Below are 70277 nucleotides of genomic sequence, written 5' to 3'. Positions count from 1 at the left end.
CCCACCCACCCACACACACGCACACACATGTACACACACACACTCACTCACAGTAAATAAACCTGAGGCTATGTTATAAGAGCTTTCTGCAATAGAAAATACATTCTGAAAAGTCAAGTGCTGACATTAGACATCCCAGCCAGTTTACTTACACTAGATAAGAGAAGACAACAATCAAATTGTATCATTCTCACACGGAGACTTTTTGACCTTTGCTAACTGGCGTTAATGCGGTTCAGTTGTTGTTCTATCTGCATGCATGCATACAAACACATATAAACACACACACACACACACACACACAGTTTGTCCTTTGCAGTTTGTGTTAATAGGATGGAGAGAAAGTCACTGTGTGGGTGGTTATGTGTATGAGCAAGTTTGTGTGTGTTTGTGTTTGTGTGTGTTTGTGTGTGTGTGGGGGGGGGGGGGGGGGGGGGGTAAAAAGGAGTTAAAAGGAAACGTATATTCGACGCAGCAGTAATCCATCACAAACTGCTCGCTACTGTATCAGTTACTGTGCTGTTCATCAAAGCAAAATAAATAAATACATGTCATACAAACATATCTACATGAAAGTAAGCAGCGAACAGAACAAAACATTCACTTTGTTCCATTCCACATCCCATTAGCCTTGTGCATGTTCTCTTTTACTGCGTTATTGTGTGATTCCACTCTCTGGAAGTAGTCTTCACAATGCTGCAGGATAAATGCCTTCTCTCTCTCTCTCTCTCTCTCTCTCTCTCTCTCCATGTCCCTCCCCAGCTTACAGATCAACCTGTCACAACAGCCAGTGGCGACACACCAAAACACTTAAGACACGAAGATCTCGGCAGGTCCCTGCCTCTCTCTCACACACACACACGAGTGCGCTTTTATAGCATGGAGAGAGTACGGCAAGTGTTCTTACACTATGACAGCGGGCCCATTGTATTGCACTGTGGGGAAATAACTATATCCACCTTAATGCAGTGTCTGTAACTCATCAGTGCATTTCTCTTCTATGGCATATGTAAGTTTAATGTTCTACTCTATGTCATACACTGTTTCTGTGAAGTACATTTTTCAAATGGTATTCAAACTTGCTCTTAATTAATGCGGTGTGACAACTGTGCTGTTGTCATTACCAGTACTGCTCCAAAAGGTCTCGCAGGAATTAATGTAAAAATGCCCAGTTATTAAGGACACTTGTTATGAAGTGTGACTAAATTCATTTATAAATGTTGTGTGAAACATTAGAATGTGTCTGGTGATACATTAGCACTATCAGCAAACCCGTTATGTATGAGAACTGAGTACATTCTTTCAATGGCATCTCTTATCTATAGTCCTAGATAAGGACAATCCACGGCATGTTCGGGGACCAAGCCCGACAGTTTCGTGGTTTCTGAGGACACAGAACACAATGAGGCTTTTCAATACTTGTGTCTGACGAGTGAACGAGTGTTTGTGTCCACGTGTGTGTGCCGTAGGCTTAGCAGTGTAACTCACCCTGTGTTTTCTGAGTAAATACACCCCAGACTCTTAATCTCCATGCTGTGTCCTGGTGCCTGTGTATGTCCCCGCCCCGCTCAGAGGGAAAGACAATCTGACCCCTGCATTAATGAATCGCTAATCCCTTCTGCTCATTAAACGCCCTTAAAAGAAAACTTACTCCCACTTCAAAAAAAAAATCTTCGGCCCAGATGCCAGCTGAAATTCAGCTTATTGATATTTCCCCCTTAAAAACATCAAACCACACAGACATACAGACGCGCACACACACACACACACACACACAACTAGAGATACTAGTTCGCCTGGCTTCATAACTACCCATTTATCCCCTCTGGACTGCTGTTATTGAAGAAAAAAAATCATTCTAATCCTCCAAAAGGTTAGTGTGCTTTAAAATAAAACTCTCAATCACAGCACAACTAATCAAGCCGCGTGTCTGCGGATGAGTCACGGCCGACCGTAGCCAGATACACATCTAGAGAATCCCTGGCTTGGTGTCTCCAAAGTAATCAGCGTTCTGATAACCCGACACTTACTAAACACCTTTACAGCAAGACACAGACTGTTGGCAAACAGATAGAGAGAGGGAAAAAGAAATCAATGACAGGGGAGGAGATGTGATGGCTAGCTTATCTGTTTGAACAGCAGTGCTCAGGACAACACCAATTACAGTGAAGACTTTCTCTGTTCCAAGCAAAGTTCATTCCAGGTTCTGAGAAAGACAGAGAGAGAGGAGAGTTAGAAATAAGGCCACGGACACATCTCCCGTGTCTCGGTGACAGCTTATCTGCAATCAACTGAATGCTGTCCATCAGGAAACATAGAGGAATCAATCTTGACTTAGGGACACCGTGTGATAAAGTCTGAGAGAATCCAGAGGGAGACAGTTTCCACACCTGAAAGCCTTCAACGTGCATTTCTCTAAGTCTCTGACACCCCTTGAGTTTGAAATACATATTCACGGTATTTGAAAGCACGTCTGGTGCTGAGCCGAGTCCCAAGGTCAGCCTCATCCCGCTTTAGAAATGGAAATTGGGAGGGATAATTAGGTAAAAGGCAGTAAGAGGTGAAAGAGAAAGAAAAAGTGGAATGGGTAAGAAATTCCCTCGTGTTGAGAAGTCATGACTTAGGCGTGAAGTAAACCTTCATAAACTATTCCTAGTAAGTCAACGTGAGAAAACAGAGGCAAACTTATTATGGTACTTATTATAAACTTACCATTGATTTAATAATGTCAGTCCAGAAAAACAAACAAACAAACAAATAAACAAAAAATAAATCAGCTGCCAAATACCTTTTCTCAAAAGCCGTTTCCTGAAGTGAATGGGATAGTAACAACCGTCTTAGAGGGGCTCATTTTTTATATCGAAGCCCTCATAAACATTCAGGTCATAAATGGTGTCGTGGAGCACGCGTGGTTTAACTCTTTGTGTTGAAGGAGAGCCCCAAACGGGATGTTAGGATAACACACAGGACCTTCAATGCCTAATAAATCATGTTTTTCGTGTTGTTATGCAAATCATTTGTTGATTGGTTCTGAATCAATTAACAGCGTTCATTAATTAAGAACCAGGCAATTTAGAGAGACGTCAGATCATTGTGGGGGGTGCTGGAAGGTGGTGGTATTGGCGGGGGGGGGGGGGGGGGGGGGGGGTTCCAGTCGCAGACCGACTCATGTGTTTGATTAATGACTGAATAAATATCAGCTCTCCTGAGGAAGAACGTATATAACCAGACGAATAGATGCAGGGTTTATGTTTTGATGTGTTTATGCATGTCGTTTGAAAGCTGCGTGTATACAGCGTGTGTGCGCATGTTTAAGCGAGTGGAAGAGACAGGGTCATGTTTGCACTGTATTTACAGGTTCAGGATGTGTGCGCGTGTTTAGTGTATACGTCAGGTATGGTATGAATGTGTTTGCATACCGTCCATTAATAAGAAGTTACTGACGCCTGGGAGCTTCAGTCTGAGACATAAACACAATGAAAACACTCAACCAAGTCGGTCAAAAAACCACTTCCTGCGTCCTTCATCGAGCATGTTTACCAGAAATGCATCGTCTCCAAGTACAACAAACAGAAGGAAAGAGAGAGAGAAAAAAAAAAAAACAACAACACTTGAGCTAAAAAATCTTTGAGACTTCTGTAACCAGACAGTGACAGCTTCGACGCAACAGCAAGTGAATAACACTCAGTTCTCTCCGTGGCATTCACACCTCGCTCGCAAAAAACTCTGCCTCTCCAGATAACCAACTGCTCGCTTCTTGCACAAAACCAGGGGCAGAATATTCACTGCCAGACAGGCTGACGGAGTCACGTTGTCGGTTTTGCGCCGTTTCAAGAAGTTAACGGAGACTTTTAGACAACGCTGTCAACAAAGTCGGAGAGAGGAACTGTTTGGCTGTTTAATTCACCACGAGAAAAAAAAAAAAAAAAACAGGGCCTGAAGAACCTAACTAATCTGACTGACCTTACACCGGCCCGGAGCCTCTAAATCCATACACAGACAGCATCACAATTTGTCATGCATTCCAGCCAAATGGTCTTAGTGGCGTTGTTTAATATACAACTTTACCGAGCAAGATCCAAAATGAAAGTCCCCATCTGCAGTGAAATAATTACCCCTTTATTGAAGTAAAATTAACCCTCCACCCGTCTACTATACCAGAATGCACCTCTGGTGCCTCAGAGGCCTCTTATCTCCACAAGTAATAAACATTCCATTCCCTCAAGCTTCCTGCCTGAGTGAAATGGCAGAAAAAAAAAAAAAAAGAAAAAGGAAATCCCAGACACGCTTAAGCCCTTTTGTGGATGAGTTTAAAATGCGGTTCACGACTAACCAGAGCGGCAGTAGCCCTTACAAATGTGTGTTTTGATTCTGCGTTTAAAAGAAAAAAAAAACGGTAGCTGGAAAATGCAATACTCGTGTAGAAGTCACTACCATAAGGTTTGGTTTCGGAGTCCTTCACCGTCAGAGCCATGACGCGATGAGTCTAGCTAGCTTGACATTTATTTCCAAGAGTAGTAATTGTAAACAAAGAGCTATGAGGACATGAGGATAAACAGTGGTATAAACGTGAAATATGCACACAAAGAGAGAGAGAGAGAGAGAGAGAGAGAGAGAGAGAGAGAGAGAGCGCACTTTTACATGTGAAGAGTGGAGTGTCTGTCATTTGCGTCTGGCCTTGTGGATGAATAAGGTTCTGATTGTATTTGCAGGGGATGATGTTTTTTTTTTTTCCATGCCGTCTGTCTTTTCAGACAGAAGCCTTCTCTAAATATTGAATCATATAAATCTGAAAAGACCACATTATCCAGAGGATTCTGTGCAATTTGCATATTCATTAGAATTAATTAAAATGCACTGCTGCCTTGGTGTTTTTTTTTTTTTATCAGCATTTTCAATACTCGAGAGGTGCCAAAGACAAAGAGAGAAATGATCAGAATCTGTGATTAGAGGAAGAAAAAAAAGAAAGGAAGAACTCCACTCCATCACATCAGTCTATCCCTTTGCGGGGAAAGTGTTTTCATTCAAAACCAAGGCTGCCACTTCCTGATGAGCCTTATTCAAAATATGACAAACACTGGGCTTTCTGAGACTGGGATAAGGGTCTTTTTTTTTCTTCCCTGAGATTTGGTGGAGTTTGGTTGTCTCTTTTCATTGGCTAATTTGAATTTTGAATGGCTTGTGCCATTTGCTTCATACACAAAGACTCAAAACTGGCTTTTTTGTTGGTGAGATGTGGCGAATGAAGCATGTAATCAGTTGTTGCATACTGAAGTGTATACACACACACACACACACACACGGGCAGAGAGAGAGACACACACACACAAACACACACACATACAGACACAGACAGAAAGAGTGACAGACAGACACACACAGACAAACACACACACACATACATACGTGCACACCTAAGTATCCATTTAAGAAACAGCTCAATAACAAGACCACATCTTTATGAAGTTAGCTAATTAGCTCATTAAAACTGTACTAATTAGGAACAAATTTGCACCATCTCACACATCAACCTACAGCTTATTTCCATCTCATCATAAACATGTTACAAACTGATGCTAAAACCTTCATAATATATAATATGAGATGGACAACAGCAGTGTACCTGCCACTGTAACAAGCCTCTCAAATATAGACATATTTGAAAGTCATTAAACATTTTTAATGACATTTTCTAACCTGCAACCCACCATTAACTTCAAATCACTGGTATGTGTGATTGTGTGTGAGTGAGTGAGATAGAGAGAGAGAGAGAGAGAGAGAGAGAGAGAGAGAGAGAGAGAGAGAGAGAGAGAGAGAGAGAGCGAGCATGAGTGCGGTGGTTGAGCAAGGCTGTGTTGGGTGGCATTTCCAAGGCCTTTTCAAGGTGTGACATTTAAATGAGGTGACAGAGTGTGGACAGGGCTACAGTAACACGGCAGTTTGACTGCTCTTACACACACTCTACAGCAACAAGGCACGTCATACAACTGACATATCCTTAACACAGAAGGAAATCAGGAGCCATGATCAACTCGACAAGGGTGGTTTCTCCAGAACGGAGAGTAAGGCTCTCCTGGGTGAACTGGGCCTTTGTGTGCGTGAGAAAGACTCATCGTCGGTTTAGATGTTTAAGTGATCTTCAACCCTTTGAGTGTCTAGTCCTTTGAGTCCTCTCTTATTTATGCCTCAGCTGTTTTGTTCAGCAGTCTACCACCATGCTTGAGAGAGAGAGAGAGAGAGAGAGAGAGAGAGAGAGAGAGAGGGCAAGGTGAGAGGGAGTGTGTGTGTGTATACATGATATGTGCATTAGGCCAGCCCAGATGTCACACTGTGAGGACATGTTCTGTGTGTTGCGGACATGAATACTGCATTGCCATGTCTTCGTGTCTCCACCCTCTCATCCCCTCCCCCCTTGACAGGGCCTACTGAGTCAGTCTTGGCCCTGCCAATCAGTTTGTGCTGTCCAGTTAGTTTTGGTAGGCCTTTACCAAGACTAACTGGACACCATGGAGAACACACACACTATCTGAATAGGAAAACTGCGTCTCAGCGAGCCTCTATCCTATTCAACACACTCGTTCTTCCTACGGACATCCGGTCAGTGGGTAAACAAGATAGAGGTACCATTGCTGCGTCAGGAACAAGCTCAGTGACCTTCCAGATCTAGTGACAATTTGAAGGATTCTCTGTTTTTCTCACCAACAGGCATCGCTCTACATCTGAGGGACAACATGGTGTCCCAGAAGCACAGCCAAAAAAGAAAAAAAAACAAAAAACAAAACAACGACCCTAAACCTAACCTAAAGATTCAAAACGCATTACCAGCTTTCAGAGGGACACAGCATTTAGAAAAGAAACCTAAGTGTCTGCCGAGGAAAACGGGTAATGTAAGAAAGTTCCGGGATAAACACTGTGCGCGGCGGTGCAGCGATGCGCGAGAGGATCTTCAGTCGCTCACGAGGCCGCGGCACCCGACGGCACGATCAATTTTAATCAGCTCTCGTTAGTAAGGCCGGAGGATGGAGCTATATGGAGACGTGACACGTCTGCTTGACAACGCGCTGGCGCGGATTGCTGGCGAGAAGTTTTGCGTGGAATTAACAAAGCACAAAGAGCATACATTAAGAACGGAGATGTCCTCGTTTGACTCGAATTTTACTTTCCCCGAGTCTACCGCACTTTTTCTCTCTTAGTCAAACAGTCCCCAGAGTGGGAGTGTTTGCTGAGGAAACACAGCTACTGTATATATATATATATATATATATATATATATATATAAACCTCCGACAGGAAAATACATTTATGCAAAAGTGGTACTGGTGGGGGAAGTGCAAGACTAAAGAAGAACAACACAGTGCAAATTTCACAGCCTATGTTTCTGTAATAATACAGTAACATTTATTACTGTAGAGTCATGAGGGAAACGGGAAGTAGTGTTGAAGATTTAGAGGATGGTTATTTCCTGCATAATTCAGACTACCTGGGAATATGAAATTCCTTTCAGTCAGTACATATACAATTGTCTGCAAAAGTTTCAGAACTTCCAGAGACCAAAGTGCAATTTTGAATTTATCTCCAAGGCAACCGCTGCAGACAAAAAAACAAATCAATTCATGATGCAAAGTTAAACATGAAACCTTCCTCCAAATGTTGCTGTGCAAAATCGCTGTGAAAATTGTTCATCATTTTTAAAGATTTTACTTTTAAAATGTTGATTACAAAGACCCAGTAAACTGATTCATTAGTTAAACAGCTGATGATAATTCCAATGTTGACCACCTACTCTGAAGTCACATCAACAATGTGAACTGTCAGAGGAATTGGCAAGACACTTGCTGTAAATGGGACAGTTGGGGTCAGGTTAAGTTTGGAAAGACCAAGAGAAAACCCCCAATGGACTTGCCCAAAACTAGTCAGAGCCTACACATCACTGCATCGGGCCGCACTGTGGAAAAGTTTCGATGACTCCGGAATGACTGTTCACAAATCCCTGATACAGCGCTCACTGCACAACAACAGTAGTCTGCATCATACAGCTGTCATAAAAAAAAAAGAGAATTTTTCTATTACCTCATCACAAAAGTTACTGTCCAAAGTCTACCAACAAAAACCACGAACTGCCTAAAGTTTTGGGGAATATGGTTTTAAGGCTTGGCGAGATGAAAATTAAACTGTTTGGTCCATGGAAGGGGGGGGGGGGGTTAAAGCATTTTCATAAAATAACGTCTTGTCAACTGTCAAGTCCAGGTGCAGTTATGTTTTTGGGGTTGTGTTGCAGACAGTGGTAAAGGAAATGCTGTGTGGCTAGAACAAAGAACAGATTGAAACAGATAACTAATAACAAACGCTCTTATCTAATGAGACAGAGACAGTCAGGAAATGAAGGCTCAGACATGTTAGAAAGACAATAATGTGAAACAAACTTCAAGAGCAAACATGAAGCACAGTACAGTAAAGAAAGGACAGACTTTCAAAGACCCAAGACTTGTGGCAAAAAGAAATGATAATTATGGATTAATAATTGAAGAAAGACATAGTTCGCTTTGCACGACATAAAGAACACTTACAAAAGATTCATTCAAAGATATACTTTTGACCATGGAACAAATTTCTATCTTTGGAGGCTGTCATGATCAGCTCTGTGAAATTGCTAAAACTGTGCTTGAGAACAGTGTGTAAAGCACCATTTTACAAAATCGTGATTCTGAAAAACACAACACTCCCATGAGTCACATTACTGGAGGGAGAGCTAATTTAATTAAACGATCATGATTAGATTTTCTCTGTTCTCCTCTCATTTCCACTTATGAGCGCAGTATTTTTGGTCTCCTAAAGTCACTTTACCAAACACTGAAGTTCTGAGAAAAAAAAAAAAAAATGAACCTCTCTCGCCGAGCGTTCGCACAGATAGACCGAACTTTATAAAAAGAAAAAGAAAAAGAAAAAAAAAAGAAGATTAGCGCGGCTCGGAACAAATTATCCTTCTGCCAGTCACCGAGGGTTTTTTTTTTTTTTTCTTCTTCAGCCAACTTTAAGCTTCTCTTTTTCTTTCGTTCTTTCTTTCATTCTTCCCTCTCTTCTGTGTAACCGATGATCCTGGTAATAATAAGGGTGCCTGTATTCAGGGAGTTGGGAATAGCTGACGGGCTCTGTTCACAGACTGTTTTTGTTTTTCTTTAACGGTGTGACACAGCACATGAAAAGGTCACTCTCGAGTGTTTTGCATGGGCAGAAAAAAAAAAAAAAAAGAATTCCATGCCCCTCCTTATCCTCCCTTGTAATGTTGTGTTTTGCGGAACTTTGATGAGCTCAGCATAAACAGGGGAATGATGATTCATATCTCCCTGCTGCAAACAGCAACTAAAGAGACGGTACATCAGATTCACATGAATAACTTAGTAGTCTCTCACTAATACCATTGGGACAGTATGCTTTCATACATATTCTATACTCAGAGCTTTAGAATATTCTAGAGTCAGTTTTCTGATATCGTTGTATTGGATATGTGCTTGAGTCAAGCTTTTATAAATGACCTACATAAAACAAAAGGCGTTCTTAAAGAGCCAACTGTTTTGTAAATATGATAATACTTTGACCCAGCAAAAATTCCAAGAAATCCTGCACTTGCTGTGTTAAGGTAAAGCTTTGTGATCAAAAGGTTCAGTGCTCTGCTTCATTACACAGCACCAGTTTTATTTGATGTGCTGGTTTTTTTTTTCCCCGGTAAAATCTTCACTGACTCCTGGCTACTGTCTGCCAGTTCAGCATGTACTGGGAAAGCTCCAAAACCAGTCAGCATCTCACTTTTGGGATACCCACCCACACCCACACCCTCCCACACACACACAAACACACACAAGCACGCACACGCACCAGCACACACAAAGCATGACGGTCAGTTCCCGCTTCTTTCTGCCAAAAGAGGCCACCCAAATGGCTGACATTACTGTCCTCTGACTGGCACATCATCTGTACACACACACACACACACAAACACAGACACACACACTCTTTCATTTAAATGACAGTGCATTACACAAAGAGCCAAGCCAAAGTGCCATACTCTCAGCTGACACTAATGGATTTGTTTCTCTCTCCGTCTCTCTATCCCTCTGTGTGTGTGTGTGTGTGTGTGTGCCTATGCACGTGCATCTGCATAAATCCTGGCAAGCCAATAGCGGTCAATGGGCAAGACCTGAAAATTAGAGCGTTCTGGTAAAACAAACACCCAGAAATACCACAGTTACCACAAGGCACAGGGCCTGGTAAACAGCAGCCTGGGGAAAGTCCCACCATGGCAGCAACAATGCCAGCATTCTGAACCCAGTGCCCCGACCGCAGCCAGGGAGGCTCTTCTGTTTACACACACACAAACTCAGTAACCTCTCGCAGAATTCTGACTCCTGCTTTTCAACGCAGGATTCTAGAAGCTTCTTTTCTCCGTCTCTTTCTCACTTTCGTTCTCACCACACACAGACAAAAGGAGTCAAACTGTCTGAGCTCATTAACCTTATGATTGGTTTGCTGATCATGCTGTTCTGACTCAGAGGACTGGAGTGGAGATGAGGGGAGAGGTACAAAAAGACCGTAAGCCCAAGTCATTTTACTGGGGTCACAGCATCAGTCACATTGAATCATTTGTTAAATGTAACCAAAAAAAAAAAAAACCTGACCCTGGTCATAGCAACACATGCTAAATAAACACTGTCCTGCTTGAAAATAGCGTAATGAGGAGAACAGGCGTGCTCATTTTCCAGCCATGAAGAGGAGGAGGACAGAAAAAAACAAAAAACAAAAAGTAGAAGTAGAAGACAGCGAGAAGCAAAACTAGAAACAGTAAAAACTGCCTGTTGTTCTAGACATGGCAGCAGCAGATTGCCCTGTGTTGACGCTGGGAGACACACACACACACACACACACACACAAACACACAGGGGGAAAAAAAAGTTGTATAACACCACCCACTGAGGAACCGAGAGAGAGGGAAAAAAAAAAAAAAAACCTTCCTGACATTCAAGCTCGACTGAACACAAGCTGCAGAGATGTGGAGCGGAGCCATCTCCAATGTTTCACAACAAACAGGACGGCCTGCATAAGCGCTTCGCTCCTCTTATATAAGACACGAGAGCTCACGGCAGACCATCTCAGAGAAAAAGAGACGGAACGAGACAGAGAAAGAGAGACGGCGGGCATACGCGTGTGTGTACATTAAACTAAAAGAGGTCAAGTCCAAATGCATATGTGCAGTGTGTGTGTGTGTGTGTGTGTGTGTGTGTGTGTGTGTGCAGGGGTCAGCCAGCCGGTGGAATGTGGTCGAAGGGAAAAACCCACTCAGTATCAACAACATTCCCATAATGCTGGTAAAGAACCTGCATACACGGCCTGTCCTTTAGGCTACTGAGGGCCTGTGTAATGTTCCAGATATACAGCCGAGTAATCTGCTTCTGGGAAGCTAAAGTAAGTCTGTATATTCAGTAACTGCCTCCAGGAAAACGTTAAAAGGAGCATCCGCACACTAAAACAAGAACATATAAGCAAGGTCACAGAGGCAGTGAATGTTCACTAACCAGATGCTAAAAGTGATCATACCATATATGTATATATATATATATATATATATATATATATATGTACTGTAATTGACCACTGCACACGGTGACCATAAAGCTAACTGTATAGAACCCAGGCCCTGCAGCCATTCAGGGGTCGCTAACCAGAACTTCAAGTTATTGTATTAGAGGCCATAGCTTTGCTACCACCGAATCCTTTCCATGCCTCTCGATGCCTCTAAAAGCAAAAAAAAGGGCCAGAAAACAATGATATAGAGCTGCAGCGCAATAATGAGCTTAATTTTTGTAAAAGCTCAGTAAATTCACTGTATTGACGTGCAGTAGGAGCAGCTATTCTAGCTAAACACATTAAAAGCACTCGGGGACATTTCTCTCATTAAGCCTCCGCAGGTTGAGATCCAAATGGGTTTCAGCCATTGCCAAATACTGATTCATGCTGATTGAAATGAATGTGTTTGTTGTTTATCACACTAAAGGCTGATGAGACAATTACACAGTGTCATATGTCATTATTACTACAGAGTCATTGTCGAAACAGCCACGGTTTGTAGATATTTGAGCTTTTGCCGCACTAATTTCTTTTTTAGCTTTAGTCGTCACGCTGAGCGCCGCAAATCACTTTCACACACGCACAAAAGGAAAAAAAAAAAATGGAGGGAGAAAAAGAAGAAAATGTTTAGTTCTCTCTCTCTCTCTCTTCTCAGAAAAGAGGTCAGAAGGACAAAACCACTATATTAATCTATCCGGTCGAAACGAAGTCAACACTCCATTACAGAGTCAGAACGGAGAGAGAAAGAGAGAAGAGTTGAGACAGAGAAAAGAGAGGGTAGTGTCAGAACCAGGGGTGGGGGGGATGGTGGGCAGCTGAGGGACCCGACACAAAGAGAGAGTGACGACTTAAGGAACTAACGACATCAACTCGTCCACCGGGGAGCCGAAATGCTCTCGGCATTTAAAATCGCACACCCAAAAGAGAGCGAGCGGGAAACCGAGAAGGGTCGCTACCCATCCATCCATCCATCCATCCGTCCATCCGTCCGTCGTTCATCACCAGAAGCCCTTCAGGTACAACACCTCATACTTTTCCTCACTCCTCATCTCCCTCTCTAGATTCGACACGTTCCGCATGCAGGAGCTATTGCCCTGCAGGAATGGAACCCTCTCTCCGGAACGGTCGTGGGAGATTCTCATTCCGAACGGCGATCACGAGGACCCTATCTAAACCTCATTAGGGTCGGGAGGGCAATCATAGCACCTTTGATTGGCGGCAGGTGGATGACTGACTGATTTCCGGACCTTGTGGGTTAAGAGGCTCAGGAGGCCCGTTTTAGAGGCGACTGGGGCATTAGGGAGTGTGTGTGTGTGTGTGTTGTTATTGGCATATGGATTCAGAGGTGAATTTCACACTTCACCAGGAGCAGCATCATTATGATTCCTCTCTCTCTGTCTGTCTCTCTCTCTCTCTCTCTCTCTCGCTCGCTCTCCCTCTCGCTCTCTGAAGCTTCAAGAGACCCAGTCGAGCAGAAAAGCCTTAGCCCAAAAGCTTAATTACAAATCTACCCTGAGGAGAGCAGGGAAATATAGGGGTGAAAATACATACAATCCCTCCAAACACACAGACAGACACACACACACACCCATCCACCCACACACTGACTGACACACACACACACACACACACACACAGACACACACAAACACACACAGACACTCTAAGCTAAATAGTTGTCATTTGGGGGGAAAAAAGATCTTTAAGAAAATATGCATGTAACCAAACAAGCCTAAGTATTTCAACGCCTTGTTTCATGTACATGAATTGATGAGGGTAGATTATGATATAACAAGCTGACGCTGGTTTTAGAGCCAAGCCCAGCGCTCAGAGTAACATGCATGTGTGAAACACTCAACCCATGTGAAACAGTTCCTTTACCACAGTGCTCCACTTACAGTCAACACTCTTATTGCCAAAATTTTCCCATAAGCTAAAAAGCTTTTGGACAAAACACATCAGTAAAAGTCCCAAGATAACATAATGAATGTATCTCTTCCATTAGACTGAGTGAGATTAATCATAGCGATAAGCCAAACACACATCATAGACGCGTCTAATTTTTCATCTTTAGGAAAAGTGTGACAGACCATCTAAACATTCACATCCACAAAAGTGTCTTGATTGGAAACAGCTTGTATAGCCCTCATCCTGATAGCATGCAAATGAATGCTCCTGGTCATATTGATATTTCCTTAATGAAATTAATTGCAATCAAAGTCCCGCTCCCCCCCACCCACACACACGCAAGGACGAAAGGCAATTAAGGTCAGCTAGCCGAGTAACCTCAGTTAAATACCCCCCCCCCGCCCCATTCCTGTTCCAATGCAAATGAGACACAAACTGAAAACTAGTTAATTTGGCCTCTTGACATTCCAAACTGACTCTTAGGGGGAAACGCAATGCAAATCAAATGCAAATGCCCAGTATTGGTTTTGTTTCCACCTCCCAAAAAAAAAAAACCCAACAGATTTCTGTTCTTCTTTGAATATTTGATGACTGCAGGTGGAACGAGAGAGGGAACGCGCGGCACAAGCAGGTGAGGCGGACGCCTCGGCGAGTGATATCGCCGGAGCGCCACGCGCACGACAGCCGGACGGACTGGGGCGGTCGCTGTAATTTAACGTGGGAGATGCCTGCACCCAGCAGCAAAAAAAACCCAAACAACAACAACAAAAAAAAGATACCAGAATCTGAGTCAAGCAGAATATTCAAACTGAGAGACAGAGGGAGAAAAAAAAAAAAAAAACACACAGGAAAAAAAAAAAAAAGTGTGATGCGTCTCGCAAAAAAAAAAAAAAAAAAAAGGCAGCTCTGAGCCTCTGAAGGAGCAGCTCCTCGTCTTGTTCATGTGCTTGACGCGATTTCGGTAATTCAGCATGATGTGTCCCAACACGAGGGGCGAAAAAAGCCGCGAGAGCGCAAACGGACCGCTCGACAGGACAACGTGGTCATGTCAGTGGTTTGCCAATTTACACTGGCCCCAACCAGCTGCTCTGTGGGCAGGAGGTCAGCCATTACATCATCACCACAGAGACAGGGTCAGAGAGAGAGAGAGAGAGAGAGAGAGAGAGAGAGAGAGAGAGAGAGCGCTCTGTTTAAATGATTATTGGTCAGACACTGGGGGTCAGTCCACTTCCACACAGTAGTATGAAAAAGGTCAGCAAATCTCAGACACAGTAGAGTGGGCCTGGGTCTGTGTCTGATAAAGCCCTGTTTATAATCAGTCTCACTTCAAGGACACTCGCAATACCTTCCACTTCAAAAGGAAAAAAAAAATCAAAGCGTAGGAAATCCAGATAATGCTCGTTCGATACATTGATTTACAGTATGGATTGGCCTAGATTAGAATTCAATAATAACTCTGTTTGGTGAAAAGTGCTTTCCCTCTCATGTCACTTAAGTCACTGGCCTTTCTCTTCAATGGCATCTTCATTAGTTTACCATTAGCCTGAGCTAGGAGTGCTCTAGTAATTCATTACAGTACTAAAACTACTCAGGTAACAGTCCCATAGGCACTGCACACAGTCAGATCCATTCAAACTTATTGACAGCTCCTCACATGAGCTTTTTCCTTTCTTTTTTTTTACCATTTTGCCTTTTATTACATGTCTGTTCACTTATTCTCCTGAAGAACACAGGGGGAAACTGGTATAGCTTCTTATATAGGAAGCACAGTAGAGAGCCGCTAACTCTGCTACAGGCCTTATGACTACACCACAAACACACAACACAAACATCAGAGGGGACAAATGTGTGTGTTTGTGTGTGCGAGAGAGAGAGAGAGAGATGTAGTTTTATAGATGTAGTTACTGAGACAGAGTTAAGTAAAAATGGGATTTTGCTGTTTTGTTTGAAAAAGACTGGGTGATCAGCTGACATCCATCTCTCTCAGCATTACGTGTGAATCTCATCTGATGTGGCAGCAGTGCTTTGACCTTTAAGGAGACACTTTGGTAACGTGTTAATCAGTGTTCATGATAGGGTGAGAATATATGTGAGTGTATATGGTTATGGACTGACTGTGTATGTACTTTATGAATGGTACAGAGAAATGTATGTTATGGTAACGATTACTGATAATACTACAGTTAGATCAGTCATGCTCCACTCTGTCCTTGGTGTTTTCACACATACTAGGTGCTAACACTGCATATACTGTACATGGGCAGTCCCAAGGTGGAAATGGGCAGGTAATGTAATGTAATGTCCCTTTCCCAGTTTTTCAGACACCCATTTGTTTGGCAGAAATGATGTTAGTCCGTTAGATAAGAGAAAGATCAGCAGTCAGTGTGCATAACTCAGACTGTTCACGGTGACCAGACAGGCTGGTCAGGTGCGTTAGACAGACGAGCGCTTGAAAGCGATTAAAACACAGACTGCCCATTATTGAGCTTGCTGCTTCAGATGCAATTCACCTTTCGCTGTACAGAAATCTCAAAGTGACAGAAACTCCAGCTTCTTCGTTCATCTGACTCAGATATCAGCTCGACACGGGCAGTTACAGACGCCGTTTTCCTCAAACGCAGCAGTTTCATACTCAGTGTGACTGGAAGGAGGAAAAAAAAAAGAAGAAAAAAAAAAAAAAGGTTGGATCCATAGATGTCCGAGGGTGCTGCTTGCCACTCCTTCCTCCTCACTGCATTCTCACTTTCACTCTCTCTCTCTCTCCTCTCTGCCTGTTTAACACACTCTCTCCATTTCAACACTTCTTTCATTTTGCTTCCTCGCTGTCTCGGCGATGTGACAAAGAAGCAAAAGTATGTTTAAACATACAGAGCTCCTCTGACATGTAGGAACTGGATACACACAGAGCGTTTCTGACATACAGTAACGTGTTTCAGCTCAGCGCTCAACGCTCTGCTATTCCAATCTGTGACAGATTCATCTATTATAGTACTGTTCCCAGATCAGATCTTACAACAACCCTGTTGCTGTGGTTGTGTGTGTAGGTGAGCGCTGACCATTGACTTACGATACACTGTGATGGGTCTGTTCAGTTCAGTAGTTGCATAGCTCTGTACAAGTGGAATCTCTGGTCTGAAACAACGAGCATGAAGGGGGAGGGAATAAAAAAAAAAAAAAAGAAACAAGAGCGCAGCTGCATCCTGATTGGCCGCAGCGTGCACCGCGAATCGCAGCGTAGCCAATCCCTCAGCCACTCAGCTTCCATCAACACACGCCGCGTAGTTTTATGAATGAACGGCAGCATACGCTGGGCGGGCACACGTTTACTCAGAAATACTATAGCTTCTGCGAGCAGTTTCTTCACAGGGCTGTTGTAGAGCTTTAAATTACATTTGAAAATACACACTGAGCGCCTCCCTTCCACGTACAAGAGTATACCTACCCCGAAACATACATATAGGAACTGGTACGGTACATCAATGTTACAAACAGAAAGCAATGTGACAGTGTATAAGGCACATTCAATTGCTGTGTTGGAAAGTGGACTCAAAAAAAACAAAACAAAAAAAAAAAACACATGCACTGCAAGTAGTACACTGAAAGAGTGTGAAATTGTGTAATTGTACTCATCTGTATGCTCTTAAGTTAAACAGGTACTTTTACTGTTAATTTGTGCAGTAAATTGACAGGGCAAAATAAACAATGTTCATTACAATAACAAACTGACATAAAAATCTGAGACTCTCCATGAACTTTGCCTGGCAAGGAAAAAGTGGGGAATTAGGTTAAGTATGCCTCGCTTCCTTTCCACGCTTCAAGAGTGCCACCTATTGGCAGACAGTGGCGGTGCAGCCGAAAGTAAATTACATCACCGATTCCCTCACAGTGCAGCGCGCTCTCAGACAAAAGACCAGACAGTGAAAGACTCCATGCATAGTATCCAAGGCTGGGTAAGATAAGGAAGCCAGTACAATAAGCCTGTTAGAAAGGCTGTCTGTTCTAATGACACACAGGCAACGTCTTCAGACACAAACATAATGAAGGCCTAATCAAGCCTTTGACGATCTCCAGTTGATGGACAAGGGCGCGCAGCACAGCAGAGGATTTACTCTTTTTAAAACAGCCGCGAACGTGTGTAATATAATTTTATCGCAGGGTTAGTCCACAGTAATAAAATCCCAAGGACACGGCATTTAGATCTATTTTTTTGTGTGTTTCTGTGTAAATACCATGCATCTGCTCACCATGCTACCAATAATGTTACTCAATATTTAACAAGGAGCACCGTAAATAATTCACTGACATTACAACGCTCCTATGGGCAATATATTCTATAGATCGGATTTCAAGGATATTTAATGACGTTACGTTTCTCAAGCTCTCTCTCGTATGTAGCCGGTGCCACCTAGTGGCTGTAATAGGGAAGAACCCCAAAACAAAGGATACGCGAAACGGCAGGTGGCTTGAGTTCTTTGTTGGTGATTTACTGTCTGAAAATCTGACTTGCACAAGGCATAATTCAAACCAACGACTACATTCACAACTGTTATTTAGTAACACACAAACAATAACATCATATTAATGCATTAATGTAACATGCTCTAAATACACCCCCGACCATTCACGGAGTTCTTATTGGCGAAAAGCCAACAGCTCCAACCACCTACAGTGACACACAGCGACACATAAAATGAGAAGAAATACATCAAACTATTAGAAATTTTGAGGAAAATAAACCAGACGTTAGGCTGTGTTTAACAAAACACAAGAGTTTAGATGTTTCAGGCTAAATTGCATGCCAGAGCTCTTCTTCAAGACTATTAACTTGAACGCTAACAAATAACTTCCTTTCCATTCACTGACACCATCTTGTTTACATGCCCTTCAAATTCAAAGGGAAATTTGGCACATTGAGGGGGCAGTTAGGAACTGAATCAGCAGACTTGCTTATCTTGTTTGACTGAAACAGAGTTCCTGGGCCCATTTCAACACTGGGGAAAAAAAAAAACACACACACACACCAAAAAAAACATGGCCTCTCTTCCATTTGACCATGAACTTTTCAATGTAGTGGCTGACGTTTCCCGCGCCCCCCATCTCCTTCACAAGTTCCTTTTCATCAAGTATGAGGACATAAATCATTTTGGATGGTATTCAGGCTAATTAGCACATGGCTAATTGGGGTCCCTGACCCCCATGTAAAACATTATGTTGTCTTTACCTGCTCTGAAACAAGAGTGAATTAACCCCACACAATTAACACAATTAACACATGCCTCAGTCCACAACACAGGTGCCTTTGCCAAGACAGACCAAAGACAAAACATACCAGAGCGCTTAAAACCCAGTGATTTAAATAGAAAAAATGAAATTCTGTGATGAAGACGGTAATGACTGGCACGAATGCACTGACAAACCCACAAAATGTTTCATTCCACGGCATTTGCTTTGGAGACACAGCATAACAATGGATTTAGTCATAGAATCTAATGTAGAGCCTGTTTAACTGATCTCTAAGCTATGAAAGCCATTGAGATGAGTCAGTTCACCATTAAAATAGCATTTTGATACATATAGACTGAATGTAGAGGAGGGACAGCCAGCCCCTCTCTGCCTTGTACGACCTGCTGGATTCTACCAATCAAAACGCATAGCCATACAAGAAGCAGCCACGGATTCCACAGGTGACTTGACAGATTGAAAACTCCTCCATTCCAAAGTGGGTTGTGTGACGCAAGAGTGGGTCCTGCCACCAGTCAAAAGTCAAAATCAGCATACAAGTCTCTTACTCAAGCTTAACTTAACGAGACCGGCGTTAGGAAATCTGTTTCGTCAAAATCAACACGACGGGCCAGTTTGACGCCTACAGACTTCAAGAATCAAGAACGCAGATTAACACGTCATACAAAGGTTGAACACTTCTTTATTAAAACACTGTAAACCTATGTACAGTTCACACACAAAATACAAAATATTACCCTCTACACACGCGCGCGAGCACACACACACACACACATATAATATCTGAGTGCACACAGGAGATAAGGATACGGGGATTAAATTAACCCTAATTGAAATATTCTTTTTTTTTTTTTTTTGAAAGCTTTTGTGTTTTGTGAAAACAACATATCCAACTGCAACAAAAAAGGAAGCAATTAAAAACCCGCATTGAGTATTCTCAAGCAATGACAACGCCCGAAAAACATCTTCACACAACAGCACATTTTGCATTGGGGGGAAAAAATTCAATTCCATTTCAAAAAAAAAAAAAAAAAAGCTGATCAGAACAGGGACTAAAACAGGTGAATAGACTGGAGCACAAACATTTAAATTACGGTTTTTGCACTGATCCAAAAAAAAAACAAATCGACTTTCTAAACGTAGTGAACTGTCTGAATATGCCTTGAAAATTAGCTTTATCTATGATACGTAACTGAACTAGGTCAAATTACAATAGCTGAATACAAATAGCGACACACAACAAAAACTCAACCCAGATTAAAAAGATAGATCTAAACTAGGATTAACCCTAATTTAGCTGATAAAACAATGCAAAATTATAGCTTGAATTTCAGTGCATTACGGTACGCAAAAATTAACTACAAAAACATGTCCATCATCCCACATGATGTGATAACACAGATATGAAACTCACTGGCATAGAAAGTGAAAAGGCACCTACAGTCCTCTAATAGTCAATAAAGTCTTGTTAGCAAGCAACATGTAACTACAGAGAAATAAACTTCCAATGGCAGAGTCTGTTTCTCTAAAGTTAAGTACAATTGACATTCCCTGTCAACCATTTACAACAATTTTAAATCACACCAGAGAATTTTAAAACATCCAGCCTGTTTAAAAAAAAAAAAAAAATCATTTCGTCGCAAAGACGCCAAACTATAGCTAATTGGCTAGTCACAGACAGGACATTGCTTTAAAAAAAAACAACACACACACACCACACATTAAGAAACCCTGCGTGGGAGGTAGCGTACCTAAAGCATCAGCTCTCTTAAAGGGAGGCATCAAAATGGCTTTTCACAAACGATTAGTGGCCATTGGGCAGTTTCTTCCTCGTGTTCTGAATGGCTTTCCAACGTTCCTAAAAACGAAACTACACTTGTGCCACTGAAGCCTCTCCTGACTCCATTAAACGAATCAGCTGTCTGAACGTCGTTCCAGACATCTATAATCTCATGTGTGACACGCCGAGGAACACGTCCGCATTAAAAAGAAAAAGAAAAAGAAAGCGGAAAAAAAAGAAGAAGCTAATGATCAAAGGCCGGGGGCCAACTCATCCGACGTAAAGCGAGCACACACGTTGTCTGTATACTCTGCAAAAAAAAAAAAAAAAATTAAATAAATAAAAAGAAGCAGAAAAGAAGAAAAAAAAACTGGCCATGATCTTGCAGCTAACCAAGAGATTATCCTTAAAACCATCAGACATACTGACCCACCACAACCTGGACTTGTCTCGGGCACAGTGTACTGGATAGGAAATGACAGTCTTCGTCTTCGATTTGAGAGATTATCAAGTATGAACTTGGTCCAGCCCTGAGATTAAATGCAACACCTAATTGACTGACATAGTGATTCGTTTTGGAAAATTACCTCACTCCTATCAGATGTCAACTCAGTGAAACGCAGCAATCAAATTCTAACAATGCTCGTGAACGCACAGTGGGGTTTAAGGTTAAAAATGAATGTAGTCAGATGTTTAAAGCATTAAATATTCTCCCAAACAGTGATCAGGCACATATAATTCAGAATGTATGCCGAGAGCACACCAATCAACCACGAGTCAACAGTTTGCGTCCTAGAGTGTGAACCCCCCCCCCCCCCTTCACTTCCAAAGCAGGCTCGGAGGACATCAACCAAACGTCACATCACCGTATTCACACAACATGCTTAAAGAGACACTCATTCCTAATGAGTCTGGGACAAATATTTGCTGGGTATAAACATACCCATTCTCTAAGCACCACAGTTCAGAGTCACCAAGCATCTAATTCACCAACTGAAAACAAGGCAAAGTTTAGCAGTCTTGCATGTATGTGTGATGACTGACAGGCAGGTGGAAATTCAGAGCAAGGAACCAAAAAAAAAAACATCACGCTCCTTCAAAAACCTGCAGATTTAGAGCAACCTGCTTTACCATCACGGGTCCAAGAAAGTCTTAGTGTTGTGCAGTGTCAAACCCACAACAGTGCACCACTTCCCTTTCCTTTAGCATCTTGAGCTTTGCAACTAGCGTAGCCCAGGGTCAAGAACACCTCTCAGCTCAAGGTCACAGCTGTGTCTTCCACAATCGCTTTCAGTTCGTCCTTCCTCTCATACCAAAAGGTCATCCAGAGGCAGCGTGTCAAGGTCATAGGAGTCAAAGAGGTCGCTGATGCCCTGTTCATCGTCCAGGCCTAGCATGTAGTCGTCGCTGAGGAGGGCGGGGGAGAGAGAGACGAAAGGGATCTGGTCTTCTGGTTGTTGGAGGATGCTGGAGAGGGAGGAGGTTAGAGGAGACATGGGAGTCGCGGAGGAGTGTGAGGCGTCTGTCGGGGAGGCGCAGTCATTCCTGTTAACGCTCCCATTGCTGCTGCCATTCACTGTGAGACTGTCCATCGTTCCACCAGCTCCGTTTTCTAGAAAAATCAAACATTTCACAGAAGACTTTTTTTTTTTTAAAGACATACGCTGTGCAGCTAAATGAGTTCATCCTAACTAAGAAATGTTTCATTAGAGTGAGAGAAAATGGAGTAAGCAAACTAACAAGTTCGTCTTATTGCAATTTAGAAGCCAAAGTTAAAATGTCCAACCTTCGGTACTAAGTGGGTGGACATGGTACCCACCTTGTGAGACTTTGAGAAAAGCAGCGTGGTTTCCATTCACATCCAGGCCATTGTGAAAAGGGCTGTCATCCGTGCAGAGAAAAACATCAATGGGGCCTTGGGAGCTGCTTAAATGGACCTGCAAACTCTTCAGGGTACCAACAGAAAACATGGCTTTAATTAACTTTTGTTTTATTTTAAGGAAACACTATTTACCCCTATAACGTATGGTTAATGGAAAAGAAAGACAGTCTAAGAATTTTAAGCCTCTCTTTGAATACATGTTTGGGGAACAGACACATTAGGGATTACAGTCAACATCAAACCCACTTATTTTGGAAATCACCCATTGAGCCAATGGTTGCATCCAGACAGTAAGGAGTATTCTCCTACCTCCTTAGGGTCAGGCACCTCCAGTTTGGTCTCAGATGGAGCTTTGACCGCGATAACGGTTTGGTCTTTCAGGCTTTTGATCCTACGGATGTCCTGATACGTCACATAGGCATACGTGGGCGCGGTTAAAGAAAAGGCAGTTATTACAAACGCTAAATACACATATTAGAACTCGCAGCACACTGGGACTCCACCTTCAGAAACCTTATGACAAGTGTTTGTACCAGCGCTTAAGCATTTGATGGTATCAGTGCAATACCACACATACAGAAGAGGAAGTAAAGGATATTTCTGGTTGTGTAACTCTTCGGTCATCTGCTGGACGCTGTGGGAACAGGTTTTGATGAGCTCATCCAGACGTCTCTCTTCCTGGGTGAGTTCTAGGACCTCTCTGCCCAAACTCTGGTCTGGATGCAGAGGTCCACCCTCTGACGTCAGGCTGCACCCCCTGTTACAGTAACACACAGCAATATCAATCAACATAAACCTGTAATGAGGTTCAACCCACATGCTCAATAATTCAACCCACATGTTCAAATTCCTAAAACGTTTCATCTTTTCTTTTTTCCTCTAAATGTTTGGCAACTTTAAACCGAAACTAACAAGATAAACAAGATGTAAGATGCAAGTTTGTGTCCCTTCATGGACCGCTCAGATATTGGTATCCAATTAAGACATATTCTGGACATGACCAATGCTTTGACTCACATCCACTGAATGTTGTTTTTGGATTTCTTCTTGATGAGGTGCACACCCTCCAGCACGTTGGTGATGTCATAGAGGCGTCTCTTCTGGACCTTGAGAATATCTGCAGCCTGGTTCAGATCCAACACGCCATCAGAGGACTGAGCCAATAACTGGCAGAACTTCTTGGTCAGGAGCCCCAGGGACGTGTCATAACGGGTCTTCTCAGGAGGAGTTTTAGGAGCTGTGACGGGAGATGACAAGTTTCTCAGCGTTATGATAATTGTTCATCTACTCAGACATGTGTCACCTGGAACTGTTATACAACTGAACCAAGTTTGAACAACTTCTCATCTCTGTGAGTCCACAATACCCATTCAAAACATTTTATTGCAATTTAGTGCAATTCGCTACAAAATTCTGCATCATTTACCTTTTGGGCTCTTCAGACTGAGAGCTGCCTTCTGTCCTCTGCCTGTCTTGGCCGGTTCACTGTACTGGTGGTCTGTGATGTCCAGCTCCAAACGGCGTTTGGCCTGCAGGGAAGAGAACAGCAAAGCTTCGCAAAAAGAAATAACCCTTTCAGAGCACTGGAGACCAAGAATTAAGTCACTGATCCTCGTTTTACCACTGATTCATTTTACAGCTTAATGTCGGTCTAGCTTTAGACTAACATGTTTTGTTAGCCTCATTATGGTTTTGGTAATCAGTTTCATACAGGACCTTTGCTGGACAAGTACATTATTATTATTCTATCAGTTGGGTCTTGACCGACATACTTCTGGAGGAACTGGTCTAATCAATGATTGGACACGCTCAGACATCCCAAATTCCTCAAATGGCATGTTTGAGAGAAAAAAAGAAAGAAAGAAAAATTTAAGCATGAAAATTAGCTCTGCTCAAAATCGCTTTAAAAAGGTTCTGTCTTTGTTTTGAGCATCAATAATGAATATTTAAGTTGCTCCACAAACTAAAGATGAATTTTTTGGCTTGTGAAACAATGTGGCATGATGCGTTTTGACATGTAATATGAATATCTGCACAACAGCTGAGCCTAATTAGTAAATACTGTCTGTAGCTTGACCCAGTTGTCAATATTACGGGAAACACGACAGCACCCACAACCTGACACCATTTTACATGGGCGTACAGCATGGTACCACTGAAAAGAAACAAAACAAAACTGGTCCAAAGTAGCAAGTCCAAAATAGTGTGCTGCACATACCAAGGCTTAATACTGTCTATAAATATTGCATGTGCGTAAATGTTGTATAACAATATATGTAATGACTATGTAATGAAAATGTATCAAAATGACTTTGGACAGTAGCTAATGAAGCAAAACAGACAGCCAAAATGGCTACCTCCTCACAAGTTTATCAGACTGTTCACACCCTCAAACCTCTGACTCCTTCAAATGATGAGGAAATGTCACTACTAGATAGCAGAAAAGACAGAGGGAAGACCCACATGTGGTGTACTTTGTATCTTTAGTTAAACAGCTGGTTAAGTTGATAAGTCTTTATGCTTTGACCCTTCAAAAACTCTTTCAATAAAGTCACTCAATTCAGAAATCCTCATCACTCAAACAGCACAAGCCAATTTTAAAAACAAATACTTGTTTGGTTTTATGGTCACGTTAGGAATGTCTCTGGGTGTGTATGAGAGATACTGTAGGCATACAACTAAATATGGTTCGTTGTTTGTTGCCCAGCATAGAAATAAAGACGTGGGCCTAGCATTTTCAGGGACTTTGTGAAGCCTACCAATCGAACTCAATTTATTGTTCAACTACAAGAGCAACATGTTAGCACCGAGTCAATCTACGTAGGACCAGTTTCATGGTCCCTTTTAAACCGACCGTAATTGAGTTCTGAGAGACACAGCTGCAGGAGACTAAGTGCTTTTCTGAAGTGAACAATTTTCAACCCGAGAGGAACCGCAATAGGTTAAATTAAGACACTTTAGCGTAACTGTAGTATCCCGGAGGTGCCTTCGAGGCACCAAAGCCATCCCATCCCCCATCAGAACATAACTAGGCCCAGAATTTCGTTTGTTTACAAGCAGTCTATCAAACAGCAAGCTTGCCGTCGTAAAGATAAATAAACTTAACTTAGATACCTGAGCGACATGTGCATTTGTATTTGAGCCAATGACGAGTGCATTGTTTGTATCCTTCATTGCGCCTAAAAGATCAAACTTAAGCGAGCTATTAAAACAGTCGATAAACCAATATATAATTTGTTGCGTGATGAGAACAATGTCGTTCTTTGCAACTGTTCCTTGATATGTACGACTCTTTGGGGGTTTCATGACGGTGCAAGCAAACTTTGTTTGTACTTCAGCTAACCAGCTAAGTTTCTTAGCTCGGTAACTGTAAACTAGCTTCAGAGATTCCAAGCTAGTTGTTAGAAAAAGAGTACCTCGCTAAAAGCCCAGCTAACTTAACTTGGCGACAAATATCACATCTACTGCAAACGACACAAAAGATAAAGCAACACAGACTTGACAGAAAACGGGCACGTACAACATTGCAATGATGTTTTGCAAAACTGCAGATCTGGCCTTGCTGTTGCATTACTCTAACAAGAGACGGTGAGCTAACTGTAGCCATGACAGCTTGGAGTAGCTAACTGGTAGTTGCTCGCTAATTCGCTATTTGTTCGTTCTCACACTTGAAATGGGATAAACCCAAGTGTTTTCATATTGCACCACTTAAAAATATAAATAAATTACCGGAGGTCGTCCTAAAGCGGGTCGCTGTCCTGTTCCGTTAGTTGACCCTTGTAGTGGGGTTGTATACAAGCAGCCAGCCGAAGAATCGGGAACACAGACATTAGATGGCTGTGTGGCACAAGACGGTGGTGTAATAATCTGAATATAATTTGCAGACGAGTAATTTGCGGCGAGGCGGTCAGGGAATGAAGTCAAAACTATATTTTTGTCAAGGGAAGAGCCTCCAACCCTTGATAAGATCACTTTGTCCGGGAATGAGGAACCCCCTTTTCTCATCTTCAGAGGCTTGGGCTCCCTTTGTCCCTCCTTTACTTTGGAGATATTTTTCTACAAGTTCCACGACAGGAAATCTAAAATAATCATGAGCGGTGTTGGAGCACAGTCTTACGAACTAATTTCTATCAAATTCGTAAAATATTAACTTCTTAAATCGGCAGATGTAAAAGATTTAAAACTGTCGCGAACTCTCCCTCCTCTGCGTGAAAAATGGCTCCAGGAAGCTGACAATGAATGAAGGGATACCGTTTACGCGCGAAAGGCCCTCCCGCGAAACTCAGATTTCCCGGGAACTTTTCAAACAAGATTTGCATACTCAGTGTTATTGGCCAATACTATTTCAGCCACCGCCCACATCATGTGACGTTTTCGTAGTCAAACCAATGCGGGACAACAACAGAAAAAAGGGGCCGGAAAACTTCGAGCTTCAGTAAACAATCACAGAGGTTCTGTATTAACAATAAAAGGAAATTTAAAAATAGAGCATAAATGATGTAGCATGGTTACTGTGAAAGAAACACGTCTGGCAGCAATTTACTTTATCAAAAATATGTGATAGGACTAATATTACACACGTACAAAATGAAGCCCAGTTGTTGAGAAAACTTCGATAATAGTGATCTGCTACTGAAAATTTCCTTTAGCTCTGGACTATGCTTAATCGTCTATAAATGTGTAGATTTGCCATCAACAGCAACAAGAATTACTAGACATGGTTATGGTTTATTTTGGGTAAGAGGGAACCTCATAAAAAGAGAAACATTTCATGTACATGGCAAGTCTCGGTCGACGTCACAATTCAATTCTTTTTTTATCAACTTTCAATTTTTTTTTTTTAAACAACATTTTGAAAAAGTAAGAGAAAGAATATTTTGAAAACACACAGTGGTACAGAGAGAAATAACATGCAGCAATGCTTGGTGGTCACCTGGTACCACATGTAAATTCATTTGTACAACTCTGATCTTATGATGAACAATCCTTTATGACTCATGCGACTGATGCGCATTTTCATACAAATCCCTGATACCAGGGGGTGTTAGTCTCTCAAGTTAATCGTCATCATCATCAAACTTGATCTTTTTTCCTTGGAAAGCTGTGATCTGGCTCTGTTGCTCTTTCCTCTTTCTGCTGGCTTCCCATGAGGGATGGAGAGCCTGGGACTGCTGTGGGCGATGGGGAGGGTTAGGGATCTTTCCAGGTGGAACTCGGTGCTGCTGTTGCCTTTCAAAAGTCGGCCTGCCTCTCCCTGCTCCCACAGGGCCTCTTTCCCTGTGTCCTGAACTACTTGGTCCATAGGTTTGGCTGTGGAAGGTTGATGGTGATGGTTTTTTATCAGGACCAGGGCCTCTGTTTTTGTACCAGGAGGCTTTTGCATCTCCATCTGGATGACTTTTTTGGTTCTGGAAGCGAGATGCTTTTGGACCTCCTTTGCTGAAGCCTCGCTGTGGTTTTTGAGGACCACTGTTAGTTCTGGACAGACTGGAACAGAAGACTGACTTTAATTTGGATGGTTTAAAGTCCTGTGGTGTGTCTTCATCCTCTTCTTCATCCTCCATTTTGGAAGCCTTTTTTACTTCACCCCTTTTCTCCTCGTTTGGGCCTGAATCTGATTTCTTCTTCTTCTTCTTGAATTTGCTCACTTTGCCAAGAAAGAAGTCATCTTCATCGCTTTCCTCAGACTGGGATGACTGTTTGCGAAAACGTTCTTCTGTGCTGTCATCAAAGTATTCCTTCTCTTCCTCATCACCAGAGGACTCCAAATCACTCTCTTCCTCTAGATTCCTATCCTTATTTTCAGGATTCTTGGTTTCGGGTTTGTCGTCTTCTCTTTTCTGGAGGGCAGTTTTCTCCTGAACTTGTTTCTTTGCTGGTGCTTCTTTTTTGTTTGTAAGCAGCTCTTCAGCCCCGTCTACTTTCAGGGCAGTTTCAGGTCGGTTTCCCTGTTTTACAGGAGTCACTAAGGCCGTTTGATTTTTAATCTCTGATTGAGTGGTACCTTCTTTTATCAATGATAATTCCTTAACAACAGTATTTGTCTCTTTTGTTTGTTCAGCAATAGAGGACTTCTGCATCTCTTCAGAGTGGTGACTATCCTGTTCCTCATCCTCTTTCCCTCTCTCATCATCTTCATCACCCTCCTCGTTTTCCGTCTCGGAACTGTCATCATCCTCATCTGCTACCTCCTCATCATTACCTTCATCCTTTAACTGCAGACTGACCTCTTCTTCCCCTTCCCTCTTTTGTTCAGCCTCCCCAGATTTTCTCCTCTCCTTTCCAATGGCCTCCTTAACATTCTGCAGTTTACTGACAAATTGTGGGTGAGTAGCAATTCGTGCAGTAACTCGCTCCAGTGGACTAGCATCTGGGTCCTGGAGCACCTTCACTAGATCGATGGCTTCATCAAGGGCAGTTTTAGTTACACAGTCTGGTTTGATTGTCCTCAAAATTTGTATCTCTTCCTGGAGCCTTTTTACTGGAGCCTGGTTTTCCTTCTCCACAGGTTCTTTACCTTTCTTCTCTTTTAAAACAGCAACCTGAGCGGTGAGCTTTTGGATCAGCAGTATGCACAGCCTCTTAACAGGTTTCCTCATCCTTACCACTTCCTCTGGTATGTTCTCTCTCTCTGTTGACACCTGGAGGAAAATTTCATCTCATTAGTAAAATATGTATAACAAAATTAGTTTGCCAGTTTTAGATGCATTAATTACAAATAACATGATGAACAAAAAACTATATATTACTGGTAAACATTACTGACTCTATTACATGGGAAGATTCTATATTCATGATGATATATTGTTAGATCTCTTCTACTCAGTACAAATGCACTTCTTGCAAGCCGCACTTCCTTACGGTTACACTTGTCAAAGGTGTAGTCATTTTAACTTGTGCCCCAAATATATAACCAGCCTGTTATCAAGCACTCTTTAAATGCTGTGGGTCCAAGTATATGAATAATTACAATCTTCCCATGCAAAAAAACAAAGTGAAAGCAAACAAGTAATCATAAACAGAACAGTCTGCGTGCACTCACCTTTTCTACCGATGTGCCCTCCTTTACTTTTTCTCCTCCCTCACCATCGCTGACCTTAGGCAGTTCAACTTGCTGTTCAGTAGAGCCCCCACATTCCTTTTCCCCTTTTTTCTCAGTCTCTACAGTGTTTATCCTTTCATCTTTAAAGGCTTTGACGGCATCCTTTAAACTCTGTATCTTTTTGCTGAACTGCGGGTGTGTGGCAATTCGAGCGACGGCCCGTTCTGAAATGCTAGCGTCTTTGTTCTGAACGACTTTTTCAAAACTGATGTCCTTCTGGAGCGCGGTTTTGGTGACGGTGTCGGGTGATAGTATCTTTAACTCGTGGATCTCCTCCAGAAATCTCGACACTCTTCTCTGGTTCCTCTGAAGATCAGCTTCGCTCCCTTTCTTTTTCTTCAGCGCGGCAATTTGACGAGTGAGCTTCCTGATGACAAGCGTCCTCACCCTCTTCACCTCTGCCCTCATCTTCACCACTTCATTGTTGAGGTTCAGTACAGCTGGCATCTTTCTGGGCTCTTTCACTTCTTTGCTTGTAGCCAATACAAATGATAAGCTGAGAGAAGAGATTAGAGATGAAAACAACATTAAGCATGTTAAAAAAAAAAAAAACACTGTCAAATTCAAATGTAAAACGCTTAGGCCAGGTTAATTGTATACATTCAATTTAAACGACAAAATCTGAACTGATTGTGCCATGTACTCAAAGCTATCTTGCTTAGCTTTGTAATACAAAGGATGCAGTTTTACTAACAAGCCATTAAAATGACAAGCAACACATTCCCACTTAAAAATACAGCTAAAGCGTCTGGCATTTTATATTCTAAGAAAACACCATCAAGGATTTAGTCTGCGTCTCACCGAACTTCAGTTTTAAGCGTGGCAGAGACAGCATGGACATGAAGTGGATGCGCTTCGGTATGGACAATACCATTAACGCTGATAGAAAAAAAAGACAGGTTTGTCGGTACCTTGCTACACGTATATACTTAGAAGCAGTACATTAAGTAATTTCGAAAACTTACCGTCAAATTATAAACTTTTAAATGAGAGTAACATCACACTCTCCTACAACGCCGCCATCTTGCTCCTCTAACGTGACAGCGTAAGTGTGACGTAAGAACGTCTTGGCGTTGGGAAACGTCTGAAATAAAAAGGGGAGGGCCTTCGACAGAGTGTTTTTATTTATTTCTTTGTTTCTTGTCGAGGATAACAATAACGTCCGTGCATTTGGGAAGCAATGCACATCAGTGTTAAATCTCTAACATAATTTCTCCTTCATACAACAGGAATATATCATAACCGAATCGAAAGGGAGAGAATGAAGCGGCGCAATGCGGACTGCAGCAAACTCCGTCGCCCGTTAAAACGGAACCGAATTACCGAGGGTATTCATAGCAGGTACGACGAATGAAGCTTTGAGCGACTTATCACGCCGTAATGGCGTCTATTTGTTGGATATGGGTAGCACTTAGCTCTAATTGTCTGCCTAGTCCCTGCTCTCTCACAGCTGTCACACAGTCAAATGTGACAATATTGCTGAAGGTAGCAAGCTAGCTCGCTAGCAAGTGGATGCTTAGCTTACTAGCTAGTTTGAGTCCTTTTCACTCCATAGTAATGGGCCTCAGCATTAGCCACTACCCCCTGAAAGCTGTTTCTATATGCTGTATCAAATCATGCAAAAAACGTGCTAGTTTCGACAACACAGCATAGTGAATAGTTTTTATAGTGAAGTGCCATGGCGTCAGGCGCTCAAAAATTGTCTTTAATGCCCGGCTTGACGTTACTTGTTTGCAGGCAAGCTAATATGTCATGTTTATCCTTCAGCCAACTTGGCCAATTGCCTTAGCCATTAATAGCTGGTGTCCTGGTCAAAGCGGGAGAGCCAGCTATTAGTATCAGTTCAGAAACATTAAATTTAATCGTGTGTAGCTACCTCCATCGAAATCTTATTGCTCAAGCATGAAAGTACAGAATAGTGGAGCGACTGTCAACGTGTCAAACGTGTCAGCTGCCTTCCTCTCCTAAGCTCTCAACCCAAAAGAGTGTCCAGATAGGGTACGATACGGTCCCTTTTGCACTTGTGGTCGATTTTAGGGATAGTCTAATTGTTGTAATACATTCTTTAAACAATGCTTTCGTTAGTTTGGAAGTCTGTCACTTTCTTTGTGGGAAAGTGTTGAAAATAACATGCACAGGCATGTGTCTGAAATGCACAGCTTCAAAGTTGCTGAGTAGCATTTAAGGTGTGATTTGCTCTCCAGCTTGAATGAGATGGGCACAGCTCAGAATTCGTGGTTTTCTTGATAAATTGAAGACCATACAGGATGTAGCACTTTTGAACGACTTAATTAAAATCTCAATCCAGCCGTTCTTTATATGAAACTTCAAACTCAATGCCTGTCTTATAACATGACAGTACTGTTTGCTGGGCTGATTTACCTATCAGAAAATATTTGGTTACTCTACATACAATGAAGACATCCAGGCACATAGGTTGTAGGCTGTTTACTTTTGATCATTTTATTGTTTGTGCTTTGGGCATGCACTCACAGTGACTCAGAGAGTTTGATTTTAGGCAGTCTCCCACGATTCCACTTTTAATATCTCTTTTTCCTTCCACATCCCTCATCTTTTGTAGTACCTTCCTTTACCTGAAATTCCTGGTGGTGTGGGCACTGGTGCTGCTGGCAGACTTTGTCCTGGAGTTCAGGTTTGAGTATCTCTGGCCGTTTTGGCTCTTCATCCGGAGCGTGTACGACTCCTTCAGATACCAGGGGCTGGTGAGTGTCTTCGTCTGACATTACACGTGCACGATACATTTAAAAAAAAAAATCCAATCTCACTAGTGTGACTTTTACCTCAGTGTTCCAACAAATCGTGTTCCTTACCTAATTCACATACTCCTGTTCCCTTGAACACTCTTATTCAGTTTGACACGGTAATTGTAACGTAGAGATGGATGAAAAACAGTTGAGTGCGACGTTGCTAACTTAATTTCTCTCTCTGCCTCTGTCTTGCAGGCGTTCTCTGTGTTTTTTGTATGTGTTGCATTCACATCAGATATCATATGCCTGCTCTTCATCCCAGTGCAGTGGCTCTTCTTTGCTGCCAGCACATACGTTTGGGTGCAGTATGTGTGGCACACAGGTGAGATCAAATATGTTATCAGACAGCAAGTTACTGCTTTTAAATTCACTGTTTAGTTAGAACTTGTCTCTAATTGGACTCCACACATTTCTTAGAGATGCATGAATGCTGTGCACAATCAGGAAAATATCCCCACTTACTTAACTGTTTATCTGCAATATGAGTTTATTAATGACTTGATCAGTTTTTGCTCTGAGCTCACTTATTTGCCTGTTGACGTGGCAGATGTTGATCTGCATGGAAAACCTCTTGAGTATGTTCCCTTTTGGCCATCCATTTGTACCCTTTTGGGGTTATTGTGTTGATGCCCAATAACCACTAGCATATGCCATCATGTTAAGAAACACGCTTTACCTTAAATGACCAAATGAAAATGTTATAATGAAATATGTCCATCATCCTGATTCACACAAGGAGAAAGCTTTGATATGGAATCTACCGGAATCTTCCGTGTTCATTATTAAATATTTAACGCACCTATATATTTAAACTCGGCTAAAAAGGCTCATAATGAAATACGATTTTTCTAAATGTTTAATTGATGAAGAGGAGATGGATTTGAAAAAACGGCCCTGTCAGAGTGTATCATTATTTTCTGCTATGGGTGACTTTGTGATGGCAGAGAAGGGAGAGTAATGGATTACTGACAATGAGTGAGAGTCTTCAGCAAGCAGGTAGGCTCAGTGTGCCCAGGGCCACAGCAGAGATAGCCACTGCTGATGAACCAAAGAAAGCATGTCCCAACAAGACTGAGTGAGAACACCCTACTGGTAGTGCAGGCGAGTAGCCTCCGGCTGTGTTAGCAACTATCAACTTGTTCTGAAACCTTGATGAAAGCCTGTGTGGAAAATATATGGTTCGGTCAGACGCGTTCATCACATGAACAACTGAAATGTTTCGTTCCAGTCAACTCTGAGAAGATCCATCATTCACATGTTGTCAGTACATGCTAATAAATTAGAGCTTAAATATAAGCTCCTCCCCTTAGTCTTAAGCAGCCAATCTTTAATGTGAAATTGTCTCTGTTCTCTGATTGAAGACCAGTCTGGCTCTGTGCTGACTCTCTTCAAATGACATCCTTCCTAAATCAGCCAGCTGCTTGTGCATTCTTCTTTGGGTCATCTCGGTTTTCACAACAGTCATTCTTGCATGAACCTTATTGTTGTTCTCTTTTGTTTTTCCATAATTGAAAGATTTGTACACCTGTCTGTCCACAGAAAGAGGAGTATGTCTGCCCACTGTCTCTCTGTGGATACTCTTTGTTTATATTGAAGCGGCCATTCGTTTTAAAGACTTGAAGAATTTCCATGTCGACCTGTGCCGTCCATTTGCTGCTCACTGGTGAGGCTTCACACCATAATGTAGCACACTGACTTACACTTCCTTTTGCATACGTAAGACACACCTGTATTTCTATTAGACATGACTTTACTGGTGACTGTATCTGAACTTAAACAATGTGATTGTATGAGGAGCTTCTCTCAATATTGGAATCCCTTATATACATACATATATAAATACATGTTGTTGTAGTGGTCCTTAAACTATAATACTCCTGTAAACACAATGGCATTTGATGATACCATAGCATTACTAGTACTTCTTAAAAACTGACCCTTACTAACAATGTTATCTCTTTGCATCGGTAGTCAGTAATCTAAGTTTATTATCTGTCTCTGTGTCTATGTGTGTGTGTGTGTCAGCATTGGCTATCCAGTGGTAACGCTGGGCTTTGGTTTTAAGAGCTATGTGAGCTATAAGATGCGTCTGCGGAAGCAGAAGGAGGTGCAGAAGGAGAATGAGTTCTACATGCAGCTCCTACAGCAGGCCCTGCCACCAGAGCAACAGATGCTCCAGAGACAGGAGCGGGAGGCCGAGGAAGGTCAGCCAATCAGGAGTGAGAGTCATGGCGCGATCTCTCTCTCACTCTCTCTGCGTCCCTCTCTCTCTCTCACTCTTTCTGTGTGTGTGTGTCTCTCTCTCTCTCTCTCTGCTGATTTTGTAAACCCCAACATCTGCACACTCTCCTGTCTCAAGTCATGAAAACGAACTGTTATCATGTATTTTGCACAGGTCCATTTGTTTGATCAAGTTACTTTGTGTTAATTAACCACTGAATCCAAGATTTGCTTATTTTTTTTATGTCTCTTTGAAATGCAATGGAGCTCATATTGGAGCACATCATACAAATTACATGAGGTTAGAGGTTTTATCTTGCCATCAGATGTCCCTCCACCTTTTGTGGTTGGACCACAAAACCAGTAATAGGCTGCAAAGCATACACATTTTCCTTTTGCTCGCCGAGGGCAACATAACAAGTGGGGGGGGGGGGGGACAGTTTTTAGATGGAGCATACTGTTTGGTAGCTGCATGGTTAGCAGGTTTTTTTCTTTCACTCTGACCCCTTTACGATGTCTTTCATTTCCGTTTTGCCTCACTGTTCTGCAGCAGCCCCAGCCAAAAGCCTGTCCGAGGCAGACTCAACACTTGTGGCACAGAACGGCACTCCGGCCACCAAGAAACTACCCATCTCTCTGCCTGAGCTGGAGTATAGAGATAAGGCTAAGGAAAGTGGCAAGGATAAAGAGGCCAAAAAACAGCACAGCATAGGAATAAACAACAACATCTTACAGACTGTGGACTCTAAACTGCAGGAAATTGAATATATGGAAAATCACCTGAACAGTAAGAGACTGAACAACGAGTTAGGTGGCAGCGCTGAGAACCTTCTCCTCAAAGAGGAGGCGGGCAGTGGAGCCGTAGGACCCGCCTCCTCCAAAAACTACAAAAACTCCTCGCCTCGCAGTCACAGCTCCACCAATGGCAGCGTGCCCTCTTCCTCTTCCACGTCCTCATCATCCAATAAGAACGAAAAGAAGCAGAAGAGCGCAGGGAAAAACCCTGCACTCCACAGAGATCTCATGGAAAACTGTATACCCAATAACCAGCTCAGTAAGCCGGACGCATTAGTGCGGTAAGAGCCCTCCTGGTTCCTAAGTCTTTTATTCTGATACCTCAAATCTCCTCCAGACTTAGTTTGAGATGAGCAAAATTTCGACTGCAGTGCGCCCTCTGCTCTCTGGCCATACTGTGTTTCAGCGCAGTAAACTTTCTTTTTCTTTTCTGTGTCTTTCTCTCTCTCTCTGTCTGCCTCAGGCTGGAGCAGGACATAAAGAAGCTGAAGGCAGACCTGCAGGCCAGCCGTCAGGTGGAGCAGGACCTGCGCAGTCAGATCAGCTCTCTCAGCAGCGCGGAGAGAAGCATGCGCTCAGAGCTGGGCCAGCTCCGCCAGGAGAACGAACTGCTGCAGAACAAGTGAGGAAACCCCACAGTCTCACACACTCACAATGTCCATCTCGAGGCCTCACGAGCGCATGCGGAGTCGCTCTACCGAAAGCTAAGCTTTGCGTATGAATTGAAATTTGGCTGTGTGCTCTCGTTTGGGTCACTTGTTTTGTTGTGTGTTTCGCACGCTTTGTTTTTTTACGTACGTGTCTGTCAGGCTTCACAACGCTGTGCAGGCCAAGCAGAAGGACAAGCAAACAATAGTTCAGCTGGAGAAGCGTCTGAAGGCAGAGCAGGAGGCCAGAGCAGCTGCGGAGAAACAGCTGGCCGACGAGAAGAAGAGGAAGAAGATGGAGGAGGCCACAGCAGCGCGTGCCGTCGCTCTAGCCGCAGCCTCCAGGTAAACCACACACACACACACACACAGACAGACAGACAGACAGACAGAGTCACAGTTTCTCACAGATGAGGAAGCAAATGGAGGCTGCACATTCGAGCTAAATTGCTGTTATCGTAACCACATCTGAAACCACAAACATGACACATCATAGCTGTAGTTTTACACAAAATTGCAAGACTTCCCTCACAGCAGCACTTGCTGTTACTGCTCATTACAAAATCAAACCGTTCACAGAGGCACACAGAGGAGTGGATACAGAGGAGCTTGCCAGTGAACTTCATACGTATGTGTCTGTAAATAGATGAACTTTTTTTTTTCTCTCTCTCTCTGTCACCCTGTAGAGGAGAGTGCACAGACTCTCTTAGAGGACGTATAAGAGAGCTGGAGTCAGAGTGCAAAAAGCTTACCATCGACATGAAGCTTAAAGAGGAGCAGATCCGAGAGCTGGAGGTCAAAGCGCAGGTGAGTCCCTGCATGGGCGCGCTGCCAATTCACCACACTCATTATCTGAGTTTTATAAGGAATTCCAAACACCTTTGGAAAAACGCCGTCCAGTTATGGAATCTTACTCTTTAAGGAGGTCTTTTTCGTCTTGTTTCCTTAAGCATTTATAGGTAAGACACTGCTAAATGCTGCTCTGCTGTAAATGTTTTTACCACAGTACGCCTTGATTTGGGTTCTTATCTCCCTCTTCCCCTCCTCTGTTTGTGTTGCAGGAGTTGCGTAAATATAAGGAGAATGAGAAGGACACAGAGGTTCTGATGTCAGCGTTGTCAGCCATGCAGGATAAAACCCAGCACCTGGAGAACAGCCTCAGTGCTGAGACCCGGATCAAGCTGGACCTCTTCTCTGCACTGGGAGATGCCAAGAGGCAGCTTGAGATTGCCCAAGGTCCGCTTCTCTCTCCGCTACACCACAACATGCTCTAACAGAGCCTCGTACCACAGGAGTCATGCTGACTGAGTCATATTCTTTCTTTCCCTTTCCCTTTCATTTCAGTTCATTCACTCACTCTCTCTCTCTCTCTCTCTCTCTCTCTCATTCATTCTCATCTGTCACTCATATAAAGGAGCTCTCAGTGTACATCTTTCTCACACATGTGCCTGCTCTTCATGGCAAAAGTGAAACTGTCTCGTATTTCTAACCGTCTGTGTGTGTCTGTGTGCTTTGCGTTCCTCTGAGCAGGTCAGATCCTGCAGAAGGAGCAGGAGATTAAGGAGCTGAAGCAGAAGATAGCCGAGGTCATGGCAGTCATGCCCAGCATTGCCTACTCCACCGATGCCAACACCATGGCCCCCGTTACCCCGCACTACTCCTCCAAATTCATGGACACCAGTCCCTCCAGCCTGGACCCCAACGCCTCCGTCTACCAACCGCTCAAAAAGTGAATGCTCACATCCTGCTCTCTGTCTCTCCCTCCATTTCATTCACTTCATTTGGCCAAGTTCAGTGTGTGTACCTGCGGACGACGAGGGAGTGGTTTTTTTTTTTTTGGTTTTTTTTTCTCTTTTCTTTTTTTTTTCTTTAAGCTCCCTCTTATCGAGCAGTAAATAGTATGACTTTATTTGTTGTTGATAAAACACAAAGGAAAAGATAACAAAAAAAAGGGACGTCATATTGACTGGGATTGCCCTGTTTGTTTTTATTAATGTGTTTAAAAAAAAAAAGAAAAAAAGAAACAAAAAAAGCTCAGTGTGAAATCTTCTCTCGGTTGACGTATTAATAGCCTGTTGGTTTTTTTTTTGTTTGTTTGTTTTTTTTTCCCTTGTTTTGGGGAGGGTCTTTGTTAAGACCAGTCGGATTGGCACCTCTCTCTTCACTTTTGTGTCATGCAAGGATTTTAGGCACCTGAGATGGTGGCATGTCTCTCTTTTGTTTTTTGTTGTTTTTTTTTTTTTTGTTTTTTTTAAACTTGCATAGTAAAACAGTCCCATCTGTGAGTTCTATGAATGTAAAAGAAAAAAAAAAACAAACAAAAAAAAAAACCACATATGTTATAATTGATGCTTTGGTTCTGTCATTACGATGAAAAAAAAAAAGAGTATTTGAAATTGAAGCTGCGATTGACTGTCTGAATGAGCTCATTTCTGTCAATTTATGACCATAGTATTGTATGTTTCTCTTTGAAAGAAATGCATTTTATTGCAGATGGAGAAAACATGTTTTGCAACTCTTTTTTTTTATATATATATGAAATTTACCTTTTGAGATCCTCCTCACCCCCAACACGTCTCTTGCCCCCCGACGTTTGAAAAACACATACTGTAGTTTAGAAAGAACAGATCTCAGTGGTATTCATTTACAAAACCCTGCATCCATATTTGGGAATGTCACTTTCTTGTAAATGTAAGTCTTTATTACTGGACCAAATTGATTAGGATTTAGTTGATGAAAAACAAAAAATGCTGATCATGCTGATGTCTTAGGTAACTGATATTTCCAGTTGTCCTGTTACACAGTGCCTTGAGATACCTTTTGTTAAAACACACAAACACACACACACACACACTCATACATACACATACAAACAAACTCCTCCTATTTGATGTTTCCCCGCAATAAAAATGTGTCAGTAATTGGATAAGTACTAATAGCATGAGCATTTGACATTTTCAGTACATAGTGTTTAAATTTGGCCACCTGATGTTGCCATGTGTCATTTTTATAAGGGAAAAAAGATGGATGTCGTGCAATGAGTGGAGAGAGAGTTTCGTTTTCTCTGCCAGTTGTCAGTGGCCCACCACAATCTCCTCATCATGCTGCAAAAGTTGGCATTTACTTGTTTACGACATTGTAAAATATTTTCCGCTGAATGTTTTTATTTCAGTCATAAGTGCCAAGTGCAGGTTTTTTTTTTTTTTTTTTTTTGTCTGTTCATTTTTTTGGGGCTCCCCACCATTGATATTTATTGAAATTAATGTGACGTATTTGTAAGCAAAAAGCATTAGAACATGTATCTTTTTTTTTTCTTTTTCTTTTTTTTTTCATAAGTGCCGTCAGAGCAGTGGCAATGGTGACCTCTTCTGTTTTCTTTAATTCAACCCAGTTTAAAGCTAGTTGTCTCTTTCTCTTCTTTCTCTTCAGTGGCTGCTCTTCAGTTTGCATCATGTAACAAGCAGACGTGCGCATTTAGATCTTGTTCTCCAGCAGGGATGGTTTTGTGAAGTGTTAAATTTATCTTTACTGTTACCCTGAGCATTGACCATGTTGTGTTTTGTTTTCTTTCTTTTTTTTTTTCTTCTTCTTTTTTTTTTTCTTTTTTTTTTGGCCTACCTTTGGAAAAGTATTTCTGTGGATTGCAATGGCGTTGTGTTGGGTTATTGGTTCTTTTGGTAAACTTTGTGGAGAGTAAAGAAAAAAAAAAGGTTTTGTTTAACTTTGTTTCTCGTCCGCTTTGTTACTACTTAAGATACATTGCCATAGGCAATGAACTCAGTGAACTCAAAATTGAAATACATTGCAAGCAATTTAAAGGTAAGAATATGCATGCATGTGCGTGTGTCTTAGTTAGCCTGGAATAGTTTGAATTGAGATGAAAAATATGCCTTTACAGAATATCAAATTCAGTGGCATTCACAAATTCTTAAGGTAAGAATGACGTGGATTCACTAATGTATTTAACTATGTGTATCTTGAGTACTGTCGTGTGTGTTAATGCTACCAATGAAAAGTTAAGATTACACGTGCTGCAACTTTTGTGGCCACATGGCGGCGATAGGAGTTGCATGGCTCAACCTCAAACATTTTACCTATTTTTTTCGCTGCGTTGAGATATTTTATAATTACGGGAATTTGAGAGAGAACTTGTATCATATCAAAACTGGAAGTTTCCTACTGTGTTGTCTGTGTCAAATTCAGATTTTACTTACAGGTAGCCGGCATTGCGTGAACGGTTGTTTGATTGACAGATATAGCTCCGCCCAAACGGAGGTTGAGATAGGAATTCCCACAGAGATCAGAGTCGGGACACGAACAAATTTATGGAAAGCATATGAAACATTAGTGGTGAGCGCTGAGCGAAGACGTGTCTCATTTTCAACCTTATTGAAGATTTCGACATGGATGTTCTTAAGTCAGCAAGACGGGCGATTATTCGGAGCCCAAGTCTCGCCAGACAGTCATGGAGTGCTGGAAAACACAAAAGTAAGTATTTTTGCTAGTAGTTCGATTTAATTTTGGTTGCCATGTTTACATTATTTTGATGCCACGTCTTTTTATTCAACCAAGCAAATCAAAAAAGTAAGCAAACTTAGTTCTGTAACGTTTGTATAGCATGCTTACGACGTTTGTTCCCTTATTAACAGAAATAGCGGGTCTTAGTGTCCAGTGCCAGAATGTGTTTACAATCCGTTGTCAATATACATGCATTTTTGTCCGACAGCGCTACTCGTGGATTCAACCTGGAATTAACGTTAAACTTTTAAAAAAGTGGGCTCATGTAGCCAAGACAAGTTAGTGTTTCACATTCTTGAATAATTACCCCAGCGTTATTTGGTAAACAACACCTGAATCACTGAAATATCAATCTGTCTATACGATATTCGTCCTTTTAAGAAACATCTTCCGTAACAGGAACAAATAGAAAATGGATTTTCCATTTGAAATAAAACTTATACGCCTGTATCCACACTTTTCTCTTTGCGTATAGCTCATTTTTTAATTTTAAAATGCTTTCAACATTGATTTGCCTGTGATTCTGAATGTCACGTATGAAAAGCTAGTACCAATACAAAAGTTTGAGCGCTGGAGTTCTGAAGCGCTTAACCGAAGGTTCTGTTCAGTTGTCCAACTGCTGCTCCCCACCAGGTACTACAGAAAGCCCGCATTCAGAGTCCATTGGACTTACAGTGTTTTATTTGTGCCACGCACGCTCTCTCTCTTGTCGTTCCTGTGCCCTGTTTTCTTAAATCTCACTTGACCCTGCAGTAGCTGTATAGTGACCAAGAACTTATCTCCATAGCCATAGCAACAGGAACAAGCCAGGCAACCAAGTTGAGGATCATGTTCAAGTTCATGCGCTGTTAGTTCATGCCCAAGGCTTTCTGAGGAAAGCCTTTAAAAGAAAGGCAATGTTCCCGATAACTTTCTTAAACTAACCTCGCTACATATTTTGTTAGGTGATTTCCAGCCAGTATACCACGTCCATTTGTCATTATTCAACATTCTTTAGTTGATCTCCTGACCTACTTTTGGAGGTAATCCTGGCTTTTGTTAACTCCTTACTCCTACATACACACACACACACACACACACACACACACACCATTTTTTAGGTACTTAAGTAACTTTTGTTGACTCTGTCTGGTCACCATTTTTGATTTTTTTTTTTTTTTTTGACCTAGTATGCCATTACATCGTATTACTTATTTTAGTCAAACCTTTTCAGTCCCTACTGAGAACGTGAGTGATCTGACCTTGCTGTAATTCGAAACGATGTTCTATCCCGTCTCCTGGGCCACTTAGTAACCATCTTATTATCACGTCCCATCAAAATGGGAAGAAAGTGTCCTTCCAGTCTGGTGATTTCGCACATTGGACAAGAGAAACTGCGTGGCCTGTAGCAGGCATGGGAGCATTATAATGAAGAGTGACTAGAGTAGCCTTTTTTATGGTGTTTTATAGAGGTTAGATTTATAGCTGGCTCCTGTGGATCTCTGCTGTGTCTATGCCCCACACATACTAAAGAGGCAGGCTTACTGATGTGGACAGGCCTTAGTCGCTGCCAGTATGCAACCTGCAGCTGTTGAGCCTTTCCTAAAAGCTTCATTTTATAAAAGACCATTCAGCGTTTCGGCAGTGCATGTTTCATGTCTCAGAAATGTCGACGGACACGCATTCGGAATAATTGTGGCCGTTGAGTTTGGGTGCTGGGGTAGACTTTGCGTTGGTCGTTTGTGCCGTTCCTCAGATTTCCGAGGGTTTCCATGTGCTGTTAAAGTGGTTATGTCAAATGTTGTTTCAGTGTTTGCTCGTTTTGAGGGATGACAGGGTTGAGGGAAATTTTTTTGAGAAAACATCTCATCGTTTAAACAAACAGGAGCACTCCTTTTAGTTTGGTCGACACGCCTCACAAAGTCAAAATAAACTCTATAGCAAGCTCCAAAGAGGACACTGGAAACTTGTTTGTTTTCATGGTAGCTTGTACTGTGAGTGCTGGAAAAACATTCATGTTGACCGTCACCCCATCTCAGTACCGTATCGTGTTTTTCTTCAGTGCACTGATTTTCTTCACGTTTGATTGTGTGGTATTTACTTACTCACAGTCCAAGAGGTGTGTGTGAGAGGGCGGGGTTGGGCGCTGTCTCGGATGACCTCAAGCCCCCTGCGTTGTCAAAAACAAGGTTTAATTTTTTGTGTGATTTGAACCTGTTTTGGAACTTTCTAGAGCATTGGTTGACAGGTTGTGGAGACAGCCCTACCTTGTCTCTTAGGGGGCATCATTAACGCAAAGAGATTTCTAACGAGGTTTCCATGGTGATTAAATGCCCTCGAGAGCATCTCTTAAATCTGTTAGAAATAGCCTGTTGATTGCCTGCGGTATCACACGCTTTCTTCGTGTTTATGGACCGAGAAATGTCTTCCAGACGTATGTCTGTGTTCGTAGGATCAATGCCAATAAGCTCTAGGTTAGGTATATGATTTGTGGAACAGGAGGTTGAGGAAAATTCAGAAATACAGGTCTTTTCTCTTAATTTTGACATCACTGTGGCCTGTTTCTGTAGGCTAGGGGTTCTGTAGTGTAATCTCTCATATTTAATCTCACAATCTCTTCTGCCCCAAGTCTTTGTCTCTCTCAATGGTTACATCTGCCTTGCAATTTCACCCCTTACAATTATTCATAATAACATGTCAAGAGATGGTACGGAATCATAAAGTCTGAAAAAGTGTGCCTGTCGCAAGAAGATGATAATATTTAGTTTGCCAAGATTGCTGTGTTTATCGTCACGGTTTTATTTTTAAAATGTGTATGAGTTGGTCTGAGAATGGCTTTAAAATGAAGATTAAAAACAGTGAAACAACAACAACAACAACAACAAAAACCCACAATTTCCTGTTCATTGTTTACCATGGGGACCGTGCAGTTGTTTTTTATTTTAGACCATTTTTCATTGATTCCCAAGCTGTCACTTTTGAGATTTTCTGCATTAGTGTGGAATAGTTCCCTCTGCCAAAGGGAATTGAGTGGCAGAGGGAATACCAGGTAATAACTCTCATGACCTTAACAGGAAATATGATTCTCAGCAAGAGCTCTGTGTGTCTGTGTGTGCGTGTGTGCGTGTGTGTGTGTGTGAACATGTGCGAGTGTGTATTTTAACCCAGACAAAATGAAGAGGAAGAGAGGAATTTCCTGTGGGCGACAGACACAGAGTCAACAGTAGTTGTCCAGCTCTCTTCAGTCCTAATAACATGCAGCTTTGTGCTAAGTCATGTGACTGAAATAAGCTCTGGCTGTGTGATGTCAGCCACATGTTTCAGAGTTACGCCACATAACTGTCTGTTCTTCATCCATGAGTTAATGCTTCATCTCACCTAGTTCGCACCGTCATCTTCCCTGACAAGCTTTTCATGCAATATACACCACAGCATTCACTCAAAACCAAATGTAGTCTTTCTGTGATATTCCAGTTACACATCAGCAGTGGCCTTCCAGCATCACAACCCCCATGGTACAAACTTGAGCGTATGATTTTCCCCTTGTGGTGGAGTGGTCTGTAGTTGTATGGGTATTGGCAGTCTTCTCAGCTTTTCATATTACTGTGCAACACTGGCCTTGTTCAATATACCTCCATCGCTCCCTCACTCTGTACCAGCCAATCAGAGTTCGGCGTGGCCAGCTTACCAATCGCCACTCTGATTGGTTCATGGAATGATCATCATGTTCACCTCTGTCTCATTCATTATCCCACTGTTATCTGTGTATATATAACCCTTTGGTAACATTCAGCGCTTTGCAAACTCTTTGAGTTCCTGAGAGTACCGAGCCGTGTCTTTGTTTTAAAGCCGCGCTCTTTATTGTGTATCGAGCCTGTTTCCGCTTCGTCTCTCCGCGTGTGTCTGTCCTGCGCGTGTCTGTCCTGCGCGTGTCTGTCCTGCGCGTGTCTGTCCTGCGCGTGTCTGTCCTGCCTGTGTCTGTCCTGCGCGTGTCTGTCCTGCGTGCATCCTTCGCTTTGTGCCAAACCTCGGCCCATTCGCGTTCCCAAATATCGGAATCGCGATAATGAACCAGAAGCTCAACGCGCGCAATCATCCTCTCCGTGTTTCCGTGACGACACGCTCGGCTAAAAAGGTCGTCTGCGTTTGTCCTCTTCGTTTGTTCCAAAAAAAAAAAAAAAAAAATCATTTAACCAAAAAAAAAAAAAAAAACCCAAAACAAAGAGGAGCCAAGAAAGAGGAGGAATGAGAATAACAAGGGGAAATCTATGCGAGTCTCTCTGGCCCCTTGGGAAGAAGGGAGTTGAACTGTAGTTTGTTATGATACTTATCAAAGCACTGAGGGCACCGGGTGCATTCCACCACAGATCACCACACAAAATCTCATAAACACAGTTTTGCTGGTTCAGGGTGAGGTCGTGGGCCGGCGCTGAGATAAGTCAGAGATCTCGTCCTTGGAGATGTGTTCCTGCCGATTTGTTTTCGCTGCTGAAACCCCGTCCGAGAAAGTACGCTTCAGACCCGGTGTTGATATTACCAATGTTTGTTTTTCTTCAAATATCGCTTCGGCTGCTTTTCGGAAAAGCAAAAACAGGAGCACAATCTGTTGCTCTCATACATGGTAAACTGTAAAGTGCCTTTTAGTTCAGCAAATATTTGCACTCTTTCAAAGTATATATGTATATATTTTTTTTTCTCGCTCCCACCCCTGGCCTATATGTTTATGTAAACAGAGAAGCATGGACGTCTCTACCGGTCTGTTTTTGTCCTGCCCCCCCCCCCCCTCCCCGCCCCCCAGCAGGATGTTGACCCTTTGACTTTACGACATCTGACCCCTCCGCATGCCCTTGTTTTTCCTCCACAGAACTTCCAGAGAACTGGACTGACACGAGGGAGACCCTCCTAGAGGGCATGATCTTTAACCTTAGGCACCTGGGTATGACCTTGGTGGATCAGCCCAAGGGTGAGGAGCTGTCTGCTGCAGCTGTCAAAAGAATCGTCGCCACGGTGAGTGTGTAGCCGCTGTCCGTCCGCTCACTTCTCCCCCTCCTTTAGCCCAGACTGCTTTTCTGTCAACTTACATTATGCTGCAGCTATGGGGGACACTATTTGTTTATTTATTTTTGAATTACCAACGTGTTCTCTTACTCAAACTCACTCACTCTCTAAGACATACTCACTCACTTTCTCTCTCTCTCTGTCTCTCTCTCTCTCTCTCTCTTTTTTTTTTCTCTCCCTCTCTCCCTCACCTGTTTTTTTTTTTTAAATCAGGCTAAAGCCAGTGGAAAGAAACTCTCCAAAGTGGCATTACAAGTGTCTCCTCAGGGAATTGTCCTGTACGACAGATTGTCCAATCATGTGATAGAGAACATCTCTATTTACAGGTCAGTCTCCTACTCTAAGCTAAAACTTTAAACAGTTATCACTGTCTTTAGTGCGGTGCTGTAAACATTTAGCTTTGCCTTACAAAAGCTCTTTGGGTGGACTGGGGACTCTCGTTTATTGAATACATGTCTTCTGCTGAATAAATCATGGATATGATTTGACAGAGGACTGCAAGAATCAGTTTTCTCGGTCTGTGTGCACAAAGAAACACACTCTCACACTCGCACAAATGCATGGAGTGTTTTTCTCTTTTTTGGAGTGAGGGATAGGAATGTGTGTGAAATGCAACTCTCTGTAGGAGAGTTGTCTCCCATAAATCTCTGCAGGACACAGCTGGGTGGACAAAGTCTGTTTTCACACTTCACACGGTCCACAGGGGCACACACAAACACACACACACACACACACACACATACCACACGTGCATACACACACAAACACATTTGAAGTAGTACCTACTTGTTTAATGCATACTGTACTGAAATGTTCTCACATACAATAACAGTATCAGTTACCGACGAAAATATGAACATGTACGTAGTCAACCCCCCCCCCACCCCCCAAGTCTCCCCCTCTCCTCCCCCTCCCATTCCCCTTCTTCTCCGTTTCTTCAGTGTGTCTCTTGGTTTTTCTCTGACGCCGTCTGGAAGAGTGTAACTGTGGCCCATCTTTGACGGCTCATTTCAGAATATCCTATTGCACAGCGGACAAGATGCACGACAAGGTGTTTGCCTTCATCGCCCAGAACCAATACAACGAGACCCTGGCGTGCCACGCCTTCCTCTGTGCCAAGAGGAAAGTGGTACGTTCCGTGTCTCCGTTCTGCATCACACGCATTTCCATCTGAAATCCATAAATCTTCAGTAACCCACGTTTTCTGTTTTCAGTTTTCAGTTAGAACATCACAAAAAAAAATCAAAACACATTACTTGTTATTCTCATGGATAAGAGTTAGACTTGGGAAGAGTCGTGTTTTTTTTTTTTCTCAGGTTTTTTTTTGAAAATCCGAGTTTTGTCCAGTGAGATTCTAGTGATTAGTTCTGCATTTCAGCTCAAGGACACTTTTCCTCCCCCCCGGAAAGTACGCTGATAATCTCCTCGCAGGTCCAAAACATGATTAAAGTACGCTGGTTCAAAAGTTCATTCGCTGATATGGATTTACACTGTTGATGTATCTGTTTTTACCGTCAAGTTCTCTCCCCCTCTCTCTCTCTCTCCATGTGCGTAAAAAACTCTGAGAAAAACCAGGTGACCTTTGAGTGTTTGCTGGTACAAACAGCTTATCCCAATTTTATCCCCTGTCCTCTTTCGCCTTCCCGCAGGCCCAGGCCGTGACCCTGACAGTGGCTCAAGCCTTCAGAGTAGCCTTCGAGTTTTGGCAGGTCGCCAAGGAAGGTACGACACCTCACAATACTTCTTTTTTTTTTTTTTTTTTTCCAAAAGTTCTGGCCACAAAGAGCCACAACAGCCTTGTGAGGCAGCCATGTCTGACAGACTGCGCTGAGACGAGGCCAGAGTGAGGTTAACATTTATCAGTCTGATTTGAGGGAGAGCGCACAGTATCTCTGCACTCTCTTGAAAGCGCCTTTTGAAACGAAGGCCGTTGAAGCTTTGTGTTGAAACTGAAGTTGAACATTTTTTTTTTTTATCTTTGTCTCACTTTCCGTCACTCTCTCTCTCTCTCTCTCTCTCTTTCAGAGAAAGAGCAGCGGATGAAGTCAGGCTCAGGTGGCGAGGCGTCGAGTAATTCCCAGTCAGAGAGATCAGCCAGTCTGGATAATCAAAAAGTAGCAGGTACACAGCGGGTTATTAGCCATTCAAATAGCCCAGCTTATACAAATGCACAACTAGAGGTTCTGTCAACTTGTAGCAAAGATGTGTACATTGGTATACACACAACGAAAGATGGTAGTAATTTAAATCAGTAAATGTTCTCTTTTCTGTAGATGTAGCTACAGGGAAACTCTTGGACTTTGACGATTGCGCTCATGGAGTGGAGAACGTAGATAACCAGGAGAACCGTGTGGATAACCACATTGGGCCTGAGAACAATAACGTTATCTGGGTAAGGCCCGTCTTTAGATTAAAAGATACATCTAGGAATTTCCTCAGCCTTTTAAACTTGGTTGTCTTAACAATAAACGATACCCGTAAAGCAGAACAGGTCGTCGAAGCTGATTTTTCGGAATTTCTTAATGACTTTATATTTTTCCTTCTTAATGACAGGAGGTTGATGACGGTTTGGATGAAGCTTTTTCAAGGTATGGCATTCAGTGCGGTCGCAACCTTTAATTGGCTGTTTTCTCGCTGAAGCGAGCCCTTTCTAGTAATGTGAAGTGAGTTGTGAGGGGGGCCGTGTCCTTGAGAGACAGGCCGTGTGAAATGAATCCGGCTGAATGACAGTGACACATCACTGGCCACTTTGAGGCAGCAGCGTTTCATTTCCACTGCTCAGAAAACTTTTTCAGAGACCTTCTGATGAAATCTCAGGGGGAAAAGGTCAGGTTTAAACTACCTCATTATGTCTTTCAGTGAGGTCATTAACTACTGAACAAAACCGTTGAATACCAACCACAAAAAGTAAAGTGTAACTGTATGTAGCAGCTTCTTCAAAGTATTGCTATTTTTTCCACACTTTTCCTTCCAAGAATGACATTTGAATAACATTTGAGTCAAGTGTGCCTGAATGGTCATTAATGTATATATTAACGTGTATATATAATATATATATTTTAAAACTGCTGTTTAAAACACATAGTCTGATTGATGAATGTGTTTTCTCAGTCAAATAAGATCTAATCAGTAGGAATGCACTCTCGACAAAGATCTCGTCAAAACTTTATCTGTCTCCCCATGAACTGTGATTATTCATTGTCAGTGTTAGCAATGGACCATTTGCACAAATAACAAATTGGAGCTATATTATCCACCCTTAGTTCTTCCAGCAGATGTTATAAGCATACTTAACAAAAAACACATTTGTTTTGTGTTATTCTTTTCGGTTCTTATGCCTAAGATCCATTGGCAGTGGAATGTCAAAAATTGGGTTAAGACACTGTTTCCCCAGTCCTGCTCGTGGAGACACACAGTTCTCGTGATTCAGACAAGAAGGGCCTGATACTTAGCTGATGAGTTGTATCAGGTATTTTAGAGCAGAGAGACGCCTAAAATATGGAACCATGTGGATCTCTGGGATTAAGATTTGGAAATGCCAGGATAGGATGTCAGCGCAAGTCACGATGTGTTAAAATTCTTTTTAAACCGTTCAAGTTATTTTACATTACGACTGTGCACTGACATCAAGTGGGTGGTTTGCATTTGATCAATTACATGCGTTGAGGTTTGATCGCGCGGGAACTTTGCAGCTCGGCAGTGCCATCTACTGGCCATAGTCAGTAGTGTCTCAGACTGTCCACATTTCTCTAGAATGGATATGTTTTGAGAATACATAAGCCTCAGAATAAATGTGATTGTATCAAATGATAAAGATTGTTTTCGTGCTACACTGAAGCCCTTGATTTTCACTCTTTCTTTGTCTTTAGCCACACTTTGGATAGCTTTGGGTACTCACCAGGTAATCAACTGTAGTCAAGTCCTGTGCCAACCCAACCCCGACCACAACCTGTCTTCTCCCCACTGATCACAGTAGTCCCTCTGTGAACATTTTGTCCATTATGTCCATTAGTTGGAAATGTCCCAGACTTTTCACCCATTTTTTTTTCTTGGAGTGGGTTCGGGACCCTGCCGCTCTACACTGTGAGGCAGTGTGTATTAAGGTTTTTGAGATGATCCTAAAACATATTTGAAGAGGGGGTAAAACACACAAATCCTGTCAGATCTCTTTAACAGTAAGCTGGATGACAGCAGGGCAGGGTTCTGTGCTGGTCCCAGTGTTGACATAGCCTTTTCAATGGCAAAAGTCTTTGACATTCTGTCTTTTAACCATTTTATTGCTTCATCCTGATAGTGTTAATCATAGCTATGTGTGTGCTGACAGCCTAGCCTGATTTTTTTTTTCCTGTGGGGGTGGGATGTTGTCTGTGTGTGTGTGTGTGTGTACACATTTGTCCCCTCATTCAGCATTGTCATATCACCATTTCGCACTAAAAACAAATGACAGAAAAAAAGCCATGTCAGTAGATTTGTAACATTAACAGAGGAAATGTTGCATGGCATCTAACTCTACAACAGTACAGAGAAGTAGTGTTGATATAATCCACAATCTGACAGTTATTGTCTTAATAACAAAGCAAATAATGTAGATCATAAGACAATGATGATGACTTCGTAGAAACTCGGATGTCTGTGTATTCATCCATATTTCGATCAACAGAAATGATGGGTTTTTTTTGTTGTTGTCTTCTCTGTCTCTGTTCCCTCTTTTTTTTTTTTTTTTTTTTTAAGACTCGCTGAGTCTCGTACTAACCCCCAGGTCCTGGACATTGGGGTGACACCTCTAGACTGGAATTCGGATCCTGATTGGGACAAAACCAATGGAAACCCACCTAGCCCTGACAACCTCTTTGGCTTCTGAGTACACACACAGTGTGGGCAGAGACTGACGGATGGTTATGCACATGGAAAGGGTGTTTAGAGAAGCCCGTCATCACTAATAACCACGGCAGCCTTGGCAATGCCAACTGGACCAGTCCATTCCAACCATCCTGCCATAGACCTGTCATACCAAAGCAATACCAGAAGAATCCAGTACAAAGTCTTATATGATATTATATTATCTTTTAGAATCACAGTGTATTACACCTACTGTGTTATATGCTTATTTTTTTTCTTTTCCTCTTTAAATTGTACATACTGTCTTGTATGTTGTTAACAAAATCAGTATTATTTTCATATATCAGTTACATAGAATTATCCGTGTAGAAGTACTGTATATTCAGAGTTGAAATGTTGTTACATTTCAAAAGTAGCTGTTGATTATTGAAGTAGCCAGTATTCTGATTGTATAATAACATGACAATCAATATCACTGATTCCTCTGAACCTCTGGTATGATCATTTCAGTTTATTCCTGTATTTCTGCCATATCAAGTGTTTCCCACAACGAGAAGGCTGTGCAGAATATGATTTATTTTTTATCATGAATTTGTTTAATCAATACATTTTGATATGTCTGTATAACCTTTAATTAAAAAAAAAAGAAACGTATACATATACTGTCCTCCTGAATGATACTTTCATGTGTCATGAAAGTTTTTAATTAAGTTGATGCGATTCCTGTGTATATTGAAAGTGCAGTATCATCACAGAGAACCAACTGAGGGCAGCACCTCCTCACTCAAAGACCTCTGTGTTTTAAAAAAAGACTCGCAGTCAGGGGTACAGGTTGTTTTGTTTTTTTTCCTTTTTCACATATATAGACAGCTTCACATGTTTGGTTACATACCAAGTCCTCAACTGAATAGCAGGTGTGTGTGTGTGTGTGTGTGTGTGTGTGTGTGTGTGTGTGTGTGTGTGTGTGAGTGCACTGCTCTGTTTATCCCTGAAGGACTGATTAAAATCACCTGACTGATGCAAAGCACTGGCACACACAAAAAAAAAGACATCCCGCTGGAAATTCGCACTACCATGTCTTACAGTGTATGAACTCACTCTATATTCTCATAGTCTGCATTCTACCCTACGGGAATTCTTTCTCAGGAATTCTGCATCATATTCTCCCTCACTCGCTGGATGTACTAAAGGCACTTGAGTGTGTCTCGTGGCTCTCTGTGTCCTTTGAATGAAAAGGCTGTTAAGATGTAAGACTGTGAGACAAGTAAACACTGTGCTGTCAGCAAGACCTGTACCTCCTGCAAGACACCAAGCTCCATGCATGAATCCACAAATCCATGAAATCAAGTCTCTAGATGGCTGGGAGACTTTACCAGGGACCTGTGTACTTGTAAATGAAAGAGATGTCTTCTCTCCGGAAGTCTCTTTGAAAGATTTTTTTTTTATAATGTCCTGTAAGAGCCTCATTTCAAAACCTGAGTTGTGGTATTATGTCATAATTTGACATTAGTGCAGCCACTGTGTGGTAAAGGGGTGAATATGTGATGTTTTATTTTCTTAAATTTGTTCTAGTTGAGGGGGGATGGGGACGAGAGGTCCATCGTTCGTGAAGCAAGGTTCTTAAATAATGCATGTGGTCTAAGTAAGCTTGTCAAGACGAATTGTTCAGGTCCACTTTAGGGGTGTGTGCACGAAGCATGTGTTAGCCTGTGTGTGTGTGTGTGTGTGTGTATGTGTGTGTGTGTGTGTGTGTGTGTGTGTGCACGTGCATTCGTTTGTATGTGTGTGTGTGCGTGTGTGTGTATGTATGTGTTCGTGTGTGTGTGTGTGTGTGTGTGTGTGTGTGTGTGTGTGGGTTGAACCACGTGACAAACAGTCCTCCAGAGGACTCTTTAACACACACACTCACACACACACACAGCCTCTGACTACAAACGTGTCTAAAAACGTGTGGGAGGCACAGAATGATCCAGAAAAGCTGGGTCGCCTCTCATTTCTTCCCTCTCTGCACATGTACTCCTTACTTTCTAGCCTGAATTTATCTGCAGTGCATCTACATAAAAAAGAACTTAAAACACGTATTCTGCACAAGATAAGGCAAATCCTACATAATACCCCATTGGCAAACATTTTATCTTCATTGTTGATTTGTTTCTGTTCAGTTGATCCGTAAACAAAAAGGCTGAACATTTGAACTGATGCATTTTTTACAACTGTCTGTTTCATAAAGAACTGAACTGAATTGAATTTGGATTCAATTTGGATCTGTCAATTTCACTCATGTAATGCAGCTGAGCCTTTTTCACTTCATATATTGGGCAAAACGGCAAATGAAATGTTATTGATTTAGTTACAGTTCTGTGACGAAAAGCTATGAAACATCGTAGACCTGCAGTCTTCTCCATTCTGAAAAGCCAACAGCCATGAATTAGAGGTTTACTAACATTAACACTGACAAAAGAGAGAAAAACAGAAAGCACATAACACACAGTGAAGACATCAGCCTGCAACTGTACTGTATAGATGACACTTTCCTTAACTGACTTTTCGGAATGTCAGATTTTTTTTTTTTTTTTTTTACACTTCAAGGTAAGAATAAAATGACAGACATCCTGTGGCAATGAGTTGATTAGCTACCTGAAGATGCATGACTTATCACTTTATATTTTCTGCATAAAGGACATCTACCACATTCAGTTGCTCGCCTTTTCAGCTTTATTGCAAAAGCCACTCAATCTTTTAAGCAAAGTACTGTGACATTTAAGTTGTACAAATGTGATAGGACTGCGTCTGTGTGTCTGGTTCTCTGAGCCTGACTCAAACAGATGTCTGTGATCACTGAGAGAAGGATTACTGAAGCTCTAAAAACCATGAGGTTTTTTTTTTTTTTTTTTTGCTTGTAAACTAGCCTTGATAAGACTCTCTGTAAAATAGTCACAATCACAGTGTCTAAAATGTCTTGTGTTCCCATGTGACAAAACATTAAAGGACTCGGGCAGACTTTCCCTGTGCCTTCAGGCGACTGCATTCCTTTTATCACTCCAAAACATCCTCCTGTGGATTGAAATGCAAAGTTTTTGCAAATATGGTTTTACTCAGAGAAACTTACCACCACTGTTTCAGCCTTAGCAGATCACAAACTTATGAAATTCAGTCCCCTTTTTTTTAAAGGTTTAGGTTCTTGCGTGGTGAATCATTAAAATGAGTATAATATGTATATTTATGCGCTTAATATTTAGATCAGAAAACATGCAAATGTCGTCTGTATTAAGGTGGAGGACGCGTTACGTTTAAGGCGTCAAATAAAGTGATACTTTGCCGACGGGTTGCAGTAGTAGATCTGTTCTCCTTAAAGCCTGGTTATTAGCTCGTTATTACCTATTTCAGAAATAGTCTTGAGGGAACATTAGGCGACATTTTGGCCTGCTATGGATTCACAGCTGAGCAAGGTCACTTTACAAAGAGTTTCGGCTGTTCCCTCTCGACATTCTCGTAGTAAATTTGTACAAACTTCTTTTAGAAACTTTCTTTAGAATAGCTCTGGTAGACAGATTACGGGGTGGCATTTGAGTATCATCACTAAAACATTCCCGAGTTTAGGACAGTTACTTGAAGTTGAGAGCTGGGAGCATCGCACTGTTCATGTTCATGTCACTGTCATCCTTGGGGAAAAAACCTCTCCGAAAAACAAGATTTTGAAAATATTTAATAGTTTATTCATTTTTTGTGTGTCATACATAATTAGACATTTATTGTTTCCATATAAATCATATAACTTTCTTTAGAATAGCAGAATCATGCTAGCCCTCATGAAGCATTTGTAAATATGAACAACGAACATAGACTTGATGATTTACATTGAAACATTCTGTCTTTTTTAAGCCCATGCGTCTTGGTATACCTGCAACAAATGGCATTGAGGAGCATGTATGAAGCCAACTACTGTAAAGAACATCAGCTATCAAACTTCCCTGTACTGTTGTAATTAGTCTAACGTTATAGTCTATCTGACTATCCAGTCCTGACTGCTTTAGGGCTTCGTTCATTATCTTACAGTAGGTCTATGAGCGTATTACTGGGATTGCAAGGCTATGAAGATAGCCACATCACAGTCACATATAAATAATTCTGATGTATCGTAATCTCCTGTACATCCTATACTTAATGACTATCCATATCCTGTAAACGACAGGCAGGAACTCAAATCAAAGCATGAGGTACATTTTCCACAAATTCTGTCAAAAAGACATATCCAAGAGCATGCTGGCGCATTTTTTTTTTTACATCAGCTTAATGTACTCCGTTTTTAGTGAGAGAGGCATTCGTGAATTCAAATGAGTTTCCCAGTTGTTGTTGTTTTTTCGCAGTCTTTCAAGCGACAGCCCTTATTCATCTGTCAGAGCTAGTTGACAAACAGTAAATTCAGTTTTCGAAGATCAGTTTGGACGAGAGTCTCAACATATGTGGATTGGAACGATTGGGCAAGAAATAATTGAAAGTGTCTTTTGAGCGATGTTTTAAGGATATGTCTATAAAATGTTTTCTTTTTGGAGGCAACTATTAAAATTACCATGAAATCTAGTGTTCAGTGCACATAACAATCCTAGCTGTAACCTCTCTGACCGCCTGTGTAACGTCTCGCTAAATTTAAAGCACATACGCACTCTTCATGATGATCTTAAACTTAAATAAAATAGAATTCAGGTACAGATTTTTAACAGATTCTGTTTAAAATTAATTAGTTTGATAGCTTTAGCTCAGTGAATTGCTCACAGAATCAAAGCTAGTTCATTCAGGACCCTATAGCCCTCTATGTTCTCTCTTTCTTCTTCATTTAGATCTCAATCAGTATGTGTGTCAGTGTGTGTGTGTGTGTGTGTTTGCCATACAAAAGTAGCATCTGTGGCCTGCCAGACATCTCTAAGCCAGCAGCAGAGAAAAATGACACACATAGGAGCACACATGTAATTGCACATCTATTAAAGCTTCCACATTGTGTTGCCTTATACTCATTTCTCTTAGGAAAAAAAAAAAAGGAAAGAAAAAATCAGACAGGAAAAGAGATTGGACGGAGTTTGCAGTGGAGGTCACTTTTAAAAGGGCATTAATGTCGTTTGAATCTTACCATTTCTCCAGTCCTCATTGTGGAGGCACTGCTGTACAGTCAAAGGGCTGCTTGCGCACAGGTTGTTTTTTTGGGTCAACTAACGCTGTGCAGGGCTGATAATATCTCTGGTCAGTGTGGCAGAACATTAGTCGGGAACACTGTGGCCCAACAAGTCAGACAGAGATGTCCACTGCAGCCTCTCTCTCTCTCTCTCTCTCTCTCTGTCTGTCTATCTCTCTGTCTCTCTTATTAAGTATGTCTGTCTCCCTCATTAATGTTGGTTAAGAGCGGCACAGGCAAACAAGAGAGAAATTACTGAGAATAAAATAAAGTAAGAAAATCCTCTCCAGCCTAATACAACACCTCCCTCCAACTCCCCCCCCCCCCCCCCCCCCCCCCCCCATCCCTTCTGTTCTCTCATGAAAGGTGCCCAGACACGATATTGATATCAGCCATTTTTCACCCAGCAGACTGCCTGCTCTCTCCCCCTTGGCCAAGGTTAATTAGCAGTCATTAAAGAGGAAAAATACGGCCTTCATCGACGATGAAGGGATGGTGTGTGAGTGTGCGTGTGTGTGTGTGTGTGAAAAATGAGAGCACAGATGACTTGTGGATGGGCAGAGAGTGAGAGCACACTGCGTTAGCCTGTCGTCATGGTGATGGAGTTGGGCCAGTAATGGCTGCTGGTTTAGACAGGGGAGTGTTTAATTGTGCTGAGAATCCTTCAGGTACCCTTCAACACACTTGATTAATGCAGTCATTAATCTGAGTAAGTAAGGAACTGAATACAGATTGCTGCCTTACCAAATGCTAAGTCTCCAATCCTCAGATTTTAATGCTATGACTAATCAAAGCCGAATGTACTGATTTTGGCTTTGACATAATTTTTGGAACAGAAATATTGCAAGAAAAAAAAACAGAGGTCTGATTACAATGAAATTAAGAGGATATATAAGCCACTATCCTGACCTGTAACCTCTTATATTCCCATTACTCGACTCTATACTTGAAGGGAGCCTTTGTCTTAGGCTGAAATGACTTAACATGGCAATTCAACCCAGTATTCAGTTGCCTGTCTTCGCGGTAATGTTCTCAATGTATTAATTAAGTAGGGTCACACAGGGGATGGATGTTGCGACCTGTTCCATAAACAATTAACCATTAATATAACCCTGTAATCAGTTATCTGCTGGGTGGGGGATTGGGAGAGGATGTTGAATAGCAGAATGATTAATACCCAACCCAGTGTCATTGTCCCTAACGCACTGAGCCCAGACGACATCTCGGGCCTGAAATGCACCGTTCCTGTCACAGCGGGAAATCAATGCTTCCCTGAACCCCTGACCTGCATTACCCACATTCACTTCCTGCTGACAGCTAAGGACTTAGCTGTTCAGTTTGCCCTACAGACTGGCTGAGAAAGATGCTAACTGCAATAGAGCGTCCCACTGCACTGACAAGTCCGTCGCTGCTCTGGCGTCTACTGTCAAACTGCCTCTACGGCCTCACGAAGTTCACCGAAAGTGACCCAAAGCAAAATGATTGGAGAGTCTGAGAGAAACAAGAGAAAACTTTTAGGATAGGTGGACTCAAAATTAGGCATAAAAGAGTACCCTTGCGAAAAGGCACCCGGTTTTTAAACTTTTTTTTTTTTCTAGACACATAAGAGCATAAGCAGAATAATGATACTCGTAAAAAATATAATAACCATATTAATGATGTTTTGAGGACCAAAGTAATTATTATTGTACAGTCATGAGCTCAATAGAGACAGCAAGCTCTGAATTTACTCGAGACACACTTGTGATTAAATATGTTTTCTATTACTGTAAATATACCATCAATATACTAAATGCAGTTTGATCTGTGCTGCTGGTCTGAATGGTAAGATTCAGTCCCCAAAAGCTAAAATGAGATAAAGTATATGAGTCTCTTTGTCGTTTGTCCTGTGGATATTTTCGTGGATGCCCTGAGAGCGAGATAGTGCTTAAGGAGAGAGATCCCACCGCACCAATAAACCTTATCAAATTTATAGTTGTGACTGTGGATAAGAGGGAGAGAGAAAGAGACAAAGAAAGAAATAAAGAGAGAGAGAGAGAGGCGGAGAGAGAGAGAGAGTGGGGTGAAATATCTCCATGCCGTCCCCAGACTCAGCAACTGCAGTCTAATGATAATCCTGATCCTGTTTCAGCACTGATAAGGGAGGAGAGCCGAGAAAATCACTCGTTTTTTTCTTTTGCCTCCATGTAAAGCACCACCCTGGTTTATGTAACGTCTGCCTCCCTCGAGTCGACAGATCGTTCTTTATCTGCAGGAGGCCGTGCTGGAGCCACGGTCGTCCTCCTCAGGTGACGTGGCATCCCCGGGCCTTCCAGTTTCCACGCTTTCCGTAATCCCGCTCCCGGCAACTGCTCAGGAGTTTTTTCGGGGGGAGGAGGGGGTTTTTGCCACTTTTGGATCCGAACCAACTGACTCTCCTTTACATCACAGTTTATCGATTCCCAAGTCCACCCACTGTGTGCTCATTAAAAGGGATGTGTGGATGTCCCAATATAAACAAGCACCAAGGAGTCCATGTCGGTGGATGTTGATAAGTATTAAAGAGTCTGCCAAATGACGATGAATGGGTCTGTTACACGATGATGTAATCTGATGGCTTTTCTAGTTTGTCTCAGGACTCTGCAGGGAACCAACACACACACGGCAATAAAGAAAACAACATGGCATTACTATGAGACATCAGTCAGACGTGTTATGGGAATAGTCTGATGGACACAAAATAATCGGTTTAGAAGTCTCTCTAGAAATACAAACTCCAAATAAGCTATATGGATAAGACAGGGAACAAGACATCGCCCAATATCCCCTTCCTAATTTTTTTATTTATTTTATAATTATTTTCTCAATTTTGACAGCGCCATGCAAGAAAAGAACCAATTGAAACATCTCTCCTGATAAAACACTGGGCTCAGGGCAATTTGCTGGTAACAAATTTATTAGGTTAGGAGTCTGAATGAGCACCTGAGCTGAGATTTTTATATCTGTATCTTTATAAACTCACTTGTTTTGAGGATAAAGCCCATTATTGCCAGTTGGGGGAGGGAGGGGTTAGACCTTGCTACGCAGGAGCCCCCCCGTCGGGTGCTCAGGGGTACTGCACTCTGACGAGTTCTTGGCTTTGTCCTTGTTGTTGTTGGGCTCATTGTCTTTGATGATGTCATACTGACGGCAGAACAGAGCTATCACACCTGTGAAGGACAGAGTTTAAAAAAAAGGAAAGAAAAAAGAAAAGAAAGAAAGAAGTAGTGAAAAAGTGAGACATGGACGGGAAGTTGATAGATGGGGTGTACGTCAGTCGGAGGAAACTGGGAACAGGAAAAGTGATGATGGATCACTTTGGGTTTATGACGGAAAAATAACAAACCAATTATAATTGAGTTCATACAGTCTGATGAGCTTCTCTGTGGCCTGGAATTCAGCCGTACCACGACTGTCACATTTGATGATGTATTCTCTGGTCGACACGGGGCTTAATGCGGATAGCACAGAGATGAGAGAGGCCCCTGAGGTCCAATTAGACCAAAGCAACACCCACGCCTTTCTCTTCTCTGTTCTCCCTTTGTATTCCTCTTTTTCTTCAAGTATCTATCTCTATCTCTCTTTCTCTCCCTTTCGGATTGTCTCTCTGTCTATCTGTCTGTCTGACTCTCTCTCTCTCTCTCTCTCTTTCTTGCACTGAGCAAATGGCTGTTTCTCAACACCAGTTACAAATTTCCACATCAATATCAGTGTAAAAACATGCCCTTAATCGGCAATATATATACATTTGTAACGCATCGGTCAAACAAAGTCAATGTCAAAGTATGTAAACACACGTATTGTCTCCTATTTTAAGTGCAGATGGAATTCTAATATGAATTTGTAATGCGTTATTTGGGTATAGTTGATGTTTCCACATGATTCAGTGACAATATCATTCAGATTATGTTACTAAATGTAATTAATAATTGAAGAATTGAAGATAGCCAGTTAAATGGTAGCTAAATGGAGTCAGTGCTGTTGTTTAAACTGTCTGAAATGTGCCGTGTTTTATGCCGACATATGTATGGATGGATTTCATGAGAAGATGCAGTGTCTCATACCTGCCCACATGATCAGCACCACCACGATTATAATGAGCTCTCCAGCCCTGAGCTGGGCTGCCTGACCCACCTCCTCCATGGTCACCTCATCTTTACAGGACAGAGCAAAAGAGACTGTCAGCACGTGCGCGCACGCACACACACACACACACACACACACACACACAAACACTCTATAAACTCATACACTAAAATTAAGAGGATCTTCAATTAGCGCATTCTCTCCAGCCACAGGGGAAATGTTTTAATAATTAACAACAGCCGGTATGAGACAGAAGGACTTCCCTGGCACTTGGCGCGGCGCTTTCTGCTATGAAGCATTAATGGTACCAGCTATTTTTCAGTGATCAAAGCACATTGTGTGCTGCTAGAGCGTAACGTTTAGGTGAGGCTGGAGTTTGCGGTTTATTAGTCTAGACTGTAGCCAAAACTCTGAGTTGTATTATAAGACTGGAAGAGATCATTTCTGGAATGAAGTTTGTAAACTAGACTTGATGGATCTCACTTAAAAAAAAAAAAAAAAAGAAGAAGAAAGAAAAGAAAAGAAAAGAAAAGAAAACTCATCCTGGCAGCTCCTGGAAACGGAGGTTTGATGAGAGATATTTGTTGGACTGAGCAGGTCCAGGTGACTGAATTAGCTCAGTGTCCCTGTGACTCTCCTCACAGCTTAGCTAGCCTTCACACTGCCAGGAGAAACTACACAGGCTGTTCCAGGTGAGAGATAAATAAACCGTCCTAATTAAGCCCTCATTAACTTCAAAAAAACAACAGAACTGCTTTCCCAGTGTCACTGCACTTTCTTAATACGCCTTCGGGAAAAAAAAAAAAAAAATACAAAAGAAACCGCAGTAATTTTGTTTCCAAGCACATATCTGCAGTCTGAATTTTTTCACTACCTTTTGACCAATGAGAATCTCAATAACCTTCGACCAGGCAGTCATGGTTGGATTAGTTTTAGCAGCATTCATTTCAGGCAAACTTTGACAATGAATATTTGGGCTTTTTACACCTTAGCAGTAGTGTCACTGACTAGCTGCAGCATGTGCCATGAGAAACCATAGGGAAAGAGACTAAAACGTACTGTCTGTGTTCATTCGCCACACTCTGTTTGAGGGATTACGCGTGAATCATAATGGTCTTCGTTTTCTTAATTGAAGGAGTGTCCTGAGACTTAATAAGAGACGGTTAATATTTTTTAAAAGCTTATTTTATGAGAGTGACATGGTTGGAGCATAGAAAAGGCTCAGTGTCAGACTAAATGGTCTGTCTTCCATCACAGGCCTGTGGTAGACACATCTGTGATGTTCTCTGTCAACTTTAAGCAGGAATTTGCTTTTAGAATAGAGGAAATGAAGTGGCATATATCTCCTGCACTGTTCAGTGGATTTCTTTTATATGGAAAATGTTCTCATAATGATGCAGTCACCCAACAAATTACAGTGAGCAGGATAATGTGATAGTCTTTTTTATAAATTAGTTTCTGAAATATATATCAAATTAATGTCTTCCTTTCAGAGTCCTTCTTCAGCGAAATTAAGTCTCGTAATGTGATTTTGTTTGAAGTTTAACTTGCAAAGTTGTCAAATTTTCATGTTTATTCTCCCTACTGTCTGTTTAATCTTGAACATATTCACCAAATAACTTTGTGTCATAGTGAAAAATATAAAATATTTGAGAAAATGATAAATAGTTGTTTCTATTGTTCAGTACAGTGCAGATCAGTTAAAGATCCAATGGCTCAGACCAGAACGTTCTCTAAGAATAGTTCTAAATGTCACTCTAACCCATAGACAGAGACAGTCTTAATCTGGCCTGGCCTATTTCACAAATATCTAATATTAACAGGGAACTATCATAGCACTCTCATCTAAGCATCCTCACCTTTACAAGTTCTAGCTCTAGAGTTTCCAGCACTTTCCATGCCGCCTCAGCGTGCAGCCCTTGTATGTATCTTTCCCCTGATTTTTTTTTTACCTCGTTATCGCAAGTAAATGACAGAAGATGTGAAGGCCTAGCATTCATCATTATTTATAGGACTTGGCATTTGATATGGGGGCTGCGTTTGGAACAGTGGCACCTTTAATAGTGGTTTGTCCGAATAAGTGGGTTACCAAGTGGATTATGAAACATGAAATTGGTGTTATTGTGCGTCGTTCCAGATAAGGCTGAACGGCCTCTTACGAGGATTCAGATGGGCAAGTACACAAAAGCAGGCCATTTTACATTGAATTATGGCATATGGCTGTTTTTAGAATGGTTGTGTAACAGCTATACCCTGCTGTGCCTTTCTCCTGGTGCTGACGGGATGCTATAGAAATGTTTTGGCTGTGAAAATAGTGCCTTTCTAAAAACCGACCGTAACCTTTGCACTGTTGAAGTGGGATTATTTATTCAACCTTACGTGTAATGGGACATAAAATGAAAGGAAGATGAAAAAAAAAAAAAAAAAGTCGTCAAAGCAGTAAAGCAGGAAGAACGAAAACCGACTTAAATAGACTAATTCAACAGTAACTGTTCGAGTGCTATTATTTCACTCTTAGATTAATGAAATTTAAAAACATGGAAAACAACGCCAACTTATCTCCTCTGCTGCTATTTCAGAGAAAAGCTTGGTCAGGTCTCTTTTCCCCTGATTATTAACTTGCTGTATATTGCATGCATGCTCTTTACACATTAATATACATTAATATACACATGGATTTGTTGGTAATGAACAGTTTTGTCATGAATAGTTATCTCCATATACTGTGAAGCCGTTGGTTTCTGTTGTGACTTGCCTGGGCTCTTGGAGGCCAGTTTCTCCGACTCTTTTGGGGTGCGGAACAGAACGGGGTCGCTGGGGGGGCTAGTGCCACTCATGCTGATTGACTGTACATGAACTATGTACTCTGTGTCCTCCTCCAAATCCCATAACGCACACGACCGCGTGGTTGTGTTCACCTCTTGGATGAAACGCAGCATTCTCACGTCCTTCTTCTGTGCGGATTAAAAAAAAAAGACAAAAAGAATGAGTACACGTGAACAGACACACACATTCACACACTCACTCAGTGAATGGTGACGGACTTTATGTTATGATGGGTGTGGGTGACAGGATGTAGCTAATGTTCCTTTTACATCACTAAAGTCTCCAGAAACTATTCCAAAATCATGACACAAACCACGCGTAGACAGACAGACAGACACACTCACACACACACACACACACACACAGGTGGCTGCCACAGGATTGTGAACACTATTGAAAAAGGTAAGGTCACAGTATGTTGTCGTCCAGATCATGTTAGACTCATTGACACGAATGGCTCTTACCTGTTGGGTAATAGCAAAGCCAATGACTGGGTCCCCCTCCAGGATGTCCCATGTCACCACAGCCGAGTTCCCTTCCCGCACTTTGATGGTCACATTGAGTGGGGCAGACAAGCCGTCTGGAGACCAAAGATCGCAAAAAAAAAAAAAAAGGTATTGAAAGAGCATCCTTTCAAAAACCTGCTCTCCTCTATGGACCTATGCTTTAGAGCACACAGAAATAGAGAGAAAAGCTCTTTTTATTTATGTGTGTGTGTGATGGGACCATGTCAAAAGATCACAGACTGTTTCTCTCTCTCTCTCTCTCTCTCTCTCTCCCCCGCTCTTTTTCTCTCTCGCTCTCTCCCTCTCCCTCTCTCACTCTCTCTTTCGCCACACACACACACGCGCACACACACATTTCCAAAACCAAATAGCACGGCCTGTTTAAATTTCAGCTTGTGGGAATACACTGTTGCACAGCTTGCTATGACCTTACGCTCAATCAGTGCGTTTTACTTTTGTTTACTTATGCTGGAGCTCTCAGATGCTTATCTAAGCTTGCCTTGCTGTCTTTGATGGTTAACAAACAAATAAAAAGCCCATTGTCCAGCACATACTGCTGAGTGCTTCTTACCAATGCAAAATTATCTCCTGAGTTCAATGAAACAAACAAACAAAAAAAAAACAGGGAAAGGATCGCAGATGTGATGACTACGTTGTCATATGTCTGAATTAATAATGTGAGAATGCATACGTTTCTGTCGGTAATAGCATGGCACAGCTAGGGTCCCTTGACAACAGAACAGGAAGGTGTCAGCCTGGTATTGTTTATCACAGTGTTTTTGCATCCATCCGTCTAATGGGGGAAATGTTTCCAAAGTGAGCCGCTCAGAGACAGAGAGTGAAACAAACACATTATTCTGTACAGTAGGGAATGGTTCCCACACCATGAGGATATCTCACATAAGCCTAATTAAGAGCTCTAATATTTACTGCAGTCAGCTACAGCCATCAGCACTCTCATAGCCACCTGATAGACTTCTCATCATTTCTCTAGCTGTGCTGTAGTAACATGGTAGGTGTTGTGTTTGGTATCTGTTCCCAGCTTCGTGGTCTCTCTCATCCACTTCTTTGACAATATAGATGTATATCTGTTTGTGTGTAGACCCTAAAAAAAAGTGCATTATTTTCAACATAAGGTTTGCCACCTCACCGATATTATTATTTCTGTATGTGTGCATGTCAGAATACTCAATTATGAATATGTGATTGTGAATTCTAAAGGGTTTTTTTTTTTTTTCATTGTTTGCCTTTCGGTTTCCTTGTTTTCTTTCTGTTCCTTTTTTTTTTTTGGTGCTAACCATACTGCGGCTGTTTCCCAGAGCATTCAATTAAAACAGATCCCACTGCTCAGTAATGACTTGTCCTCCCAGACTCACACCAATGATCTATATTACCCTAGGACTCACAGAAAGAGCCTAAACAAAGTGTATTGGCCTGCCCCCCTGAGACAAATGTGTTTTGAATGTATTGACTAAGTGCAGGGCTCTCCACTCCAACACTGGCTCCCCAGCCTTGCATTCCATCATGTCACTGGAGCTTTGCAGTGCAGGCAACAAAAGCAAAAGGGTAGTTTGAGTTAACATGAGGTAAGTTCCAGCTTTCATGCCAAGCTTTTACGCCAGGTTTCCACACAGGTTTCCGCCCTGCGTAATTTCGCTCTGGGTGCGTGGTTGTGAAAACAGCAAGCAAGTCACCTAGCTCAAAAGTTCGAGTGCTTAAATGAAGGTCTATAGTGGTCTATTCGCCCCGACCAGAGCCATTGAGAGAGTTTTTTTCTACCGCTCTGGCTCTGACTAAGGTCATGTAACATGTAAACAACAACCCGTGTTGATGTAGACACAAATGGTTGCCCATATATCCTTTAATCATATACATGTTTTCATGCTACATGTAGCTTTTAGCCTCCTCCATCTTGGTCAGACTTTTTTTTGTTGCTCCCGTCTCTCTAGAGCACCTCACGTACCAAGCATAGCACACGCTGAACTGATTGGCTCTTGCGTGGCTCTCAAGTTGAGAATTGGCCACCTCAGTTTTGCTTGCCTCTGCGAATTCGTTCCTATTTCGCCAAACCAGAGCGAATTTTGCCTCCATACAACCTGAATGAGAGCGGAGCAAAATTCGCTGCAGTGTAAACATACTGTTAGCCTTTGATGACTGTAGTGAGAGAGATAAGACCATAGCAGCTTTTAGGAGACAACTGAATTCATATTCGATTGGCGGTTTTGTGGTGTTAAATCATAAGAAATACAGAAAAGAGCCATCCTAGATGCGCTCTTTTTTTTATATTGGCTAGCTGGCTGGTGTTTTTTTTTTTTTTTTTTCAGTATAACTATCCCATACTACATGGTCACTTCTTTAAAAGAATTACCCGCAAGTACATCTGCAGTTGCAATTGTGATGTAAAATAACCTTCCTGGCAGAGCCGAGCTTAATCTGAGAGAATCCAAGCCTCTCGGTTTGGGTGTTTGTTTTTTTTTTTATACTGTGATCCTTTATACAGGTTGCGGCTGATTCACAAGGCTACAGGGACTCATGTCATGTTCTCCTTCACACCCAGGGACACATGCAAACACTGCTCCCTCATTTATACACAGGAGCCGCTCTCCTGGACCGACGCTCTGGCCTTGTCTCTCTCCATGTTTGGGGTAATCTCTGGCTGTCAGCGGATGTGCAATAAACAAGGGGTTTGTCCTGGACGTGTCGTTGCCCCTCATTACCACTGGAGACTCTGTGTCTGATTTACAAAGGCCAGGCTGATGGTCGAATCTCTTGGCCTGAGTCAAGCTCCTGAGGCCTTTGCTTTTGTCAGCCCTCGTAAATACACAGTTTCACACTTCCATCTCATTGGCTTGGACTGTCCATGAAGAATATTTACGACGGTAAATTACAGCCCTGGTATCTGCCCTCAAGTCTACTTTAGTCCCTGTCTTTGTAGCAGAATACTGTACGAGATACAAACTATCGGGGCATTAAATGAAGCATATTAAGGAAGCGCCACAATATGCTTTGCTTTAATGACTGTTATTTGTTTGCTGACACCACATGCCACTGTGGGTTTTTTTTTTTTTTCACAATTAGTTGATCTGTCAAATGACTTGCAGTGCAAACAGATGCATCTCTACTTACAAACAGCAGATATTTTACCTCCCAGTTTTTTGTTTTGTTTTGGGTTTTTTTGTTTTTATTTTTTTTTAAATTTCACATTGTTCATATGCTTGCATTTAATTACAGACTGTTCCTCAGACTACTGCAAGCAATCAGCCCCAAAAACTGAAATCTGGAGAGGGTGAAGAGGAGGTGTCGACGCGGGCTGATGAATATCTGTGCAGCTGTGGTTGTAATAAAGCACAGGACAGCACAGGCCATAAATGATTCATCAAAAATGAGGCGTAATATACTCGGCTGATTATGAAGGTCTTTGACCGTATGTTGGCGAGGTGGGTAGGTCAGATTAAAGGGTGGAAGCATATGTTATGTCATCCAGTCTTGTCGAGTTTAGAATCTATACCTGCTGTGTCTGTAGGGAAGAATTAGTGGGAATTCTTCATAATTACAGGCGTGACTTAATATGTGTATGCTGGAGCAAGATTAGGTCAAAGCTCCCCATACCCGATAGGACAATTTAATAGGCAGCAGTGCCGTACATTCAGTCCAAATCCTCACAGAACACATTTGCAGACACATGTAGCGTTCACTCTGTTTTCCCTGTTTTTCCCCCTATATGCTTTGATGAGATGGCTGACACTGTCAGATGAAACAAACTGGCAGGGCTGGTACAGAGCTGAGAACCCAGCACTCAGCACTCAGTGGTCACCGTGCCTCCGTCTCTCATCGTTTCCACACAAAAACAATAAGCCCGCGAGGAAAGACGAAGCCCAGCTCAGAGCCTCAAAGCTAATCTGCATCTACAGCATCTACAGCATCCTCTGCCTGCCTGCATACTTCACCTGCTTACTCTGCCTTGCCCTCGCTGGTCGTCTGTCTGACTGTCTGTCAGGAAAATCCTTACTTCCCCAACCGAGGGTGAACTAAGCATTGGTTCTCTGTGTATGAATTATTGTTGTTATGCCCTGCTGTCTCAAGTTATAACAATAGCAGATTTGGCTTGGAACTTTTGTTGTCGGAGCTGTGCCTGTTTGTGGGTTTTTTTTAATGACACAGTATAGGAGACAACACTGAGTTTATACTGTGTGATGAGGTGTTTTGGTCCCATAGAAACAGTCTTACTTGGACAAATGTATGCAAGTTAGTTACTCTAATTGACAGTGCAACTTACACAGCGTGGGCAGTGAAAATAGAGCCTTATTTAATTAAACCACATTGAATATTACAGGTTAGTCACCCAGCACACCCACGATACCATCCCTGCCATTGATAACAACACCACAACACAAAACTATTTAAAAGAGCTTCTCAGTTTTCAAAGTGTTTTACTCTTCCAATGTGTGAAGACAAAAAAGATGAGAAACTTTAGATCAGTTGATTACAAATATTTATCTAGGGGAATGAGAGAGCAGTTTCAAAAGAGAGCATCACAGGGGAACCATGGATGAGTTGAGGTGCACTGACCCTATTACAGCTAGAAATGCATTTTTTTTTTGTAAGTAGTGTGGTGTAAACAACACTAGCATTGTTCTTCTGAGGAATGAAAAAAGTCATTTGTTCAGATGAGTCATCCATCAACCTGTCCTAAAGAAGTGGGCAAACATGTGTGCAGCGCATGCCAAAAGAAACCTATAGGCCCAAGTAGTGCCTATTTCCAAATATAAGGGGCTCTGGTCTCAGATCTGTTTTACTGGCATGATCACATCTATTCAGCCCCTTAGATAAGATGAATTGTAATAAATGCAAGGCTAGTCTAAAAATGAGCTTTATTTACTGGTGGTTCCTTCCAGGGTGACAATGGTAGCTTTCACTGGGCATTGGTTTTAACAACATGAAAATGACATAAACCGTATGCTACTATCATCTCGGTCACTGGATTTCAACCAAATTCATCAATTACGGAAAAACTTCTAGAGTGGCACCTAACACAGCATTGTCCACAACTGCGAACAAAATATCAAATTATAATTTCTCCTGGAAGACTGGTATTGCATCACACCACTTATACACTTATAGAATCTATGTAGTGGAGCTGCTTTGGTGGCTCAACGTGGCCTAATATCCTGTTAAGTGACCTTATGTTGGTATTTCCTTTATTTTGGCAGTTACCTGTAGATCCATTAAATGCAGGGATTTAACAGGACAGAGATAAATTCACGTGCCATTCAGACTAAAGGTTGCACGTTTTCAATTAGTCTCGCGTTTGTCCCACATTAATCAAAATAGCAAATAACGTTTTTACAGCGTTTCACAACTGGGAACAAGCTGGGAAATCGCCAGCCATACGTTATCCACAATACCTGAGTAACGGCTTACCTGCTCACCATAACCGCATCATGTCTAAAATGGCATACAGGAGGTAGGGAATACCAAAAAGAAACGACCAAAATATTTATAAGCAAACAAGCGAGTGACCATCATTAAAGCGACACGTTGTGAACAGAGTTGAAGAATCAATTCCCGATGCGCATCGTTTTACAAATGTTCGATAAACGATACTTTTGCTCCCAGGATGTGATGAACAGGTAGGCTTAGTGAAAGACTATTTATCCGCTGACCACATCCTCTGAGAACATGTCTGAAATTCACTAATATTTTTTAAAGAAATTAATGCATGCCCTACCAATGTGCTGAACTCAAAACAGATGTGAAATCACAGACTCCGACTATTTATTGATGGAAGGTTACTCCATATTCATTCATGCAATACACATGCTGTTGAGGTTTTGCAGAGGGTATTAACTATGTCGTGTTTATTGACACATTTAATACGTGCAAACTTACCGGCATTAACCGAAGACACAGAGAAATAGCCCAGAAACAGCAACGCAGCGGAGATGCCTTTTTCCCCCATCCTTCAAGCAAATCTTTACATTCTGTTCTGAGGACGTTGAATCCCATTTACTCTCAGTAATGTTAACACCAAAAGATCGGCGTCTAATTGTTCAGCAATCACGACAGACTGTCGTTGTTCACTTTACGTAGCCTATTCTCGTTTAACTCGTAACGGCATTAGATCTAAACTCCGTAGTTGCCGCAGAAACGCGACATCAGAGGACCGTGCAGCCTACCTGGGACAGCGCATTGAGCTCTGCATTCGAGACGCGCGCATGCCTGTCTGCTATTTTACGCGCCATCGGTTTTCGGGGGGGACGTAAGAATGTCTTCAAATCACTCTAAATTGTGATGACCACAAGTTAACCGACCGTTTCATTTTTTGCCACACCACAGACGTTGCCACCGTGCTTTGAGTGAAGCCTGTTGGTTGTGCGAATTGCAGGCTATTTCAAGGGGCGCTCGACTTAGCTCGAGTACTGCAGAATGAAACGTGCTGTCACCGTCAGACATCCTCAGTCCAACCAATTCACAGTCTCTCTCTCTCTCTCTCTCTCTCTCTCTCTCTCTCTCTCTCTCTATTTAGGGGAGCCACACTTCCTAAATGGCATTGTTGCAGACATTAGGGCCTTCCTCTCAACACTTGTAAAGGTGCCAATTGTTGAGAACAGAAAACACCCCACATACTGAGACACACCTGCTGCTTATTGTGCTGATGCCTTTTATTTCACCTCATCTTTTCTCTCACTGCTGTACATCATGTACTATACTGTCTTATATCTATGTCATATCATCTTATATTTCACAATAGCAGAACACATAAATAAATGACCAAAGTATATGTGTATTTGTCAATATGTTTATTAAGTCCATAAAACATTGCACTGTAGTGTATGCCACTGAACTGATGAAAAAAATTCTGATACTGTGTTTAAAGCAGCTTAGCTAAAACTTCGGGGCTGACAGGTTTCGTCAAGCCTCCCGTGAACTGACTTATGAACAAACTTTCAGAGTTTTAGTCGAAGGTCCACTCAGTAGTGGTCTAAGGGAGTCAGTGAAAAGTGATGGACATTGCAGCCTCTCATCTGTGCTTCAAGTAATATCTTGCCTCTCCCACTCTTCACTGACTAGAGTTCATCCGGTACAGTTTCATGTCCTTTGCCATATTGTCCTTAAAAATCATTCTCTGTGTTTGGAGTCTGCATATGTCATGTATTTTGCTCTTTAACTTGACTCTGCAGACAGAGAAATGTCTTCTTCTCTTCATTCTGTGGCAGTGTTGTGATTCAGTGACCCTTGCCATATACTGCTATTTGAATATCTGTGATCACTAAGCATAGAATAGTGTTTACCCTGGAATATCATAACCAGAGTCTCT

At 42.0% G+C, this 70277-nt stretch overlaps 5 protein-coding genes across 9 annotated transcripts; 2 read left to right on the top strand and 3 right to left on the bottom strand.

Moving 5' to 3' along the window:
• Positions 1-21855: 21855 nt before the first annotated feature.
• Positions 21856-26435, bottom strand: e2f3 (E2F transcription factor 3). The gene is made up of 7 exons (XM_030788859.1): positions 26160-26435; positions 23857-23959; positions 23448-23667; positions 23029-23187; positions 22740-22854; positions 22368-22494; positions 21856-22160 (listed from the first exon to the last, which is right to left on the bottom strand). Exons 1-7 carry the CDS (start codon positions 26433-26435, stop codon positions 21856-21858), a joined length of 1305 nt encoding a protein of 434 aa, XP_030644719.1.
• An 871-nt stretch (positions 26436-27306) lies between these two features.
• On the bottom strand, positions 27307-30524 carry srfbp1 (serum response factor binding protein 1). Of its 2 annotated transcripts, XM_030788857.1 has the most exons (4): positions 30498-30524; positions 30334-30411; positions 29473-30028; positions 27307-29071 (listed from the first exon to the last, which is right to left on the bottom strand). In XM_030788857.1, exons 3-4 carry the CDS (start codon positions 29977-29979, stop codon positions 27488-27490), a joined length of 2091 nt encoding a protein of 696 aa, XP_030644717.1. In that variant the 5' UTR covers positions 29980-30028; positions 30334-30411; positions 30498-30524; the 3' UTR covers positions 27307-27487. The 2 variants fall into 2 exon arrangements, with proteins under 2 accessions (XP_030644717.1, XP_030644718.1); XM_030788858.1 differs by lacking the exon at positions 30498-30524 and having other exon boundaries at positions 30334-30421.
• Positions 30525-30793: 269 nt separating this feature from the next.
• maco1a (macoilin 1a) lies at positions 30794-37765 on the top strand. Of its 3 annotated transcripts, none has more exons than XM_030789026.1 (11): positions 30794-30873; positions 32114-32255; positions 32496-32622; positions 33840-33963; positions 34326-34504; positions 35074-35596; positions 35779-35937; positions 36125-36307; positions 36649-36769; positions 37024-37198; positions 37493-37765. In XM_030789026.1, exons 1-11 carry the CDS (start codon positions 30794-30796, stop codon positions 37693-37695), a joined length of 2016 nt encoding a protein of 671 aa, XP_030644886.1. In that variant the 3' UTR covers positions 37696-37765. The 3 variants fall into 3 exon arrangements, with proteins under 3 accessions (XP_030644886.1, XP_030644885.1, XP_030644887.1); XM_030789025.1 differs by having other exon boundaries at positions 35071-35596; XM_030789027.1 differs by lacking the exons at positions 34326-34504; positions 35074-35596.
• Positions 37766-40268: 2503 nt separating this feature from the next.
• ldlrap1a (low density lipoprotein receptor adaptor protein 1a) lies at positions 40269-50549 on the top strand. The gene is made up of 9 exons (XM_030789125.1): positions 40269-40450; positions 45324-45466; positions 45731-45843; positions 46532-46646; positions 47167-47239; positions 47543-47638; positions 47791-47909; positions 48071-48105; positions 50249-50549. The coding sequence occupies exons 1-9, from the start codon at positions 40366-40368 to the stop codon at positions 50376-50378; spliced, it is 909 nt and encodes a 302-aa protein (XP_030644985.1). The 5' UTR covers positions 40269-40365; the 3' UTR covers positions 50379-50549.
• Positions 50550-58571: 8022 nt separating this feature from the next.
• fndc5b (fibronectin type III domain containing 5b) lies at positions 58572-68918 on the bottom strand. Of its 2 annotated transcripts, none has more exons than XM_030789411.1 (5): positions 68828-68918; positions 62918-63033; positions 62383-62581; positions 59606-59695; positions 58572-58711 (listed from the first exon to the last, which is right to left on the bottom strand). In XM_030789411.1, the coding sequence occupies exons 1-5, from the start codon at positions 68916-68918 to the stop codon at positions 58572-58574; spliced, it is 636 nt and encodes a 211-aa protein (XP_030645271.1). The 2 variants fall into 2 exon arrangements, with proteins under 2 accessions (XP_030645271.1, XP_030645272.1); XM_030789412.1 differs by having other exon boundaries at positions 68849-68918.
• Between the last annotated feature and the right edge of the window lie 1359 nt (positions 68919-70277).

Source organism: Chanos chanos, chromosome 12 (assembly GCF_902362185.1).
Source record: "Chanos chanos chromosome 12, fChaCha1.1, whole genome shotgun sequence".
In the NCBI taxonomy this organism is placed as follows: Eukaryota; Metazoa; Chordata; class Actinopteri; order Gonorynchiformes; family Chanidae; genus Chanos; species Chanos chanos.
The sequence above is the reverse complement of the archived record's forward strand: the minus strand, read 5'-3'. Positions and strand labels throughout refer to the sequence as shown.

Excerpts from the sequence above, each read along its gene's own strand:
- e2f3 (XM_030788859.1), bottom strand. The coding sequence starts at position 26,435 with ATGAGAAAAGGGGGTTCCTCATTCCCGGACAAAGTGATCTTATCAAGG. Across the intron at positions 23,668-23,856 it reads CAGTCTGAAGAGCCCAAAAG|CTCCTAAAACTCCTCCTGAG; the intron begins GTAAATGATGCA and ends CTCCCGTCACAG. Across the intron at positions 22,855-23,028 it reads GAAGAGTTACACAACCAGAA|GTATGCCTATGTGACGTATC; the intron begins ATATCCTTTACT and ends AACCGCGCCCAC.
- srfbp1 (XM_030788857.1), bottom strand. The coding sequence starts at position 29,979 with ATGCCAGCTGTACTGAACCTCAACAATGAAGTGGTGAAGATGAGGGCA. Across the intron at positions 29,072-29,472 it reads AGGGCACATCGGTAGAAAAG|GTGTCAACAGAGAGAGAGAA; the intron begins GTGAGTGCACGC and ends ATTTTCCTCCAG.
- maco1a (XM_030789025.1), top strand. The coding sequence starts at position 30,794 with ATGAAGCGGCGCAATGCGGACTGCAGCAAACTCCGTCGCCCGTTAAAA. Across the intron at positions 35,597-35,778 it reads AAGCCGGACGCATTAGTGCG|GCTGGAGCAGGACATAAAGA; the intron begins GTAAGAGCCCTC and ends TGTCTGCCTCAG. Across the intron at positions 36,770-37,023 it reads AGCTGGAGGTCAAAGCGCAG|GAGTTGCGTAAATATAAGGA; the intron begins GTGAGTCCCTGC and ends TTTGTGTTGCAG.
- ldlrap1a (XM_030789125.1), top strand. The coding sequence starts at position 40,366 with ATGGATGTTCTTAAGTCAGCAAGACGGGCGATTATTCGGAGCCCAAGT. Across the intron at positions 40,451-45,323 it reads GAGTGCTGGAAAACACAAAA|AACTTCCAGAGAACTGGACT; the intron begins GTAAGTATTTTT and ends TTTCCTCCACAG. Across the intron at positions 47,639-47,790 it reads GGATAATCAAAAAGTAGCAG|ATGTAGCTACAGGGAAACTC; the intron begins GTACACAGCGGG and ends TCTTTTCTGTAG.
- fndc5b (XM_030789411.1), bottom strand. The coding sequence starts at position 68,918 with ATGGGGGAAAAAGGCATCTCCGCTGCGTTGCTGTTTCTGGGCTATTTC. Across the intron at positions 63,034-68,827 it reads TAAGTTTGCACGTATTAAAT|ACGGCTTGTCTGCCCCACTC; the intron begins GTGTCAATAAAC and ends TTTGGTCTCCAG. Across the intron at positions 59,696-62,382 it reads ACTGGCCTCCAAGAGCCCAG|ATGAGGTGACCATGGAGGAG; the intron begins GCAAGTCACAAC and ends TGTCCTGTAAAG.